We start from the raw sequence: 72089 nt of genomic DNA, 5'->3' as shown, positions 1-72089 counted from the left end.
AACTGGATTTTGCATTTCCTCAGCCCTAATCCATTCTTTATATTCCCCTATTGCTGCCTTTTGCTTATGGAAGATTTACTGTCTGCTAGTGAATACTGGATGTATGTATCTTCTTTTGATGTTTTATAGGGGTTCACAGCCAATAGTTCACCTAAAGTTTCAGGAAAGATTTTGGACTTCCACTTTGGGGCACTGCTGGGATTATTAAGACTATGAAACACTTGGAGATGGAGTAAGTTAATTTTGCATTGTGAAATGGACATGGGGTTTGAGGTGCCAGCAGTAAATTTTACGGATGTGATGTGAGTTGTCTCCCAGTAATTATTCTGTTGAAGCAGAAGTTTTTGTCATTTTGTCTCTGTGTCTTCTATTCTGTACCATTGGTCTACATGTCTCCTTTGGTGCCAAGAGCAGGCCATTTTTGTTACTATAGCGCTGTAGTACAGTTTAAGGTCTGATATTGTGATGTCTCCTGCTTCACTCTTCTTGCTAAGAATTGCCTTGGCTATTCTGAGCCTCTTATTTTTTCCAAATAAATTTTTTGATTGCTTTTTCTAGTTCTATGAAGAATGTCATTGGGATTTTAATTGGAATAGCATTAAATCTGTTTAATGCTTCTGGTAGTACAGCCATTTTCACAATATTAGTGGAATCATCCTATGACCCAGCTATCCCATCCCATTATTTATGCAAAAGAACTAAAGCAGTACACTACAGTGATATAGCCATATCAAAGTTTATGGAAGCAAAATTCACTATATCCAGTTATGAAACTAGCCCAGATGATGGTAAACAGATGAATGAATAAGGAAAATGTGATATATGTACACAGTAAAGTTTTATTCATTTAAAAGAAATAATTAAATTGTGACATTTTCTGGTTAATGGGTGGAGGAAAAAACATTATGTTAAGTGAAATAAGACAGTCTCAGAAAGTCAAGGGTCAAATGATTTCTCTCATATGTAGAATCTAGAGGAAAGTAAGGGGGAAATTTGGGTTGGATATTATAAAGACATAGGGAAGATATGTGGAATAGAAGAAGGAGATCCAGATAAAGGCAGAAGGGATAGGAAAGGGTCATGAGTGTGTGTAAATGTACTACAGTGGATTCCACCTTCTATGTGCATCTATAAAACTCCAGTTAAAAATAAATGAACAGAGGCTGGGGTTGGGGCTCCATGGTAGAGTGTTCATCTAGCACGTGTGAGGCCCTGGGTTTCATCCTCAGCACCACATAAAAATAAATAAATGCAATAAAGGTATTCTGTGCAACTACAATGAAAACAGATTTGAAAAACAAATAAATGATCAGATGAGGTTAAGGTAAACTAGTAGAATAGAACAGAGGAATCAGGGTAATGAGGAGGGGAGAGAGGCAATCCAGGGAGTGTAATCAAGTAAATTAAGTTCTCTGTGTGTATAATTATATTAAAGTGAATCTTTATGTACAAATAAAAATCACCAAAAGGCAAAATAAGTAAAAAGAGTTCCATAAATAAATTCAAAGATAAGCATTTTCTACCATTGGAAATGTAGCACATCAGGTAAATGCTGGGGACCAGGGGAGAGATGACCTCTGAAACCTGCAGAAGAGACCTCTGAAAGGAGGGTCTGCTAGTGAACTTGGTATTGGGGGTTGTGAGTGGATCTTGCAGTGCGAGGATGTGGACTTCTGGTAGGAAACCATGCCTGGCCAACACAAGCATCCCTGAAGCCTTCAAAGCAGCTGGTTCTAAATATGACCTGTGATAAAACAGAAGAACCCAGCTACTGGTATTAATCACTGCTTATCACACTCAGAGAAAACTGTAAAAAAAAAGAATGTTTAATATGACAAATTCTCAGAAATTAATGAGGAACAACTACAGAGGATTTATATACATTAAACTACAGAGGAGGTTGAGATAGAGAAGAAATTTTTATTTTGATAAATTTGTCACCAGTGGCTTTTCTGTTCATTTTAATGTACTACCAAAAAACTCAATTAAGAAAAAAAAATCATATTTAGAAGAGCATCAAACTATGTGTATACTTCAAAAGAATTTGAATAATTAAAATAAGATGTACTCTATGTTTGTATAAATCTGTCAAAATACACTCTACTGTCATTGATAATTTATTTTTTATTATTTTTATTGTTGGTTGTTCAAAACATTACATAGTTCTTGATATATCATATTACACACTTTGATTCAAGTGGGTTATGAACTCCCATTTTTACCCCATATACAGATTGCAGAATCACATCGGTTACACATCCATTGATTTACATATTGCCATACTAGTGTCTGTTGTATTCTGCTGCCTTTCCTATCCTCTACTATCTCCCCTCCCCTCCCCTCCCCTCTTCTCTCTCTACCCCCTCCACTGTAATTCATTTCTCCCCCTTGTATTATTTTTCCCTTTCCCCTCACTTCCTCTTGTATGTAATTTTGTATAACCCTGAGGGTCTCCTTCCATTTCCATGCAATTTCCCTTCTCTCTCCCTTTCCCTCCCACCTCTCATTCCTGTTTAATGTTAATCTTCTTCTCATGCTCTTTGTCCCTACTCTGTTCTTAGTTACTCTCCTTATATCAAAGAAGACATTTGGCATTTGTTTTTTAGGGATTGGCTGGCTGCACTAAGCATAATCTGCTCGAGTGCCATCCATTTCCCTCCAAATTCTATGATTTTGTCATTTTTTAATGCAGAGTAATACTCCATTGTGTATAAATGCCACATTTTTTTATCCATTCGTCTATTGAAGGGCATCTAGGTTGGTTCCACAGTCTTGCTATTGTGAATTGTGCTTCTATGAACATCAATGTAGCAGTGTCCCTGTAGCACGCTCTTTTTAGGTCTTTAGGGAATAGACCTAGAAGGGGAAGAGCTGGGTCAAATGGTGGTTCCATTCCCAGCTTTCCAAGAAATCTCCATACTGCTTTCCAAATTGGCTGCATCAATTTGTAGTCCCACCAACAATGAGCAAGTGTACCCTTTTCCCCACATCCTCGCCAGCACTTGTTGTTGTTTGACTTCATAATGGCTGCCAATCTTACTGGAGTGAGATGGTATCTTAGGGTGGTTTTGATTTGCATTTCTCTGACTGCTAGCGATGGTGAGCATTTTTTCATGTACTTGTTGATTGATTGTATGTCCTCCTCTGAGAAGTGTCTGTTCAGGTCCTTGGCCCATTTGTTGATTGGGTTATTTGTTATCTTATTGTCTAATTTTTTTTAGTTCTTTGTATACTCTAGATATTAGGGCTCTATCTGAAGTGTGAGGAGTAAAGATTTGTTCCCAGGATGTAGGCTCCCTATTTACCTTTCTTATTGTTTCTTTTGCTGAGAAAAAAACTTTTTAGTTTGAGTAAGTCCCATTTGTTGATTCTAGTTATTAACTCTTGCGCGATGGGTGTCTTATTGAGGAATTTGGAGCCCGACCCCACAGTATGTAGATCGGAGCCAACTTTTTCTTCTATCAGACGCAGAGTCTCTGATTTGATATCAAGCTCCTTGATCCATTTTGAGTTAACTTTTGTGCATGGCGAGAGAAAGGGATTCAGTTTCATTTTGTTGCATATGGATTTCCAGTTTTCCCAACACCATTTGTTGAAGATGCTATCCTTCCTCCATTGCATGCTTTTAGCCCCTTTATCAAATATAAGATAGTTGTAACTTTGTGGATTAGTCTCTGTGTCCTCTATTCTATACCGTTGGTCCACCCGCCTGTTTTGGTACCAGTACCATGCTGTTTTTGTCACTATTGCTCTGTAATATAGTTTGAAATCTGGTATCGCTATACCGCCTGATTCACACTTCCTGCTCAGATTGCTTTTGCTATTCTGGGTCTTTTATTTTTCCATATGAATTTCATGATTGCTTTATCTATTTCTACAAGAAATGCCGTTGGGATTTTGATTGGCATTGCATTAAACCTATAGAGAACTTTTGGTAATATCGCCATTTTGATTATGTTAGTTCTGCCTATCCATGAACAGGGTATATTTTTCCATCTTGTAAGATCTTCTTCTACTTCTCTCTTTAGGGTTCTATAGTTTTCATTGTATAAGTCTTTCACCTCTTATGTTAGGTTGATTCCCAAGTATTTTATTTATTTTTTTTTGAGGATATTATGAATGGAGTGGTTGTCCTCATTTCCATTTCAGAGGATTTGTCGCTAATATACAGGAATGCCTTTGATTTATGCGTGTTGATTTTATATCCTGCCACTTTGCTGAATTCATTTATTAGCTCTAATAGTTTCTTTGTAGACCCTTTTGGGTCTGCTAGGTATAGAATCATGTCATCGGCAAATAGTGATAATTTTAGTTCTTCTTTTCCTATTTTTATGCCTTTAATTTCTTTCACCTAATTGCTCTGGCCAGTATTTTGAGGACTATATTGAATAGAAGTGGTGATAGAGGGCATCCCTGTCTTGTTCCAGATTTTAGAGGGAATGCCTTCAATTTTTCTCCATTCAGAATGATGCTAGCCTGAGGCTTAGCATAGATTGCTTTTACAATGTTGAGGTATGTTCCTGTTATCCCTAGTTTTTATAGAGTTTTGAACATAAAGGGATGCTGTACTTTGTCGAATGCTTTCTCTGCATCTATTGAGATGATCATATGGTTCTTATTTTTAAGTCTATTGATGTGGTGAATAACATTTATTGATTTCCGTATATTGAACCAGCCTTGCATCCCAGGGATGAATCCTACTTGATCATGGTGCACAATTTTTTTGATATGTTTTTGAATCCGATTCACCAGAATTTTATTGAGGATTTTTGCATCTAGGTTCATTAGAGATATTGGTCTGTAGTTTTCTTTCTTTGAAGTGTCTTTGTCTGGTTTAGGAATCAGGGTGATGTTGGCCTTGTAGAATGAATTTGGAAGTTCTCCCTCTTTTTCTATTTCCTGAAATAGCTTGAAAAGTATTGGTATTAGTTCCCCTATGAAGGTTTTGTAAAACTCTGCTGTATACCCATCCAGTCCTGGGCTTTTCTTAGTTGGTAGTCTTTTGATGGTTTCTTCTATTTCCTCAATTGATATTGGTCTGTTTAGGTTGTCTATATCCTCCTGACTCAATCTGGGCAGATCATATGATTTAAGAAATTTATCAATGCCTTCACTGTCTTCTATTTTATTGGAGTATAAGGATTCAAAATAATTTCTGATTATCTTCTGTATTTCTGAATTGTCTGTTTTGATGTTGCCTTTTTCATCCCATATGCTAGTAATTTGAGTTCTCTCTCTTCTTCTCTTCATTAGCATGGCTAAGGGTCTGTCGATTTTATTTATTTTTTCAAAGAACCAACTTTTAGTTTTGTCAATTTTTTCAATTGTTTCTTTTGTTTCAATTTCATTAATTTCAGCTCTGATTTTAATTATTTCTTGCCTTCTACTTCTTTTGCTGTTGTTTTGCTCTTCTTTTTCTAGGATTTTGAGATGAAGTATGAGATTATTTATTTGTTGTTTTTTTCTTTTTTTAAGGAATGAACTCCAAGCAATGAATTTTCCTCTTAGAACTGCTTTCAATGTGTCCCATAGATTCCCATATGTTGTGTCTGTGTTTTCATTTATCTCTAAGAATTTTTTAATTTCCTCCTTGATGTCTTCTATAACCCATTGATCATTCAGTAACCTATTGTTCATTCTCCAAGTGATGCATGATTTTTCCTTCCTTCTTTTATCGTTGATTTTCAGTTTCATTCCATTATGATCAGATAAGATGCATGGTATTATCTCTACTCCTTTATATTGTCTAAGAGTTGCCCTGTGACATAATATATGATCTATTTTTGAGAAGGATCCATGTGCTGCTGAGAAAAAAATTGTAACTGCTTGATGTTGGGTGGTATATTCTATATATGTCAATGAAGTCTAGGTTATTAATTGTGTTATTGAGTTCTATAGTTTCCTTATTCAACTTTTGTTTGGAAGATCTGTCCAGTGGTGAGAGAGGTGTGTTGAAGTCTCCCATGATTATTGTATGGTGGTCTATTAGACTCTTGAACTTGAGAAGAGTTTTTTTGATGAACATAGCTGCACCATTGTTTGGGGCATATATATTTATGATTGTTATGTCTTGTTGGTGTATGGTTCCCTTGAGCAGTATGTAGTGTCCCTCTTTATCCCTTTTGATTAACTTTGGCTTGAAATCTATATTATTTGATATGAGTATGAACACTCCTGCTTGTTTCCGAAGTCCATATGAGTGATATGATTTTTCCCAACCATTCACCTTCAGTCTATGTATGTCTTTTCCTATCAAATGCGTCTCCTGTAGGCAGCATATTGTTGGGTCTTGTTTTATGATCCATTCTACTAGCCTGTGTCTCTTAATTGGTGAGTTTAAGCCATTAACATTTATGGTTATTATTGAGATATGGTTTGTTCTTCCAGCCATATTTGTTCATTTATGTTACTAAACATGGTTTGTTTTCCTCTTTGATTATTTTCCCCCCTTTACTGTCCTACCTCCCACTGTTGGTTTTCATTGTTATTTTCCATTTCCTCTTCCTGTAATGTTTTGCCAAGGATGTTTTGAAGAGATTGTTTTCTAGCTGCAAATTCTTTTAACTTTTGTTTATCGTGGAAGGTTTTAATTTCATCTTCCATCCTGAAGCTTAATTTCACTGGATACATGATTCTTGGTTGGAACACATTTTCTTTCAGTGTTTGAAATATGTTATTCCAGGATCTTCTAGCTTTCAGAGTCTGTGTTGAAAGATCAGCTGTTATCCTGATTGGTTTACCCCTAAATGTAATCTGCTTCCTTTCTCTTGTAGCTTTTAAAATTCTCTCCTTATTCTGTATGTTGGGCATCTTCATTATAATGTGTCTAGGTGTTGATCTCTTATGATTTTGCACATTCGGCGTCCTGTAGGCTTCTAGGATTTGGGATTCTGTCTCATTCTTCAAGTCTGGGAAGTTGTCTCGTATTATTTCATTGAATAGAGTGCTCATTCCTTTGGTTTGGACCTCTATACCTTCCTGTATCCCAATTACTCTTAAGTTTGTCTATTTATGTTATCCCATATTTCTTGAATGTTCTGCTCATGGTTTCTTAACAGTCTTGCTGAGCTGTCTATGTTCTTTTCAAGTTGAAATACTTTGTCTTCATTGTCTGATGTTCTATCTTCTAAGTGTTCTACTCTGCTGGTAGTATTCTCAATTGAGTTTTTAAGTTGGTTTATTGCTTCCTGCATTTCTAGGATTTCTGTTTGTTTGTTTTTTATTACCTCTATCTCTCTGTATAGTTGATCTTTTGCTTCTTGGATTTGTTTATGTAATTCATTGTCAAAGTGATCTTTCATTGTCTGATTTTGCTGTCTAATGTCTTCCTTGAGACTCCAGATCATCTGAAGCATGTATATCCTGAATTCTTTATCTGACATTCCATCTGCTGCAGCTATTACCTCTTCTAAAGTTGAGTTGACCTGCATTGCTTGTGGTCCTTTCTTTCCTTGTCTTTTCATATTGCTCGTGTTTCTTTCTGCTTGGTGAAACTGTTGTGTTTTTGAAATTTTCCCCCTATATATTTATATTGCTCTTGTATAGTTGAAAAGTCTCCCTTGCATGGCAGGCAGTGGCTGTGCTCCTCCTCCAATTGGGGTGTTCTGTCTACCATGCTGGCGGGCCGCTGGGTCTGTTCTGCCGGTTGGTCACAGGTCTGCCTACCTTGCAGGCGCAGCCGGCGGCTCTGCTCTGCCCTTACTCCAATTGGGGTGACATGTCTACCATGCCGTCGGGCCGCTGGGACTGTTCTGGACGCGGACGAAGGCTCTGCTGTGCCCCTATTCCAATTGGGGTGACGTGTCTACCATGCCGGCAGGCCGCTGGGCCTGATCCGCCAGTCGGTCACAGGTCTGCCTACCTTGCGGGCGCGGGTGGTGGCTCTGCTCTTCCCATCCTCCAATTGGTGTGACGTGTCTACCACGCCCGCAGAATGCTGGGCCTGTTCTGCCGGTCGGTCACATGTCTGCCTACCTTGCGGGCGTGGGTGGCGGCTCTGCTCTGCCCCTACTCCAATTGGGGTGACGTGACTACCACGCCCGTGGGTCATTGGGCCTGTTCCAGATGCGGGCGGCGGCTCTCCTCGGCCCCTACTCCAAATGGGGTGACGTGACTGCCACGCCGGCGGGTCGCTGGGCCTGTTCCGGTCGGGGGCAGCGGCTCTGCTATGCCCCTCTGGCCTCCACAGTATTCAGCAGGACCCGGACCGAGAAGCAGTTTCCGCGGGTTCTTTAGCCCTGGGCCAGAGCAATTCTGGGAACCAGAATTCAGCCGCTCCGGGCTCGGTGTATGTTCTGATAGGAGCAGGCTCCAAGAAGCAGTTACAAAATATTGATGAGTGAAATTAAGACAGAAAAAATAAATGGACTCAGCCCTCTGGACCTGAGTGCACACAGCTGGACCAGGCACTGAGGGCAAAGGGCCACCCAGCTGGAGTTGCAGCTCCCTTGGTCTGTTTGGGGACAGTAAGCCAGGCAGAGAAAAGATGTGGAAAGAGCAAAAGAGACACTGGAGGAGATCAGAGCCCAGAAGACATGATACATAGTAACTTGAATTTTCCTACCTTCATACCAACTATAAGGGGAGCCTCTGAACCAATGTGAGGAGAAAGGAATGTCCTCTCAAGTGTGTGATTGAAAGTGTGGGTTGTTTTAAAATGGATAAATCAAATTTTAAAAGAGAATAAATGATATTGACTGGCCTTAAACTTCAGGTCATTTGGTGGAACTCTTGTAGCTACAGCTGAGAAAAATCAGTGTACTCACATACTGCTGACAAGAACAACAGTTAGTCCAACATCATATGCACAAATTTGTCCATCAAATATTGGCATAAGTGCATCCCAAGATCAACTCACCTAGATGCTGCCTGAACTGTGGTGTACCTTCCATATATTATGTGTGAAAATGTCTGACATTTTATATGTGGTCATAGTCTGTTGGTTGATCAATCTTTCACATTTCTGAAGTTGGGGAAAATATTTTGTATGGAATTTGTCCTGAAGAACAAACTCATTTTTAAAAAATTAAGAATAGACTAACTTTAAATGAGAGGCATTAGAAGCAGCTGGAAAATACCCCTTTTACTAAGACTATCAATAAAAATAGAATCATACAAGGCAAAACATATGAAATTCATGAAGAACTACTAAGGCGGAAGGTGTTGCACTAAATGCCTGCATCAAAGAAGCAGAAAGACTAAGTGCAGACCCTACCATGACAACAGAAAACAGACACCCACATGTGTAAAAAGCAGTTAGAAAAGAAATTATAAACATTAAATCAGAAATAAGCAATTAACACTAAATATCAACAGAAAATATCAAGAAAACAAAAAGTTGTTTGTAAAAACAAAAACAAAGTTAGCAAATCTTTAGCTATGCTAACAATAAAAAAGACCCAAATAAATAAAATATCAAAGAATAAAAAGAAGACCTCTTCACTCATGTTACAGAAATGATAAGACCTATTAGCAGCTCGTATAAACAAACACATACCAACATATTGGAAAATCTATGCAAAAGGAATAATTTTGGGACAGATATAACACACCAGAACTGAATTATGAGAAAATAAAAGACCCAGACATCAATATGACCAATAAATTTGAATCAGTAATAAAAGATTCCCAGTAAAGAAACCTCCAAACGATCATGCCTTCACTGCTGTTTTAAAAAAAACCTTCAAAAAGAAGAGACACCACGTCTCCTGAAACGACTCTAGGGAACTGAAATGAACTTCAACTCCTCAAGTTACATTCCACAAAACCATCATTTCCCTAATATAAGATCCAGAAAACCACACAAATACCACCAAAAAAGAAAATTATAGACCCATATCCTTGAACAAGATATATACAAGCACTCTCAGCAACACCTAGAAAACCAAATCCAATGGCACATGAAAACAATAGCACTCCATATATATGGAATCTAACCCAGGAACCAACAAAACCCAATAGACAATGATTGACAAATCACACACTATTTAATAGAACAAAAGACCAAGATGGCTATAGGAAGATATATGGACTTTTAAATATGCTGATATAAATATATAATGGAAACTTACTCATCCACTAAAAGAATAAAATAGTAATAAATGCTATAATGTGAACCAATTGTGAAAATATCAGGCTGAGTGAAGATCACACACTGAATGATCTACTTATACAACATCTCCAGGACATAAATTCAAACAAGGAGATTGTACTTAGTGCCTTCAAGTCACAGTAAGTAAAGATAAGTTGGGACAATAGATAGATGTTTCATTAAGACTGAAACAAATACTTGGGAATAAGATGTAGTTGGATGTTGTACAATTGCATATTTTTATACATAACACTGAACTGACAATTACAAATGGTTACAAAGGGTAAATTCATGACATGTGCCTTTCATCTCCATGACAATAAATTTTGTAGCTAAACTACAGATAGTGTTAGATTTTTCCCACTTACAGGTTGGGGAGTGAGTGAGAGTTGCCCACCACCCTTGATGTTAACTGATCCCCATAAACACCCCTAACTCACACTGAGGTCAAGGAGGGCAGAGATGAAAACACACATGGAAACATCAGTCTCTCCTCAGTGTTACTCGTTCCTCAAAAATTACTTAGAGTGAGTCCAGCAGAGGAGTTTCTAAGTGTCATGCACTCTTCATGCTGGTACATGGCCAGGTCCTCTCTCCTGGGCTCAGGAGGGCTGCTGCCTGGTGGTGTGCTCAGGCTTCCTGCTGTCTCTGCAGGCTGAGATCTGGGCTCCCTGGGGCCCTGTTCCCACTGGCCAGGCACCAGGTTCACATAAAGCAGGGGTGACAGAGCTCCCCACATCCTACATACCATGTGCTGACTACCCAGATGCACCCTGACTGCAGACAGAGTAGATGGGAGAAGCCACGGAGAGACTCAGTTCTGCTCCCTTGTGGAGAACAGGATACATTCAGGAGTAAATTCTTGGCATTATAGTCCAAAGGCATCTGAGCCTCATCTTTATCCTGCTCAGCAATCTACAATCTCATCCAGATTATCATCTAGTCCAGAAAGTTAATTCTGCAGAGAATAACTGACACACAGAAGTCTTGTAAACACTGCAGTTTTTGCGATGATTTCTATTCTTCACTGATAGTGTACCTGGAGTGTGGTGGAGATTGCACAGTGTTTGCAAGTACTGCATGTGATAGTTCTTCATGCTGCCTCTTGTGGGTTTAAAATCCTTCTTTTCAATTCACTTTTACTTACCACACACACAATTGCACAAACTTATCTGCACAAATTAGAGAGTTGACAGAGAAATATATTCATATTAAGGCAACAGGGACCAAGTACCAAATACATTGTAGGTGACAGGGAGGTAGATGAATGAATTCATTTATACAAATTGCATACTTAAATAGTTTTAGTAGCTGTGGGAAATAAAACCATCTAACATTGTATACAATTTTCATTGAAACATTTTAAATTTATGAACCTTACCTTTTTGTCCTGATCACAAATACGTTCTCCTTTTCAATAATTTTCACACTTTATATTAAATGTATATCAGATGTAATGGGGATGTGTGTTCATTGGTAGAAATATAAAAAAGACAGTTGTGCAGTCTTTGCAAGTACATTAAGAAGGTCAGGATGTAATAAAGTACTCCTCAGCATTCCTCTGTGGCTGATCAACAGCACTAAGCCATAAGTAATAATATAGAAAGATATAATTTAGAAAATAATGAATTCCTGTATCTTACACTCAAGAAATCTTTGCATATTTACATGCAATCTGTGTGCCATACCTTTCCTCATGTTAAGCACTGTCAAGAGAATTACCGAAAGGGAAAGCTCCCAGCTGTCCCCACTTTAGGAGGAAAGCACCTGGAGTCGTCCCTCTTATACTTCTGGTATTAAACCTATGCTAACTTCTCCTCCTACTTCTGTTTCTGATGCTCATGCTACCTGACTTTTGCTTTATTTATGTACCCATATTTTGGATTTTATTAGGAAATTTTTAATAATCATGTCACCCCTTAAAGGAAGATGTAGTTCTGAACACTCTAAAATTATTGAGGTCAAGCTACACAAAGTAAAGCTTATTTTTATGTCAAAGAATCTAGGTTCTAAAGTACTCATATTTTGTAGTCCTACGGGAATACTTTGAGTGATTATAAATGTTAGGTGGTGATGCATATATTTATTATATCACATCCATAATCTTAACTTTTCTATGAGACTGATCCATGAAAACAGTAAGTTTAATTCAAAGAAGTTTTCAAGATGTAATTAAATCACATAAGCAAAAAAGGACATCAATTAAGATGATATAATTCAATCTACTTCATGGAGAATTAACTAATTTCTTTCTGAGAAACAAAAACAATACATGTATTAGTAGAAAAGAATCTAGAAAGAAAAAAATGTCTGCAGTTCTACATCAGCTTCCAGATCCCAAACACATATTAAATTGTCCATGTCATTTTTGCCACAAATGTCTAGAGGTTTTCACCAAGGACTGCTGGAGAGCCCAGAAGTCAGTATAGAAGATTTTTAATATGGATTTATGTCATCACCCAACATCTTATGAACTTGTCATATGTATCTACTTTCTTATACTATGGATCATTATATTATTTCTCTCATCTAAATCAAATTATTTAAAAATACCAATACTTCTCCTTTCCAAAACCTCAGTATCTGAAACACCTGTAGTCATATTTGTATCATTGGTAAATACCTGTTGACAAATTTTTGCTTTAAAGAGACCTTACCTTGCAAGTGCACAAGCTCCTGGGCTTGCATGACCTCACACCAGCCTGTACTGTGAGTGCTACAGCCATGTAAAAGGGACAAGAGCCTGTTTGGGAGCTCTTCATCTGTAAATCAGTAGAATACAGAAAGCTAGTGCTGGTGAATAGTCATTCAACAAAGCCACCAGGCATTAGTTCATTAACCACTGTGCAGGAAGTCCTGCACTTGCTACTAAAAGGAGAAAAAGTTGAATGATACAATGTCCAAAATCAAGGAATTTGTACCAATGACTTGATGATTGATTACATAGTGATTTATTAAAAGATGGTATAACATACTGATTTATAACAGTACACAAAAGTGGAAAAAATTTGAAAGTCTACAGAGCCCCAGAGAAATTTTTTTTTTTTATCTGAGCGTCCTTGTGTCCCAATACACAATAATGGAGTAAATTAGTTTTTAGAAATTTTTTGGTTGAACTTTTTGGGTCTTCTAGGTATAGAATCATATCGTTGGCAAATAGTACTAGTTTGAATTCTTCTTTCCTATCTGTATGACTTCATTTCTTTTGTCTGTCTAATTGCTCTGGCTAGATTTTCAAGAACTATGTTGGATATAAGTGGTGAAAGAGGGCATCCCTGTCTTGTTCCAGTTTTTAGAAAAAAAATGTTTACAATTTTTCTCCATTTAGAATGATGTTTGCCTGGGGCTTAACATGATAGATTTTACAATGCTGAGATATGTTCCTATTATCCCTAGTTTTTCTAGTGTTTTGAACCTGAAGGGGTGCTTTATATTGTCAAATTCTTCCTCTGCATTATTGATTTGATCATAATTTTTATCTTTGAGTCTATTCATTTGATGATTACATTTATTGATTTCCATATGTTGAACCAACTTTGCATCCTTGGGATGAACCCTACTTGATCATGGTGTATTATCTTTTAAATATGTTTTTGTATTCAATTTCCCAGAATTTTATTGAGAATTTTTGCATATATATTCATTAGTGATATTTATCTGAAGTTTTCTTTCTTTGATATATCTTTGTCTAGTTTTGGAAACAGGGTGATATTAGCCTCATTGAATCAGTTTGAAAGTGTTACCTTTTTTTCTATTTTATTAAATACTCTGAGAAGTATTGGTGTTAGTTCTTCTTTAAAGGTTTTGTAGAACTCAGCTGTGTGTCCATCTAGTCCTGGGCTTTTCTTGGTTGGTAGGCTTCTGATGGTGTCCTCTATTACCTTGCTTGAAATTGTTCTGTTTAAATTGTGTATATCATCCTGATTTAGTTTTGGCACATCATATGCCTCAATATTTTCTATTTTATTGGAGTGCAAATTTTCAAGATAATGTCTAATTATCTTCTGTATTTCTGTAGTGTCCATCATGATATTTTCTTTTTCATCATGTATGTTACTGCTTTGAGTTTTCTCTCTCCTCTTTGTTAGCATGGCTAAGGGTCTGTCAATTTACTATATTTTTCAAAGAACCAACTTTTTGTTTTATCAATTTTTTTCAATTGTTCCTTTTGTTTCAATTTCATTGATTTCAGGTCTGATTTTAATTATTTCCTGCCTTCTAATGCTTTGTGGGGTTGATTTATTCTTCTTTTTCTAGGTCTTTGAAATGTAATGTTAGGTCATTTATTTGTTGACTTTTTTTATTTGAAGGAATAAACTTTTTGCAATGAGTTTTCCTCTTAGATCTGCCTTCATAGTGTCCCAGAGATTTCTATATATTGTATCAGTGTTTTCATTTACCGCTAAGAATTTTTTTAATCTGCGCGTTTCTAGCCCACAACCCAAGCTGACTTCATGAAAGAAGGTTTGAAAAGTCTTGAGAAAATGTTAGGGAGTTTTAAATTAAAGAGACAAGACTCTAATTACCTTTAAAACCAGCTCCAGGATGGCTCCTCCCAGCTCCAGCCTCAAGCCACCAAATGTGGTAGTGAGGTTTACTGAAGAGGCTAACAAGAGAGAAAGAGAACACACCAAGGAGTGGACTTTTATTGGGGAACAAAATATTCTGGGGAAAATTCCATCCAATGAATATTAAGGGGGGCAGCATCCCAAGGTCAAGGGCAATGATTGGGTCTTTGGGGCAGTGGCCAGACACAACTCTGCACAGACAAGCCCTCTCACTTGGAGAAGGATGGGGAAAGCTAAGACACAGCTGTGCCCAAATGCCTTTCACCAAGCCAAGGAGGTAACTCAAATAATGTTTGAGGATGGCCTCCTATTGCAACCTATTATTCATTTGATAGCATATTATTTAGTCTCCAGGTGTTGAAGTAGCTTTTATTTTATATTTTATATTTTGCCATTGATTTCTAATTTTATTCCATTGTGAGCTGATAGAATTCAGAGTAGTATATCCACTTTTTTGTATATACTAACAGTTGCTCTGTGGCATAATATATATTCTATTTTAGAGAAGGATCTATGTGCTTCTGAGAACAAAGTGTATTCACTCCTTGATGACTAATATATTCTATATATGTTAATTAAGTCTAAGTTATTTATTATATTATTCAATTCTTTAGTTTCTTTGTTCAGTTTTTGTTTGAAAGATCTATCCAGTGGTGAAAGAGATGTGTTGGAGTCACCCAGTATTATTGTGGATGATCAACTTCTTAATATTGCCCTTTCAATAGTCATATAATCTAATACCTCTATATTATCACATCCTACCTCATAAAATCTCAAATAATTATTATTATTTTGACTCTTAAACTTGAGAAGAGTTTGATTGATAAACATAGATGCTCCATTTTGGGGGGCATATATATTTATAATTGTTATGTCTTTTTGATGTATGTTTCCCTGAAGCAGTAAGAAATGTCCATCTTTATTCCTTTTGATTAACTTTTGCTTGAAGTCTATTTTGTTTGATACAAACATGGAAATCGCTGCTTGTTTACACCGATGATGTGAATAATATATTTTATCCCAACCTTTCATCTTCAGTCTGTGTATGTCTTTTCCTGTGAGATGAGTCTCTGGAAAGAAGCATATTATTGGGTCTTTTTTAAAAATCCAATCTACCAGTCTATGACTTTTGACTGGTGAACTTAGGCCATTGACATTCAGAGTTATTATTGAGACATGGTTTGTATTTCTGGTCATTTTTGTTTATTTTGGTATTTAACTTGACTTGGATTCTCCTTTGTTTGGTGTTTCCTTTATTATAGTACTTCCATTTGCAGATTTTATTGTTGCTTTGTACTTCCTCCTTGTAGAATATTTTGCCAAGAATAGGCTTTCTTGCTGTAAATGCCTTAACTTTTGTTTATCATGGAAGGTTTTTATTTTGTCATCAAATATAAAGCTTAATTTTGCTGGCTATGAGATTCTTGGTTGGCATACATTATATTTTAGAACTTGATATATGTTGTTCCAGGATCTCTGCCCACCCCAGTGCCCTGTGACCAGCAACCTGGAGAGAGGCGCTCCATGCTAGGTTCTTTATTTACCAAAGCATGGCTCCAAAGCCCAACATTAAGTTACACATAGGCTTGAGGTCACCATCACCATGAAACTGAGATATCACCGTTTCTATCAAGGAACAACAATAAGGACCTGGTAAGACATCACCAAGGTTCCTGTGGTCTTGGCTGCACTAGAGGTATCTCTACCAGGGGTGCTAACAGTTATCCTGTTGCTGACATGAAAGGGAGTCTTGCATGGGGTTGCCTCTCTCTTGTTTCTCCTACTAAAAGCCAATTTCTTATGATTGCCCTTTCACTAGCCATATAATCTAATATCTCTATATTATCACATCCTACCTCATAAACATCTCAGCCAAACCTCACCCTCTCTTCTACCATTAGAAACTATAAACCATTCCACAAACCTATTGACTATATGATATAAGATAACCAAACTCATCATTTATGGTTATAGTGACAAAACTGTTAATATAAAAATAGAAGCTTAATGATCTAAGGCTGCACATTGGGTACATTGAGCACTGTAATATTGATCTCCCCCTTAAAGGTGAGGTATTGGTAACCTATAGAGATATTTTTTTTTCTTTTTTTTTAATAACATTTTTTTATTGGTTGTTGAAAACATTACATAGTTCTTCATATATCATATTTCACACTTTGATTCAAGTGGGTTATGAACTCCCATTTTTACCCCGTATACAGATTGCAGAGTCACATCAGTTACACTTACATTGATTTACATATTGACATACTCATGTCTGTTGTATTCAGCTGCCTTTCCTATCCTCTACTATCCCCCTCCCTTCCCCTCCCCTCCCCTCTTCTCTCTCTACCCCCTCTACTGTAATTCATTTCTCCCCCTTGTATTATTTTTCCCTTTCCCCTCACTTCCTCTTGTATGTAATTTTGTATAACCCTAAGGGTCTCCTTCCATTTCCAAGCAATTTCCCTTCTCTCTCCCTGTCCCTCCCACCTCTCATACTTCTTAAAAGGCGATAAAATATGAGTATCACACTGGATGAGGAAGGGAAACTGGAACCAACCATTACTCTCTGACAAGAAATTAATCTATATCTTTGACAAATACTACGAGAGTATGAGGGTATGTGCACTCAGTTTGGGGGTGTTGTAGATAATATTTAAGACAGAATCCATGTGGCCTTGACCAATTATCTAATGCAGCAAGAGGCCTTCTTCATCTCTTTTTTTTTTAATTATTTTATTGTTGGTTGTTCAAAACATTACATAGTTCTTATTATACCATATTTCACAGATTGATTCAAGTGGGTTATGAACTCCCATTTTTACCCCGTATACAGATTGCTGTGTCACATCAGTTACATTTCCATTGATTTACAAATTGCCTTTCTAGTGACTGATGTATTCTGCTGTCTATCCCATTCTCCACTGTCCCCTCACCCCTCCCCTCCCCTCCCCTCCCCTACTCTCTCTCCATCCCCTCTACTATAAATCGTTTCTTCCACTTATATAATTTTTCTCCTACTCCTCCTTTCCTCTTATATGTAATTGTGTATAACCCTGAGGCTCACCTTGCAGTTCCATGCAATTTCCCTTAACTCTCACTTTCCCTCCCGCCTATCATCCCTGTTTAATGTTATTCTTCTTCTCCAGCTCTTCGTCTCTACCCTGTCCTTGGTTACTCCCCTTATATCAAAGAAGACATTTGACATTTGTTTTTTAAGGATTGGCTAGCTTCACTTAGCATAATCTGCTCTAATGCCATCCATTTCCCTCCAAATTCTATGATTTTGTCATTTCTTATTGCAGAGTAATACTCCATTGTGTATAAATGCCACATTTTTTTAATCCATTCATCTATTGAAGGGCTTCTAGGTTGGTTCCACAATCTTGCTATCGTGAATTGTGCTGCTATGAACATCGATATAGCAGTGTCCCTGTGGCATGCTCTTGTTAGGTCTTTAGGGAATAGACCGAGGAGGGGAATAGCTGGGTCAAATGGTGGTTCCATTCTCAACTTTCCAAGAAATCTCCATACTGCTTTCCAAATTGGCTGCACCATTTTGCAGTCCCACCAACAATGAATAAGTGTACCCATTTCCCCGCATCCTCGCCAGCACTTGTTGTTGTTGGATTTCTTAATGGCTGCCAATCTTACTGGAGTGAGATGGTATCTTAGGGTGGTTTTGATTTGCATTTCTCTGACTGCTAGAGATGGTGAGCATTTTTTCATGTACTTGTTGATTGATTGTATGTCCTCCTCTGAGAAGTGTCTGTTCAGGTCCTTGGCCCATTTGTTGATTGGGTTATTTGTTATCTTACTATCTAATTTTTTTAGTTCTTTGTATACTCTGGATATTAGGGCTCTATCTGAAGTGTGTGGGGTAAAGATTTGTTCCCAGGATGTAGGCTCCCTGTTTATCTCTCTTATTGTTTCTTTTGTTGAGAGAAAACTTCTTAGTTTGAGTAAGTCCCATTTGTTGATTCTGGTTGTTAACTCTTGCGCTATGGGTGTCCTATTGAGGAATTTGGGGCCTGACCCCACAGTATGTAGATCATAGCCGACTTTTTCTTCTATCAGACGCCGTGTCTCTGATTTAATATCGAGCTCCTTGATCCATTTTGAGTTAACTTTTGTGCATGGCGAGAGAAAGGGATTCAGTTTCATTTTGATGCAAATGGATTTCCAGTTTTCCCAGCACCATTTGTTGAAGATGCTATCCTTCCTCCATTGCATGCTTTTAGCCCCCTTATCAAATATAAGATAGTTGTAGTTTTGCGGATTGGTTACTGTGTCTTCTATTCTGTACCATTGGTCCACTCGCCTGTTTTGGTACCAGTACCATGCTGTTTTTGTTACTATTGCTCTGTAGTATAGTTTGAAGTCTGGTATCGCTATACCGCCTGATTCACACTTCCTGCTTAGCATTGTTTTTGCTATTCTGGGTCTTTTATTATTCCATATGAATTTCCTGATTGTTTTATCTATTTCTACAAGAAATGCTGTTGGGATTCTGATTGGGATAGCATTGAACTTATAGAGAACTTTTGGTAATATCGCCATTTTGATGATGTTAGTTCTGCCTATCCATGAGCAGGGTATATTTTTCCATCTTCTGAGGTCTTCTTCTATGTCTCTTTTTAGGGTTCTGTAGTTTTCATTGTATAGGTCTTTCACCTCTTTTGTTAGATTGATTCCCAGGTATTTTATTTTTTGGGGGGATATTGTGAATGGAGTAGTTGTCCTCATTTCTGTTTCAGAGGATTTGTCGCTGATATACAGGAATGCATTTGATTTATGCGTGTTGATTTTATATCCCGCCACTTTGCTGAATTCATTTATTAACTCTAATAGTTTCTTTGTAGACCCTTTTGGGTCTGTTAGGTATAGAATCATATCGTCTGCAAATAGTGATAATTTAAGTTCTTCTTTTCCTATTTTTATGCCTTTAATTTCTTTTGTCTGTCTAATTGCTCTGGCCCTATAGAGATATTATAAGACAATAGGGCAGAAGCTGTAATACATCGCATCTATGCTGCAAGAGAGGAAGTCACATAGACATCATGAAAAAACAAGGGAGGAAAGTGCCCCAAACAAACCAAGATACTACAACAATAGAATCCATAGATAGCACCATAGATGATGTATAAGAGAAGGAATTTGGAATATACATAACTAAAATGACCTGGGAATTAAAGAACAATGTAAATGAGCAGATATAGGCAAAAACCGATTACTCCAGCAAAGAGATAAGAGCACAAATACATGCATCCATCAATCACACCAACAAAGAGATAAAAGAGCAAATACAGGTAGCAAGAGATTACTTCAAGAAAGAGATAGAGATTCTGAAAAACAAACAAACAAAAAGAAACCCTTGAAATTAAAGAAACAATAAGCCAACTAAAAAAACTCAATAGCCAGCATCAACAACAGACTAGATCACTTGGAAGACAGAATCTCAGACAATAAAGAAAAAATATACAATCTTGAAAAGTTGGCCTCACAGTGGAGATAGTAAAAAACCATGAACAGAATATCCAAGAACTATGAGATACCATCAAAAGACCAAATTTAAGATTTATTGAGATAGAGGAAGCTTCACAGATTCAAATCAAAGGAATGCACAATCTCTTCAATGAAATAATATCAGAAAATTTCCCAAGCATAAAAATGAATTGGAAAATCAAATACAATAGACCAAATGTACAAAATTACAACAAATCTACACTAAGACACATTACAATGAAAATGCCCAGCCTACAGAATAAAGATAGAATTTTAAAAGCCACAAGAAAAAAATGAAATTACATATAAGGAAGACCAGTTCAGATCTTAGCAGATTTTTCAACCCAGATCCTCAAAGCCAGGAGATCCTGGAACAACTCATTACCAGTTTTGAACTTGATTTAGTTTCTCCTTTGATTGGCTTTTTGTTTAGTGTATTTTTGCCCTATGCTGGTTTTCACTTTTTTTTTATTTCAACCTCATGGTATATGTTGATGAGAATGTACTGTACTGCAGGCTTTCTAGTTGTGTATTATTTTAATTTTTGTTTATAATGGAAGGTTTTTATTTTATCTTCAAATCTGAAACTTAAAGTTTTTGGATATAAGATTCTTGGTTTGCACCCATTTTCTTTTGGAGTTGGTATATGTTGTTCCAGGAACTCCTAGCATTGAGGCTGTGGGTTAATAAATCAAATGAGATCCAAAATAGTTTCCCCCATAGGAAATTTCATAATTTTGTCTTGTAGCCTTTAAAATTTCATCCTAATTCTCTGTTAGGTATTTGTGCATTCATGTGGGTGTTATAATTTTGTTCATTTGGGGATCCTGAAAGACTCTTGTATTTTACTTTCCATTTCATTTCTCAGTTTGCAGAAATTTTCTGGTATTATTTCACTGAAAATATCATGTGTTCCTTTGATTTGTATATCTATGCCTTCTTCTACACTGATAAATCTTACATTTTGTTTTTTTCATATTGTCCCATAATTCTTGGAATTTCTGTTTATGGTTTCTTACCACCATCTCTTTGTGGTCAATTTTATTTTCAAGATTATAGAATTTCTGTTTGATTTCATTTCATAATCTTTTTATTGAAGTGATATTTTACCTCCTGAAATTTGTCTCTGATTTCACTCTTTCCATCATACTTCCTCTGACATCAGCTTAACTGAGCACATTCTGAACTTCTTCTCTGATATTTCTTCCACTGTGTTGTCAATGGATTCTGTTTTTCTAGCATCTTTCTTTCTCTGGGGAACTTTGTTCCCTTGTTTTTTTCATGTTGTTCATGTGGCTTCTCATACTGTGGATCTGAGGCATCACAGTTTCTACCCTATAGACTTATATTATCCCCTAAATTTTTCGGTATCTCATCTTTAAGAAGGAGATCAATATCATCAGCACCCAATGCAAATGCTATCTAGCCTTAAACCTAAGAGCTCTTACTAAATGGCCACACTTTTGTCACAATAAACAGAAATGGTTTGATAAATTGTAGTTTACAATATAAATAGTATGTTTGCAAAATGGTTTACACCTCATTAGCAGAGAGATTCTGTTTAGGAGACTGTGTGCATGTCATTAATAAACTTCCCTTTTGATTCAAATCCTCCACTATTTGCTTTTCCTTGGGTTCACCCACTTTCCCAGCTGTCTCAGCCAAGCATAAGAGGGTGTGGTTTATTACTCAAGACATCAGATTCACTGAGTGTCTGCTGCAACCCAACCTGCATCAGCTGTGAAGACAGAACAGAGACAGAAGAAAGCCAAAAAAGGCCAAACAGCTCTGTTGCCTGTCTGACCTCAATTGCAAGTATTATTCCTAATCTAAAAACAGAGAGATTGGACAATTCAAAGAAAAGTTACATCAGACAGAATCACATTTTAATATGAGGGTTGGGATGCTTAATGACAAACTAGAAGATGAAGACAAAGAGGTTCATCCTAGGCATAAATAATGGACAACCTAAGCAGACAGTTAGATTTATTTTTAGATATCATTTGAAGCCATTAAAATATATTGACTTCTGATTTTTTTGTAGAAATTTTGTTATTACTTTGTAGAGATGATACTTGTTTTGTGTATTTATTTTGTATCCTTATTTCTTCTTGAATTTGTTTATTATTTCTATCAGTTTTTGGTGGAGTCCATCAATTATCCCAGGAATCATCCATAACATAGCAGGTGTAGGAGGCACAAACTCATCACAAAAAACAATTCTGAATATAGACCATGATGGCTTGGAATAAAAACATTCTTCTTTCAAATATAAGATACTTCAGTGTAGGCAACATCATAATTAAACGTAAAAAAGTTGAAGGAAATGTGAGAAGAAAGTCAACAACAGCATGATTGTGGGAGACCAACCTTGTATGTGACTGAGTCACGTTCTGGCTGAGTGATTGAGGCATTTTGCAGCAGCCATGCCAGACTGCCCTGCCCTTCTTGGGTTCCAGGGACATTGTCTTGCTATAGCCCCATTGGGTGGAGCTATGCTTACCTGTTCCTTTGTAATATAACCCCTTGCCCTGTTTAGGATAGAGTGCTCCATGGAAGTGCCTTTGTGTGCCCCTTATCTTACTGTGCCTTTGGGTGTGGTCTACCAGGTGTCAGTCAACCTGCTGACAGTGGACATCATGAAGCTAGACTCAGCCCTCTGAAACATTACCCCTTGCCTCATTTGAATAGCTTCTTCTCAATAAAAAGGGTCAGTGTGTGCTCTCTCTCTCTCTCTCTCTCTCTCTCTCTCTCTCTCTCTCTCTCTCTCTCTCTCCTTCCGTGGAACATTAAGGTCAGAGGAGCCATCAGAGACCCCAATGAAAAATGTATTTGTGCCTCTTGTGTGGTTATTTCTCACAGCCCAGTTAGCCCAGTTCCCCTTGAGTGACCCATGAGTGTTTTAGTCATGAACAAAACCGGGCAATTGGCATCCCTGGGTGGACAAAAAGATCTAAGTGCTTAAGTCCCTGGGACAAAAGCCACACATGATAGAATATTATAATCAGAATTGATAATAAAAATCATTTTCTTTAATGAAAAATGTAATATTTGGTGATGCTATTGTGAAATAGAACTCAAATGTTATGTATAAGTTATCCAAGGAGAAATATAAAAAAAAATTGAAGCTAACATTGTAAGTGAGCAAACTTGGGGTTTCAAATAAAAATAAAATTATGTCAAGAATAGCTTAAATGTAGAAACTGCTGCACATGTTTAATAATTTGAAAAAGACACTTAAAATCTTGAGTAAAATAAGATAAAATTCAAAATATTAAAAGAGAAATAATTAATTTGGAAGTCCAAATATTAAGATAAAATATAATTAATAAATTTGAAAATATAAGTGAATAGAAAGAGAAACTCAATCAAAAGTATTATTCAAGGGAGCGACTGGAGATGGCAGCGGGAAGTGAGTAAGCCGCTCCGTGCTCTGCGCCGCCGCGTCTGAAAGATGAGGTAAAGATCATTAAAGGAGATCTGTCGACAAAAACCCAGCACGGAGTCAAGAAAGGGGCCTAGGTGGAGTGAATCCGCCACGACTCCAGCCAAGATGGAGTGAGTCCATCACGACTTCAGCGCGAGCAGTAAGGCTGCAGCCCCAGCTGCCCGGCTCCCTCGGCCCCTTCTGCTTCTCCTCTCCGCCTTTCCGCTTTGCTTCTCCCCAGCTGTCTCTCCTCCCAAGCTCAGTCCCTAAATCTAGATCTCAATTTCTTTCCCCCACCCCGCCCGCTCTCCCACGTGTCCCATACCCGGCCCGCGCGGCCCCGAGGCGCTGCCTCCCCTCCCCCAGCCCACACCCCCTCCCCGGGGGTCCCGAAGGCCGCTGCCGCCGCTGCCATCACCTCCCGCGGAGCACCATAGAGCAGACTCTTCACCACGCGAGTGAGCTGCCGAGTTAAATGAAACAGCTGATAATATGAGTGACACTTTAAAATCTAAGTGATCCGAGAACACACACTGAGCCCTGATCAGCTGAATTCAAGCTCCCGTTCACCTGCTTTCCACAGACAAACAGCTGTGACTCAGCATTAATCCATCCGGCTGAAGCAACTGGTAAGCCCTTCTCATCCTACGGAGGTAAGTTCCTACCGAGCCTTCATAAGTAGTGGCCACAGGTTTGAAACGGGGCTTGGGAGAGACAGTAAGGACCCACCCGTTGCATTGGTCGCCCGGCAAAGGGAAACGAACTGTCGCCATTTGCAAGAGACACCACTATGGCAGAGAACTGACGTCATCAGACTGCGGCGGAGGAGATAACTTCATTGAAACCTGCGACTACAGGTGTGTAATCCCCTAGCCTTCCCTCTCCACACATAGGGGAAACCTTAAGGGCCCCTCCCAGCTCTCCCGTAAGGGCCCCTCCCAGCTCTCCCGTGAGTGCTACAGCCAGCCCGAGGGAATCAGAGGTGGTGCAGGACCTGCGGCGCGGGACTACCGCTCCCACCAGGGCTGACTGCTGAGGTCTCTTGCACCAGATACGGGGGAGTGGCTACCAGAGGGCAAGTAAAATTCACTGAGGATTCTCAGCCCCAAGCTCTACAAACTTAGGGTCTGAGGGAATGGCAAACTGGAAGAGTGTGTCCAGTCATTCATGAAAACAGGGCTCCCGGGAGCAGCAGACCTGGCGTGTAAACAGTATTGTGGTGAGAGGGGCCTGGCTAGAGGAAAAGTGGGAAGTGACTAGACACAAGAGGAGGCCCTAGACACTCAGGATTGGAGACTCACCCAGTCTGGGAGGAGCTGCTGCACAGTGATTGGTTCCTGCGTATTGACAGGAGAAACTTGACCTGGTCGGCAGAGCGCCACCTACTGGAAGAGAAGTTAATCAAACTCTAAGACTGCTTTTATTAGTTTTTTTTTTCTTTTCTCTTTTTTTTTCATTTGGGTTTTTTTTTCATTTTCATTTTTCTTTCTTGTTGTTTTCTTAATTTTTTTACAAAATTTTTTCTTAATTTTTTTCTTTTCTTCTAATTTTAATTTTATTTTTTTTAATTATTATTATTATTTTTTAAATTTTTTTCTTTTTTTAGTTCCTATTTTTGCTTCTTTTGTCTTTTCATTTTTCTTATCCCCCCTTCCTTGAATTCTACCTGCCTACTCCCATTCTCTTTAGTGACTTCTTCCCTTCCCTTCTAATACCTTTCCTCCCAAGCATCAAATTAATTTATAGGAGTAAACAGTAACTCAGCAGTCAAACAGAACAAGAAGTAACATGAGCAGCTTCAAAAAGCAAGGAAGAAAAGGAGTACAAACAATGCAGGACAGCCTAAATATTCAGGAGGACCTAGAGTCATCAGAAAAATGGTCATATAAAGAACTCAAGGAACACCTTAGACAGATGCAATGGAACCTTAAATAGGATACAAGACAGCAAATTCAAGCAGTGAAAGAACACATTGAGAATGAATTACATAAACTGATAAAAGAAGAAGTTAAGCATCTTTATCAGGAGATAGAGATTATAAAAAATAATCAAACAATAATTCTAGAAATGAAGGAAACGATAAACCAAAATAAAAACTCAATTGAGAGTATCACTAACAGAGTGGAGCAAGTAGAAGCCAGAACGTCAGATAATGAAGACAAAATATATCATCTTGAAAAGAGTCTAGCCAACTCAGAAAGGCTGGTAAAAAATCACAAGAAAAACATCCAAGAGTTATGGGATAACATAAAAAAACCAAACTTACGAGTCATCGGGATAGAAGAAGGTACAGAGATTCAAACCAAGGGAATGAGTAACCTGCTGAATGAAATATTTACAGAAAACTTTCCAGAAATAAAAAAGGAAACAGATATACAAATTGAAGATGCATACAGGACACCGAGCACACAAAATCACAGTAGACCAACGCCAAGACACATTGTTATGAAGCTATCCAATATACAGAACAAAGAGAAAATATTAAAAGCTACAAGAGAAAGGAGACAGATTACATTCAGGGGAAACCAATAAGGTTAACAACGGATTTTTCATTACAGACACTGAAAGCAAGAAGGTCATGGAACAATGTATTTCAAACACTGAAACACAATGGATGCCAACCAAGAATTCTGAATCCAGCAAAATTAAGCTTCAGGTATGACAACGAAATAAAAATCTTTCATGATAAACAAAAGTTAAAAGAATTTGCAGCCAGAAAACCAGCATTGCAAAGCATTTTGAGCAAAACACTACACGAGGAAGAAATGAAAAACAATAACCAAAACGATCAGTGGGAAGTGCCTCAGTAAAGACAGAGGGCGAGGAGAAAGATAATCATGGAGAAACAAACTAAATTTTTTAAAAAAAGGATAAACAATCAAACATGGATGCAAGTACAAACCATATATCAATAGTAACTCTGAATGTTAATGGCATAAACTCTCCAATAAAGCGACATAGGCTGGTATCATGGATTAAAAAAACAAATCCAACAATATGCTGCCTCCAGGAGACACATCTGATTGGAAAAGACATACACAGGCTGAAGGTGAAAGGATGGGAAAAAATATACCACGCACACGGTCCTCATAAGCAAGCAGGGGTGGCCATCCTCATATCGAATAAAATCAACTTCAAGACTAAGTTAATCAAAAGGGATAAAGAAGGTCATTATATACTGTTAAAAGGAACCATTCACCAACAAGATATAACAATTACCAATATTTATGCACCAAATAATGGTGCTGCGACATTCATAAAACAAATTCTCCTCAAGTTCAAGTATCAAATAGACCAAAACACAATAATTATGAGTGACTTCAACACACCTCTCTCACCATTGGACAGATCCTCCAAACAAAAGTTGAATAAAGAAACTATTGACCTCAATATCACTATCAATAACCTAGACTTAACTGACATATATAGAATATATCAACCATCATCAAGTGGATATACTTTTTTCTCAGAAGCACATGAATCCTTCTCAAAAATAGACCATATATTATGCCATAGGGCAACCCTCAGTAAATATAAAGGAGTGGAGATAATACCATGCATTTTATCGGATCATAATGGAATGAAACTGGAAATCAATGATAAAAGAAGGAAGGAAAAATCCTACATCACATGGAAAATGAACAATATGTTACTGAATGATCAATGGGTTACAGAAGACATAAAGGAGGAAATCAAAAAATTCTTAGAGATAAATGAAAATACAGACACAACATATTGGAATCTATGGGACACAATGAAAGCAGTTTTAAGAGGAAAATTCATCACCTGGTGGTCATTCCTCAAAAAAAGAAAAAACCAACAAATAAATGAGCTCACACTTCATCTCAAAGCCCTAGAAAAGGAAGAGCAAAACAACAGCAAATGTAGCAGAAGGCAAGAAATAATTAAAATCAGAGCGGAAATCAATGAAATTGAAACAAAAGAAACTATTGAAAAAATTAACAAAACTAAAAGTTGGTTCTTCGAAAAAATAAATAAGATCGACAGACCTTTAGCCATGGTAACGAAGAGAAGAAGAGAGAGAACTCAAATTACTAACATAGGGGATGAAAAAGGCAATATCACAACAGATGCTACAGAAATACAGAAGACAATTAGAAATTATTTTGAAAACCTATATTCCAATAAAATAGAAGATAGTGAAGACATCGATAAATTTCTTAAGTCATATGATTTGCCCCGACTGAGTCAGGAGGATACACACAATTTGAACAGACCAATATCAATGGATGAAATTGAAGAAGCCATCAAAAGACTACCAACCAAGAAAAGCCCAGGACCGGATGGGTATACAGCGGAGTTTTACAAAACCTTTAAAGAAGAATTAATACCAATACTTTTCAAGTTATTTCAGGAAATACAAAAAGAGGGAGCTCTTCCAAATTCATTCTATGAGGCTAACATCACCCTGATTCCGAAACCAGACAAAGACACCTCAAAGAAAGAAAACTACAGACCAATATCTCTAATGAACCTAGATGCAAAAATCCTCAGTAAAATTCTGGTGAATCGAATACAAAAACACATCAAAAAAATTGTGCACCGTGATCAAGTAGGATTCATCCCTGGGATGCAAGGATGGTTCAACATACGGAAATCAATAAATGTTATTCACCACATCAATAAACTTAAAGATAAGAACCATATGATCATCTCGATAGACGCAGAGAAAGCATTTGACAAAGTACAGCATCCCTTTATGTTCAAAACATTAGAAAAACTAGGGATAACAGGAACTTACCTTGACATTGTAAAAGCTATCTATGCTAAGCCTCAGGCTAGCATCATTCTGAATGGACAAAAGTTGAAGGCATTCCCTCTAAAATCCGGAACAAGACAGGGATGCCCTCTATCTCCACTTCTATTCAATATAGTTCTCAAAACACTGGCCAGAGCAATTAGACAGACGAAAGAAATTAAAGGCATAAAAATTGAAAAAGAAGAACTTAAATTATCACTATTTGCAGATGACATGATTCTACACCTAGAAGATCCAAAAAAGACTACAAAGAAACTACTAGAACTAATAAATGAATTCAGCAAAGTGGCAGGATATAAAATCAACACGCATAAATCAAAGGCATTTCTGTATATCAGCGACAAAACTTCTGAAACGGAAATGAGGAAAAACACTCCATTCACAATATCCTCAAAAAAAATAAAATAATTGGGAATCAACCTAACAAAAGAGGTGAAAGACTTATACAATGAAAACTACAGAACCCTAAAGAGAGAAGTAGAAGAAGATCTTAGAAGATGGAAAAATATACCCTGTTCATGGATAGGCAGAACTAACAACATCAAAATGGCGATATTACCAAAAGTTCTCTATAGGTTTAATGCAATGCCAATCAAAATCCCAACGGCATTTCTTGTAGAAATAGATAAAGCAATCATGAAATTCATATGGAAAAATAAAAGACCCAGAATAGCAAAAGCAATTCTAAGCAGGAAGTGTGAATCAGGCGGTATAGCGATACCAGATTTCAAACTATATTACAGAGCAATAGTGACAAAAACAGCATGATACTGGTACCAAAACAGGCGGGTGGACCAATGGTATAGAATAGAGGACACAGAGATTAATCCACAAAGTTACAACTATCTTATATTTGATAAAGGGGCTAAAAGCATGCAATGGAGGAAGGATAGCATCTTCAACAAATGGTGCTGGAAAAACTGGAAATCCAAATGCAACAAAATGAAACTGAATCCCTTTCTCTCGCCATGCACAAAAGTTAACTCAAAATGGATCAAGGAGCTTGATATCAAATCAGAGACTCTGCGTCTGATAGAAGAAAAAGTTGGCTCCGATCTACATATTGTGGGTCGGGCTCCAAATTCCTTAATAGGACACCCATAGCACAAGAGTTAATAACAAGAATCAACAAATGGGACTTACTTAAACTAAAAAGTTTTTTTCTCATTAAGAGAAACAATAAGAGAGGTAAATAGGGAGCCTACATCCTGGGAACAAATTTTTACTCCTCACACTTCAGATAGAGCCCTAATATCCAGAGTATACAAAGAACTCAAAAAATTAGACAATAAGATAACAAATAACCCAATCAACAAATGGGCCAAGGACCTGAACAGACACTTCTCAGAGGAGGATATACAATCAATCAACAAGTACATGAAAAAATGCTCACCATCTCTAGCAGTCAGAGAAATGCAAATCAAAACCACCCTAAGATACCATCTCACTCCAGTAAGATTGGCAGCCACTATGAAGTCAAACAACAACAAGTGCTGGTGAGGATGTGGAGAAAAGGGTACACTTGTACATTGCTGGTGGGACTGCAAATTGGTACGGCCAATTTGGAAAGCAGTTTGGAGATTCCTGGGAAAGCTGGGAATGGAACCACCATTTGACCCTGCTATTGCCCTTCTCAGTCTATTCCCTGAAGACCTTAAAAGAGCATGCTACAGGGATACTGCCACATCGATGTTCATAGCAGCACAATTCACAATAGCTAGACTGTGGAACCAACCCAGATGCCCTTCAATAGATGAATGGATAAAAAAAATGTGGCATCTATACACAATGGAGTACTATGCAGAAATAAAAAATGACAAAATCATAGAATTTGCAGGGAAATGGATGGCACTAGAGCAGATTATGCTTAGTGAAGCTAGCCAATCCCTAAAAAACAAATACCAAATATCTTCTTTGATATAATGAGAGCAACTATGAACAGAGCAGGGAGGAAGAGCAGGAAGAAAAGATTAACATTAAACAGAGACATGAGTTTGGACGGAAAGGGAGAGAAAAGGGAAATTGCATGGAAATGAAGGGAGACCCTCATTGCTATACAAAATTACATATAAGAGGTTGTGAGGGGAATGGGAAAATAAACAAGGGGAGAAATGAATTACAGTAGATGGGGTAGAGAGAGAAGATGGGAGGGGAGGGGAGGGGGGATAGTAGGTGGTAGGAAAGGTAGCAGAACACAACAATTACTAATAGGGCATTATGTAAAATTGTGGATGTGTAACCGACGTGATTGTGCAATCTGCATTTGGGGTAAAATTGGGGGTTCATAACCCACTTCAATCTAATGTATGAAATATGATATGTCAAGAGCTTTGTAATGTTGTGAACAACCAATAAAAAAAATAAAAAAAGATGCTTCGATATTTAATTTTTTCTAATTCATTTTCATTATAAGTAACACATAATAATTTTGCCATTAATGAGATTCATTGTGAAAATGAATAGTAAATGTGGCTCCACCAGAAATCTTCTAGAACTAGTAAATGAATTCAGAAAAGTAGCAGGATATAAAATAAACACCCATAAATCAAAGGCATTTCTGTATATCAGTGACAAAACCTCTGAGAAGGAAATGAGGAAAACTACCCCATTCACAATTACCTCAAAAAAAATAAGACACTTGGGAATCACCTTAGCAAAAGAGGTGAAAGATCTATTCAATGAAAACTACAGAACCCTAAGGAAAGAAATCAAAGAAGACCTTAAAAGATGAAAGATCTAACTTGCTTTTGGATAGGCATACTTAATATTATCAAAATAACCATACTACCAAAAGCACTATACAGATTTAATGCAATTCTGACCAAAATCCCAATGGCATTCCTCATAGAAATAGAAAGAAGAAATCATGAAATTCATCTGGAAATATAAGAGACGCAGAATAGCTAAAGCAATCTTTAGCAGGAAGAGTGAAGCAGGTGGTATTGCTATACCAGACCTTAAACTACACTACAGAACAACAGTAAAAAAAACAGCATGGTACTGGCACCAAAACAGACTGGTAGACCAATGGTACAGAATAGAGGACACAGAGATTAACCCACAAAATTACAATTATCTTATATTAGACAAAGGTGCCAAGAATATGCACTGGAGAAAAGATAGCATCTTCAACAAATGGTGCTAGGAAAACTGGAAATCCATATGCAACAAAATGAAATTAAACATCTATCTCTCACCATTCACAAAAGGTAACTCAAAAATGGATCAAGGACCTAGGAATTAATAGAAGGAAAAGTAGACCCTAATCTCCATCAAGTGAGAATAGGACCCAACTTCCTTAATAAGACGTCTATAACATAAGAATTAAAACCAAGAACCAATAAAAATGGGATGGAATCAAACTAAAAAGTTTCTTCTCAGCAAAAGAAACAATCTGTGAGGTGAACAGAGAGCCTACATCCTGGGAGAAAATTTCTACCCCTCACACATCAGATAGAGCACTAATCTCTAGGATATATAAGGAACTCAAACAGCTAAACACTGATAAAACAAATAACCCAATCCATGAATGGGCCAAGGACCTGAACAGACACTTCTCAGAAGAAGATATATAATCAATCAACAAATATATGAAAAAAAAATGGCCTAGACCCTCTTGACTGTCGAAATCTCCACTAAGCAAGTTTCTAAGCAGTGACTTGAGACTGTGCAGGTTACTTGATTTTATAAGTGTCACCATTATTTTTGGCCTCTCAATTTACCCAGGGGATCAAGTGATAATCTCATGCCCCAGTGTTTAGAAACAAGCAAGCACAGTGTCTCTGCAACGCTCTATCAATAATGCATGTGCCAGGAAAGGGCCCCCAGCAAATGTTTTTGGTCACCTCTCAACTGCCACTGATGGAGGACCTACTGCTATGCAGACACTGAGGCTGAAGCCACCATCACACTGAATAGATTTATGCAGATTCTTCTCTGGGTGGTCTCTGTGATTTAACTAATGTCTTCCCACATAATTTTTCTGAGCAGAAAATAAAAACTAAAGAAAAAGAGAAGCCCCTGGAGCACTCCTGTGAGAAAGCATGGTCCCAGGGAGCAAGGGAAGGGGAGGCCCTGTGCTGGGTGCCCACGCCGCTACAGGGGGTGGCACCTTCTACAGGCTGGACTTCAGCCAGCTGGCTTCCAGTGCTCGAGTTTTCACATATGGCCCAGTCAGTAACTATATATTCCACTTGACACTTATATTTTCAAACAGTGAAAAAAAATGGAAAACTCCAATATTTGAAATGACAGCATTTTATACACTTAAAGAATGTGCAATTAAATATTACCTTTGCAAATGTTCATGAAAATTAAAGGATTAATAGAAATTAAATTTTTTAAAAATCATGTGTAACCAAAAGAGTAGAGATAAAAAATCATAGAATAAAACTACAAAATTGTTCAGGCAAAGATTTTTAAAAAGTAAACTATATTTTTACTGGAAAAAAATCCATCTGGTGCAACAACAACTGAAAACAGGAGAAAAAAGCAACTGAAGATAATGACTGATAGCCAGAAATATCCAAGTCCTAAGTCCATGGCTCCATTCCAGCAGTGATACAGCTTCATCAAATGCTTTTTCTTCAAAATACAGGCACTAGATGTGTTTTTGCACATGACAGTAAATTGGAAAGCTTTCTTCAAATATTAAACATGACTATAGAACTTTATATCCCAATGAAACCAGATGTCACTTAATATATAAAATATACAGAAAAGAAACTCACTTATGAGCATCAGTAGAACATTCTATCAAACTTCTAAATAAAATGGGGTATGAACAATGACTCATATACAGACACACACACACAAACACACACACATACACACACACAATGCAGCAAATTGGAGATTAACTGACAAAAATAAGAGTTGGCAGCTTTATAGAGCATGATACAATGTGTACCTGGGCTTCTAAGACAGTGCCTGCCCTCCACATGCCCAGTGTCCCTGGACTAGAACACCAATCTCTCTTGACCCTGAGGATGATATCACCAGGAATTACTGGGGGCAAAGACTGAGAAAGGTGGAATCTCAATTCAATTCCCAGTCCCTGTGAACATATATGTTAATTCCATAAAACAAAATTATTTGGATATTGCAATCAAGTAGATGTGTTGTAGGAAGCTATGGGAACATCCAGAAAGCAGAATCAAAGCTCAGACTACAGTCTTCATGTGGATTTATCTCAGGTTAACTTCCTTATATTCTCTTGCTTTACCTGCTACACACCACAATGACCATTCTTTAATATTCCACAATGAGGGGGGGACCCAACATGGCGGCCAGCGAAGAAGCAGTATTTTCAGTATCTCCACAGTAACGCGTTCAGAAAGACCCATTAATACACCTAGAATCTACCTACGGAGGGACTTCTAGCAAAATTCCGTGGAAAGGAGACCTGCCGGGAATCAGTAAGTTTATCAGAGGTGACAGTTTGTCCTAGACGAGTGAATCTTGGCCACGCGGTGCAGGGGTTCAGTCTCACTGCCAGCCGCCGCCAAACGGCGCCTCCGGCGCCGCCTGCCCGGTTCTGCAAACAGCCCCAGGCGGCCGGGCCCAGCGCGGCGATAAGGGTCCCCGCCCGCACGCCAAACAGCCCCCCACCCACCCAGCGCAGGAGGCGACGTGAAGGGAATCTAACCAAGCCTTTATGAAATAGCGAACTGGGCTGCATACGGGGGTTGCTGAAGTGCTGAAACTGGTGCTCAGAGTAGCGGCTTTAATAGAGACTTTGCACAGCTTGTTAGAGCTCCTTTCACCATTAGTCTGTAGTGGACCACCCGAACAAGCAGCAGAAAAAACAAAGAGATTGAAAAAGAGACGCTTGGCTCCCGGACGCTTTCCTGTTCAGAGCCACGGGCGCTTTGCGCCCATATGCTTCCTCTTTCACTTCGCCCCCTGCGGAGAAGCTGAATGGGTAATCAGCAGTGGATCTTAAGTACCTGAGGCAAAGAAAGCTCAGTACACCCCGCCCTTTTTTTTTTTTTTTTTTTGAATAATGTCTATACAGGGAGAGTTAGTGGTCTGAAATTGTTGGCTGGGCTGGGGTTTCGGGGCCAAAAACCCACTCCACGGGAGCCGCCATTTGCTTTCGGCATGCTGCCTTGATGGCCTTGTCTACACGGTCCAGCAGCCACATCTAGAGACTGGAATTGGGCTGCATGCCGAGCCCTGTCCTCTGAAGGCTGGACCACGGCCTCAAGCGCCTCGGTCGCCTGTTCCCTGCTGCACCTTGGGGCAGAGCCTGCTCTGGGGTCGTTGGGCATCCCCCTGCGAGGGGACCCGTGCTCTGGAGGAGGGGGTTGGAGAGCCACAGCGGCAGCCGCTTGGGCCCCAGGAGCTAGGCACCGGGCCGAGGAGCAGCGGAGGCCGCGGCGGCGCTGCTAAGGTCGTGGACCAGCGCGGTGCCCAAAAACGCGGTTATCGCTCCCACCAGGACTGACAACAGAGGTCCCTTGCACCAGCTACCAGGGGAGTTGCTACCTGAGGGCAAACAAACTCGCTGGGGGTCCTCAGCCCCAAGCCCTGGGGGTCCGAGGGAGGAAAACAGAAAGGGTGTGCCCAGGCATCCTGGAAAACAGGGCTCCCAGGAGCAGCAGACCCGGCGTGTGGCCAGTAATGTGGTAAGCATTACAGGCGAGTGGGGCCTGGATTGAGGAACCGCAAGAGAAGGACCTAAGCACTCAGGACTGGAGACTCGCACAGTATGGGAAGAAGAGCTGAGGCACAGTGATCGGTTTCCACCTATCAAGAGGAGAAGCCTGGCCCAGCGGGCATAGCTCCACCTACTGGAAGAGAAGTTAATCGAGCTCTATGACTGCATTTATTATTATTATTATTATTCTTTTTTTTTAATGATTATTATTAGTATTTTTTTTTATTTTCACTTTTTGTAGTTGACGTTGTTGTTGTTCTTTAACTTTCTTATCAATGGTTTCAATTTTTTTTAATTCTTTTTATTCTATTATTATTACTATTCTTTTTTTAAACTTCAATTTCCATTTTTTAATACCATTATAATTTTTTGTTTGTTTGTTTTAAATTTTTATTTTTTCGTTTTTTCTCTCTTTCATCTCACTTTTCTCTTTTGTCTATTAATTTCTTTTCAACTTTCTTATTCCCCCTCTCTTGAACCCCACCTGCCTACACTCACTCTCTTTAGTGACTTCTTCCCTTCCCCTCTAATACCTCTCCTCCCAAGCATCAAATAAATTTATAAGAGTAAACAGTAACTCAGCAGTCAAACAGAACAAGAAGTATCATGAGCATAAAAAAGCAAGGAAGAAAAGGAGTACAAACAATGCAGGACAGCCTAAATATTCAGGAGGACCTGGAGTCATCAGAAAAATGGCCATATAAAGAACTCAAGGAACACCTTAGACAGATGGAAAGGAACCTTAAAGATCACATTGAAAAGGAATTACAAAAACAGATAAAAGAAGAAGTTAAGAATCTTTATCAGGAGATAGAGATTATTAAAAAAAATCAAACAATAATTCTAGAAATGAAGGAAACGATAAACCAAATTAAAAACTCAATCGAGACTATCACTAACAGAGTGGAGCAAGTAGAAGCCAGAACGTCAGATAATGAAGACAAAATATATCAACTTGAAAAGAGTCTAGCCAACTCAGATAGGCTGGTAAAAAATCACGAGAAAAACATCCAAGAGATTTTGGATAACTTAAAAAAACCAAACTTACGAGTCATCGGGGTAGAGGAAGGCACAGAGATTCATGCCAAGGGAATGAATAACCTGCTGAATGAGATAATTACAGAAAACTTTCCAGAAATAAAAAAGGAAACAGATATACAAATTGTAGATGCATACAGGACACCGAGCACACAAAATCACAGTAGACCAACGCCAAGACACATTGTTATGAAGCTATCCAATATACAGAACAAGGAGAAAATATTAAAAGCTACAAGAGAAAAGAGACAGATTACATTTAGGGGTAAACCAATAAGGTTGACAACGGATTTTTCATCACAGACGCTGAAAGCGAGAAGATCCTGGAACAACGTATTTCAAACACTGAAAGACAATGGATGCCAACCAAGAATTCTGTATCCAGCAAAATTAAGCTTCAGATACGACAACGAAATAAAAATCTTTCATGATAAACAAAAGCTAAAAGAATTTGTAGCCAGAAAACCAGCATTGCAAAGCGTCTTGAGCAAAACTCTACACGAGGAAGAAATGGAAAACAATAACCAAAACCATCAGCGGGAAGTGCCTCGGTAAAGACAGAGGAAGGGGGGAAAGCTAATCATGGAGAAACAAACTAAATTAGGGTGAAAAAAAAAAGATAAATAATCAAACATGGCAGGAAGTACAAACCATATATCAATAGTAACTCTAAACGTTAATGGCTTAAACTCTCCAATAAAGCGACATAGGCTGGTAACATGGATTAAAAAAACAAACCCAACAATATGTTGCATCCAGGAGACACATCTGATTGGAAAAGACATACACAGACTCAAGGTAAAAGGTTGGGAAAAAATATACCAAGCACACGGTCCTCGTAAGCAAGCAGGCGTGGCCATTCTCATATCGAATAAAATCGACTTCAAGACTAAGTTAATCAAAAGGGATAAGGAAGGACATTATATACTGTTAAAAGGAACCATTCACCAACAAGACATAACAATTATCAATATTTATGCACCAAATAATGGCGCTGCGACGTTCATAAAACAAACTCTCCTCAAGTTCAAGAATCAAATAGACCACAACACAATAATCATGGGTGACTTCAACACACCTCTCTCACCATTGGACAGATCCTCCAAAAAAAAGTTGAATAAAGAAACTATTGACCTCAATATCACTATCAATAACCTAGACTTAACTGACATATATAGAATATATCAACCATCATCAAGTGGATATACTTTTTTCTCAGCAGCACATGGAACCTTCTCAAAAATAGACCATATATTATGCCATAGGGCAACCCTCGGTAAATACAAAGGGGTTGAGATAATACCATGCACTCTATCAGATCATAATGGAATGAAACTGGAAATCAATGATAAAAGAAGGAAGGAAAAATCCTACATCACATGGAAAATGAACAATATGTTACTGAATGATCAATGGGTTACAGAAGACATAAAGGAGGAAATCAAAAAATTCTTAGAGATAAATGAAAATACAGAAACAACATATCGGAATCTATGGGACACAATGAAAGCAGTTTTAAGAGGGAAATTCATTGCCTGGAGGTCATTCCTCAAAAAAAGGAAAAACCAACAAATAAATGAGCTCACACTTCATCTCAAAGCCCTAGAAAAGGAAGAGCAAAACAATAGCAAATGTAGCAGAAGGCAAGAGCTAATTAAAATCAGAGCAGAAATCAATGAAATTGAAACAAAAGAAACTATTGAAAAAATTAACAAAACAAAAAGTTGGTTCTTTGAAAAAATAAATAAGATCGACAGACCCCTAGCCATACTAATGAAGAGAAGAAGAGAGAGAACTCAAATCACTAACATACGGGATGAAAAAGGCAATATTACAACAGACGCTTCAGAAATACAGAAAACAATTAGAAATTATTTTGAAAACCTATATTCCAATAAGATAGAAGAAAGTGAAGACATCGATAAATTCCTTAAGTCATATGATTTGCCCAGACTGAGTCAGGAGGAAACTCACAACTTAAACAGACCAATATCAATAGATGAAATAGAAGAAGCAATCAAAAAACTTCCAACCAAGAAAAGTCCAGGACCGGATGGGTATACAGCGGAGTTCTACAAAACCTTTAAAGAAGAATTAATACCAATACTTTTCAAGTTATTTCAGGAAACAGAAAAAGAGGGAGCTCTTCCAAATTCATTCTATGAGGCCAACATCACCCTGATTCCGAAACCAGACAAAGACACCTCAAAGAAAGAAAACTACAGACCAATATCTCTAATGAACCTAGATGCAAAAATCCTCAATAAAATTCTGGCGAATCGGATACAAAGACATATCAAAAAAATTGTGCACCATGATCAAGTAGGATTCATCCCTGGGATGCAAGGATGGTTCAATATACGGAAATCAATAAATGTTATCCACCACATCAATAGGCTTAAAGATAAGAACCATATGATCATCTCGATAGACGCAGAGAAAGCATTTGACAAAGTACAGCATCCCTTTATGTTCAAAACATTAGAAAAAATAGGGATAACAGGAACTTACCTCGACATTGTAAAAGCTATCTATGCTAAGCCTCAGGCTAGCATCATTCTGAATGGAGAAAAATTGAAGGCATTCCCTCTAAAATCTGGAACAAGACAGGGATGCCCCCTATCACCACTTCTATTCAATATAGTTCTCGAAACACTGGCCAGAGCAATTAGACAGACGAAAGAAATTAAAGGCATAAAAATAGGAAAAGAAGAACTTAAATTATCACTATTTGCGGATGACATGATTCTATACCTAGAAGACCCAAAACGGTCTACAAAAAAACTACTAGAACTAATTAATGAATTCAGCAAAGTGGCAGGATATAAAATTAACACACATAAATCAAAGGCATTTCTGTATATCAGTGACAAAACTTCTGAAACGGAAATGAGGAAAAACACTCCATTCACAATAACCTCAAGAAAAATAAAATACTTGGGAATCAACCTAACAAAAGAGGTGAAAGACCTATACAATGAAAACTACAGAACCCTAAAGAAAGAAATAGAAGAGGATCTTAGAAGATGGAAAAATATACCCTGTTCATGGATAGGCAGAACTAACATCATCAAAATGGCGATTTTACTGAAAGTTCTCTATAGGTTCAATGCAATGCCAATCAAAATCCCAATGGCATTTCTTGTAGAAATAGATAAAGCAATCATGAAATTCATATGGAAAAATAAAAGACCCAGAATAGCAAAAACAATTCTAAGCAGGAAGTGTGAATCAGGTGGTATAGCGATACCAGATTTCAAACTTTATTACAGAGCAATAGTAATAAAAACAGCATGGTACTGGTACCAGAACAGGCGGGTGGACCAATGGTACAGAATAGAGGACACAGAGACTAACCCACAAAGCTACAACTATCTTATACTTGATAAAGGAGCTAAAAACATGCAATGGAGAAAGGATAGCATCTTCAACAAATGGTGTTGGGAAAACTGGAAATCCATATGCAACAAAATGAAACTGAATCCCCTCCTCTCGCCATGCACAAAAGTCAACTCAAAGTGGATAAAGGAGCTAGATATCAAATCAGAGACTCTCCGTCTGATAGAAGAAAAAGTTGGCTCCGATCTACAGATTGTGGGGACGGGCTCAAAATTCCTTAATAGGACACCCATAGCACAAGAGTTAATAATAAGAATCAACAAATGGGACTTTCTTAAACTGAAAATTTTTTTCTCAGCAAGAGAAACAATAAGAGAGGTAAATAGGGAGCCTACATCCTGGGAACAAATTTTTGCTCCTCACACTTCAGATAGAGCTCTAATATCCAGAGTATACAGAGAACTCAAAAAATTAGACAATAGGAAAACAAATAACCCAATCAACAAATGGGCCAAGGATATGAACAAACACTTCACAGAGGAGGACATACAATCAATCAACAAGTACATGAAAAAATGCTCACCATCTCTAGCAGTCAAGGAAATGCAAATCAAAACCACCCTAAGATACCACCTCACCCCAGTAAGATTGGCAGCCATGATGAAGTCAAACAACAACAAGTGCTGGCGAGGATGTGGGGAAAAGGGTACTCTTGTTCACTGCTGGTGGGACTGCAAACGGGTGCGGCCAATTTGGAAAGCAGTATGGAGATTCCTGGGAAAGCTGGGAATGGAACCACCATTTGACCCAGCTATTGCCCTACTCGGACTATTTCCTGAAGACCTTAAAAGAGCACACTACAGGGATACTGCCACATCGATGTTCATAGCAGCACAATTCACAATTGCTAGACTGTGGAACCAACCCAGATGCCCTTCAATAGATGAATGGATAAAAAAAATGTGGCAATTATACACCATGGAATATTATGCAGCACTAAAAAATGACAAAATCATGGAATTTGCAGGGAAATGGATGGCACTAGAGCAGATTATGCTTAGTGAAGCTAGCCAATCCCTAAAAAACAAATACCAAATGTCTTCCTTGATATAATGAGAGCAACTAAGAATGGAACAGGGAGGATGAGCAGGAAGAAAAGACTAGCATTAAACAGAGACATGAGGCGGGAGGGAAAGGGAGAAAAAAAGGGAAATCACATGTAAATGGAGGGAGACCCCCATTGTTATACAAAATTACATTTAAGAGTTTACTAGGGGAATGGGATAACAAACATGGAGGGAAATGAATTACAGTAGATGGGGTAGAGAGAGAAGATGGGAGGGGAGGGGAGGGGGGATAGTAGAGGATAGGAAAGGTAGCAGAATACAACAGTCACTAATATGGCAGTATGTAAAAATGTGATGTGTAACCAATGTGATTCTGCAATCTGTATTTGGGGAAAAAATGGGAGTTCATAACCCAATTGATTCTATTTTATGAAATATGATTGGTCATGAGCTTTGTAAAGTTGTGAACATCCAATAAAAAAAAAATATTCCACAATGAACAAGTAAAACTCTTATATGGAACTTGAGTTATTTTTTAAAAATTGAAAGAGGATTGGCATATATATGAAATATAATCTATATTGCTGCTGTTTTCATTCATTTCCATATTATAATTAAAAACAAGTAATGCTCTGTTTTGAATGTGTTTTGAATATTTACTTTAAAGTTTTATGTGCTAGAAGAATGGTCCTCAATTAAACTATACAGGTCGTGTTTATCCTAAAGAATTAAAGTCAGCAAACTGTACTGACACATGCATATCCATGCTCATAGCAGCACAATCCACAATGGCCAAACTATGAAAACAGCCCAGGTGTCTCTCCTTGGACAAATGGATAAAAAGTTTTGTGGCAATATACACAAAAATTTATTCATCCATAAAGAAGCATGGAGTTATGTCATTAGGCAAATGAATGGAGCTTGAAAAAATTACATTAAGTAAAATAACCCAAACTCAGAAAATCAAGGGCGATATATTTTCTCTCAGATGTGAAAGCTGGGAAGGACAAAAAGGTGTGTAGGGGTGGATCTCATGAAAATCAAAGGGAGATCAGTAGAGTAGAGAAAAGGTGCAGTGGAGGAAGGAGGAGAAGGAAAGGGGAAAATTGGGGCATGCTATTGACCAAATTATATTGTTGTAGGTCATATGAATCTATGACCATTTATTCCATCATTACCACTGTAATGCAACTATGAAAAATAGGAAACAAAACAGTCCTGAGGTGGTGAGGCCTTGGGTGATTCCACCGTCTGAGCAGCACCGTCTGACGAGATTGAGGCAGTCTTACAGGAATAGATTCCTTCATGTGAAACCAGGTTTTTATAAAACAGCCAGCTCAGTTCCATCCTGCCCTCATGCCTCCTGGCTCACACAGTGCCCCTTCCTGACCAATTCTCTTTGTGGTTCTTCATTGTTTTGGCATATCCAGTGTGGTACCATGATGTTTGGACCATGATATCTGGACTTCCCAGCCACCAAAATGGTGAGTCAGTTAATTTTGTTTCCTGCTGAGGGCCATTGCCAAGTAGGAATGACGCACCAAAATTTCCTTGCCAGCATACCCCATGTTGCTTAGAGGACATTCGCTGGGACATTGCATGTATGCTTTAGTAAGGTGACCTTGCTCAAGGACCAGGGCAGATCCGGGTTTAGAGCTGATCAGGTTTTAGGGAGTATCCCGTCCTTGGGTTTAGGGAAGTTCCAGGTTTAAGGCGTACCCTGCCGGGGAATAGGGCGTATCCTGCTGCCTCAGGCACACCGGAACCTTGAGTTCCTGTTGAGTTCTCCTGAGATTCAGAAAGTATTGGAAAAGAAAGCCTCGTGGAGTAGGTGAATTGGGCGGCAGCAGAACTTGGATTTCCCCAGAACGTGTGTGTAGAGGCTGGTGTGAGTTCGGGAATAAAGAATTGCTGTTTGAATCTACAAGGTGTATGGTGGCTCGTGATTCTGTGCCCAGCCAAGACTGCGGCAGTTTCCTTTAGATATTACCCAAAGCTGTATACTCTTACAGCAACACAAGCACCAAGAAAAATCTTCTTTAAACAAAATTATGAGAAGTCAGAAAGATCATGGGCTATGAAGTCAGAAACAATCAATCCGCATGGAAATATTGAATATCTATAGATTGACCAAAATAGACTTTTGAGAATTATGGATACTCTTCAATGACCCATATTAACCCAGTGGATGTCCAATCACCAAAAACACACATCAAGTAAGTTGGGAATTTTATAGAGTCTTTATTTCTTTCCTTCTTTTTATTTTTTTTAATCTTTATCACATCATGACACAGACAAGAAGAGGTAGTCCAATTCCCAGTTTCCTCCCTTGGAAGGAAAGGGACAGAATTTGATTCATCCTGTCATGTTTGTGGAATATCACAGGAGTTACTTCTGTATCACTTGGCTCACAGGTCAAATAGTAATAGTGGCAAAGATGGCTGCCAAAGCGAGAAACCTCCAATTGCTGTGACAGGTACCACAGGAATGAAAGATAAAGGACCTGCAGATATGTGAGGGCAAGAGATCTTAGGCCAAGGAACATAAAAGAACAATCAGTTACTGAGAAGAAAAATAGATAAGAATCTCAGAAAAAAAAATGAAGACATTTAAAGCATCCATGAACTTGGGAGGATTGTGGGGAGACACTTGCACAGGGAAGGGAAGACACATGCTGAGAAAAGATGCCCTCAGTGAGCCTTCAATCAAGCAGGTTTCTAGCACACAGAGAGCCAGGCTTCAATGACAGGTGATGTCTTATAGATGATGTCTTATATAAAGCCCATTTGTCAACAAAAGATCACAAGACACACAAAGAAACAGGAAAATGTGTCCCATTAAAAAAACAAAATTAATCTACAAATACTAATATAAAGACACTAACTTCAAATTTAATAGACAAAGACTAAATATCCATTGCTTTAAATAATTCAAAAAGATAAGGGAAAATACTAAGAGAGCATGAAAGCAAAAAAGAAAAATATACATGAAAAAAATAAGAGTACTAAGAAAATTGTAGAAGTTATAAAGTAAATGGAAAAATGAGGAAAAACACTCCATTCACAATATCCTCAAAAAAATAAAATAAAATACTTGGGAATCAACCTAACAAAAGAGGTGAAAGACTTATACAATGAAAACTACAGAACCCTAAAGAGAGATATAGAAGAAGACCTTAGAAGATGGAAAAATATACCCTGTTCATGGATAGGCAGAACTAACATCATCAAAATGGCGATATTACCAAAAGTTCTCTATAAGTTCAATGCAATGCCAATCAAAATCCCAACAGCATTTCTTGTAGAAATAGATAAAACAATCATGAAATTCATATGGAATAATAAAAGACCCAGAATAGCAAAAACAATGCTAAGCAGGAAGTGTGAATCAGGCGGTATAGCGATACCAGACTTCAAACTATACTACAGAGCAATAGTAACAAAAACAGCATGGTACTGGTACCAAAACAGGCGGGTGGACCAATGGTACAGAATAGAGGACACAATAACCAATCCACAAAACTACAACTATCTTATATTTGATAAAGGGGCTAAAAGCATGCAATGGAGGAAGGATAGCATCTTTAACAAATGGTGCTGGGAAAACTGGAAATCCATTTGCATCAAAATGAAACTGAATCCCTATCTCTCGCCATGCACAAAAGTTAACTCAAAATGGATCAAGGAGCTGGATATTAAATCAGAGACATGGCGTCTGATAGAAGAAAAAGTTGGCTATGATCTACATACTGTGGGGTCGGGCTCCAAATTCCTCAATAGGACACCCATAGTGCAAGAGTTAACAACTAGAATCAACAAATGGGACTTACTCAAACTAAAAAGTTTTTTCTCAGCAAAAGAAACAATAAGAGAGATAAACAGGGAGCCTATATCCTGGGAACAAATCTTTACTCCACACACTTCAGATAGAGCCCTAATTTCCAGAGTATACAAAGCACTCAAAAAATTAGACAATAAGATAACAAATAACCCAATCAACAAATGGGCCAAGGACCTGAACAGACACTTCTCAGAGGAGGACATACAATCAATCAACAAGTACATGAAAAAATGCTCACCATCGCTAGCAGTCAGAGAAATGCAAATCAAAACCACCCTAAGATACCATCTCACTCCAGTAAGATTGGCAGCCATTATGAAGTCAAACACCAACAAGTGCTGGAGAGGATGCGGGGAAAAGGGTACACTTGTTCATTGTTGGTGGGACTGCAAATTGGTGCAGCCAATTTGGAAAGCAGTATGGAGATTTCTTGGAAAGCTGGGAATGGAACCACCATTTGACCCAGCTATTCCCCTTCTCGGTCTATTCCCTAAAGACCTAATAAGAGCATGCTATAGGGACACTGCTACATCGATGTTCATAGCAGCACAATTCACGATAGCAAGATTGTGGAACCAACCTAGATGCCCTTCAATAGATGAATGGATAAAAAAAATGTGGCATTTATACACAATGGAGTATTACTCTGCTTTAAAAAATGACAAAATCATAGAATTTGGATGGAAATGGATGGCATTAGAGCAGAATATGCTAAGTGAAGCTAGCCAATTCTTAAAAAACAAATGCCAAATGACTGCTTTGATATAAGGGGAGTAACCAAGGACAGGGTAGGGACGAAGAGCTTGAGAAGAAGATTAACATTAAATAGGGATGAGAGGTGGGAGGGAAAGGGAGTGAGAAGGGAAATCGCATGGAAATGGAAGGTGATCCTCAGGGTTATACAAAATTACATATAAGAGGAAAGGAGGGGTAAGAGAAGAATAATACAAGTGGAAGAAATGATTTACAGTAGAGGGGGTAGAGAGAGAAAAGGGGAGGGGAGGGGAGGGGAGGGGAGGGGAGGGGAGATAGTAGAGAATAGGAAAGACAGCAGAATACATCAGACACTAGAATGGCAATATGTAAATCAATGAAAGTGTAACTGATGTGATACAGCAATCTGTATATGGGGTAAAAATGGGAGTTCATAACCCACTTGAATCAAACTGTGAAATATGATATATTACGAACTATGTAATGTTTTGAACTACCAACAATAAAAAAATAAATAAAAATAAATTTATTTATGGAACTGGCTATTGTTCCTTATTAGAGTATTTCAACAAAACTGTCTATTGCTGGTAGTGGGATTTCACTTTCAAATTAATACTTCACATTCAATGAAAAGCAATTAAGATTTAAATCAAAATATACTGTTTTGAATCATTCATAAACAATATCTCTCATACACTATGTGACATGTACAGTAATTAAAGTTGGCATTCCTGAAAGTATTGTTGGAAAGATAGACCTGAGGCACTAGCAGAGACATTGCCTCGTGGTTTCAGCCCATGGTCTGTTGGCATCAGTGCTCCTGGGCCTGTGGTGTGGCAGGGCATCTTGTCAGGGAGCACTTGGTGGAGGAGCCTCATCACCTCATGGCAGCCAGGAAGTGAGAGAGAAAAGGGCGGGCCTTGCTTGCTCCACCCCTCCAAGGGCACACCCCAGTGGCCCACCTCCCACCATCCCCACCCCTCACAGCAGTGCACAGGCAGGTGACAGGGGCCTCTTGGGACACATCCATGTAGGTCCATAGCCCTGGCCCCATAGCAGGGCTGGGATTTCAGGTTTCAATACAAAATGGTGTGTTTCTTGCACCTGCTTGGGTCCGTCCTTGACTCTGCCAAGTGTTTATCTCAGAGTGCGGAGGTTTATATACCATCTCCATTTTATCCGATGAAGGTAGAGAGTTTATCATGCACAGATGTTTATGTTTTTAAAATGTTCAGATTAGACACATAGGAACTGTAGGTGATCCTGGGGTGGAAAATGAATAATGCTGTGTTTTCTTCTCTGAAAAACTGTTGTCATTGCCAAGAGATAAATATGGGTTTGGGGAACACGTAAGGAAGCTGCTTGGATACTTCTGGAGTGTCGTGGGCCTCCCTTGCTCTATGGCCTGTTGGTCAAGGTGTCTTTGGCTGCTGTTGTGTTTTGGGGGTCCTATGTCTCTGTGCTGTTCACACAGTTGCAGAGACAGCCAGCTTCTGGTCTGACGGAGGCTCCTTGGCAGGCTGGATCTGCACTATGAAGGCTTCCCGTGGTTCTGGGTGGACCAGCTGTAAACGACCCTGAGCAACCCCACCTGTCTTCCATTCTCTGGGAGGCTGGGCTGCTGCCCTCACTCTGAGTTCTGGCAGAGCAGTTGGCCAGGCTCTGCTGCCCAGCAGAACTGGCGAGCTCTGAACTCGGGCCAAGCTGCTGGTGGGTACTGCAGTCACCTGATTTAACTCACAGGTGGAGTCCCTGTGTAGACGATGCAAACACCACACCAGTATGTGTTTTCTGGTTTTTTTTTTTTTTAAAGACCCACATGCTGTAACCACATGCTGCTTACAAGAGACTCTCCTTGCCTGTAAGGACGTGCTCAGACTGAAAGGGAAGCCAGGAGAAAAGACAGTCCACACAAACAGGAAACAGAAAGAAGCAGGAGGAGCCACACAAATACCAGATTTAAAAAAAATCTATAAAAACAGGTGAACTCTAAAACAGGACCAAGTTAAATATATAAAACTGTCAAACCAGCAAGAGGACAAAACAACTGTAAATGCATTATTCCTCTAAAATCAGAACACAAACAAAGCAAATATTAACAGGTCTGGAGGGAGTAGTAGAAACTAACTACAGATTTTTAACATGTACTTTTGGCGTGTAAAGATCATCCAGATAGCAAATAAATGAGGAAACATTCCACTTAATCTATATCAAAATCATCTACATATTCAATGTACTCATTATCAAAATGTTGATTGTATTAGTATTCAAGAGCTGGGAAAAACCTAAACTCCATGTCTAAACTCCAAGGCAAGTATAATCTTGTGAAAAAAACAACAAAGCTGAAAGCATAACATTTCCTGGCTTCAAAACACGTTTCAAAGCTGTGCTAACCCACACAGCAGGATGCCAGGAAAAAATCAGGCACATGGACCAATGGACAGAACAGAGAATCCAGAAGTGAATCCACACATTTACAGCAACTGGTATTTGATAAAGTTGTCAAGGGCTCACAGAGAAAAGAATAGTTTCCTCAATAAATGGTACTGGGAAAACTGGTTATCCACACAGAGGGTGGAAATAGACCAGTACCCATCATCATATGCAAAACCATCCCCCAATAGATGAAAGGGTTAAAACATAAGACCCCAAGCTACGAACCTACCAGGAGAAAACACAGAGAGAATCTCCATAATGTTGGTCTAGACAATGATTTTTGAGGGAAAGTGGCCTCAAAAGCACAGGAAACAAAGCAAAAAGAGAAAAAATGAAATCGCATCAAACTAAAAAGTATACACACACAGAAAAGAAAACAGCAGAGTAAAGGGACGATTACAGAATAGGAGAAGAGCTTTTCAACTGTCCCTCCAACAAAGGGCTAGTGTAGAAAAGGTACTAAAGTACTCGGTAGCAAGAAAGTACAGCACCTGACTAGAAATGAGCAAGACCTGCTTAGACGTTTCCCACAAGGAGTCAGATGAATGGCAAATAGGTCAATGTGAAGGTCTCCAGCAGCACTGACCATCAAGGAAATGCAAATCAAAACCCAAATGAATATCTCTTCACTTCTGTTAGAGCAGCTGCTATTTACAGACAGCTAGGGCAGCGGGCGTGTGGAGGGAGGGGACCTTGCACACTGTCCGTGGGAAGGCACACACCTTCACGGAAGTTGGCAAGGTTCTTCTTCCTAAAGTGGAAGTCAGGCTCCTGAGCCTGCAGCCCCTGCGCTGATTCAAAATGAAATAAATCTTGCCAGTCCCAGACAAAATCATAACCAGAAGCTACGAAGTGGGCAATTTATTGCTGCCTATCTGAAATGAATACTTTCTCAAAGATTTTCTCCAACCCCATGAGAAATGCCTTCCTGTTCTATGTACATCCTGTGCTCTGTGTGCCTTGCGTGATACACCTATTTCTGTCAGGATGTTCGTCTTTTATGTTCCTAAGATGCAGCCATTTGGACAGGACGCTCTGTGAGGAGCACTTGCCCAGCCGTGGCACTAACGAGCATGGTCCCAGCATTTATGCCAACACTCTCTGCTTTGTGCTGCCAAGCATGTCCCCGGCCGGCCTCAATCTCCCAGACCTTGAACCCGGTGCCTCTGGCACAGGTATTTCCACTTCGATGCTCTGCATCGTCAAGTTAATCTTTAGGAAATCTTTCTCTTCATGTTAGGTAGGTCTACATGATTTTGCATGTCAATAAAAGTAACATTCAAAAATATGTTGAGGCTTGGGGAAGGTGAGATACTAAAGAAAGAATAGTGCTGTGGGCAGAATACTCACTGCGGTGACAGGAAAGAGAGGAGGAGCTAAGGGAACCTGCCTTACCCCAGGGTTTCTGCAGGGAAATCAACACTCCTCCTCGTGTGGGCTGACATGGAGCTAAATCAGCCAATACATTCTAGGATTTCCATGTTTTCCCGAGTATATTGAATGTTTTGCCAAATGGGTAACGTTTGTTAGTTTATTTATTTATTTATTTTGCCATGGGGGAGATCCTAGCCTCACTTTTTAGGTTTATGAATAAGTAAAACTTGTGTGCAAACTCTAAGTAATTAAATAGCTTTTTGAGAATTTAAAGAACTAGACAGTTTCAACACTAAATAAAATAGTCAATTATATTTTCAGTGCAATAGTAATTTCACTCTAAATGCTGTACAAGGAAGAAGGTAAGTTATGAATCTGGAGTTAAGTTCTGCAGATACCAAAATCAGCAGTCGCATGGGGGAAATAGACTCATCCTAGAAGTCAATATTTATTGCATCAGGAAAAAAATCATGGACTGATGAGTCCCATGAAGCACAAACACAGGGATTAAATGAGCCCTATCAAGGGACTCCACATCAGAAGCCCCATGTCCATCCTGATCCCAGCTAATGAGCCCCCCACTTCCTCCTTTCTCAGCCCAACAGACAGAACCTGCTGGATAATCAGCAAGGCTCCTGCGCTGTGTTTGGAATTGCACTAGGCCCAGGGAAACCCGAGTTCCTCTTGGATCTCACTGTCCCCAAGCTCCCCTGGAGTGAACTTGGGCTTCATTACTGTCCACAATGCTGGGGGAGCTGACTGGAACCCCAGGGATGCAACCGCCGTCGTCCTTCTCCTGAGATCCGTGCAGATGCAAGCGCTCGCAATTCCTTCTATTCAATTATAAGTTTTTAATTGCTACATTGTAACACTCTAACAAGTCCCTTGTCGCCTACAGCAGAGGTGGAACTGGCAGGGATCCCAGACCCTGAAGTTGCCAAGTGAGGAAAACAAAGGCTGTCAGGTCACCCAACTCCTCTGTGTTCTACGAGGGACCATGTACAAGGTCGCTCCTCCCCACGTTTTTAATAAGCCCCAATCTTTGTTTAAAAAAAGTTCTGTCTTGGAGGCCCCTTGATGCTCCAGGTAGAGAAATGAGGCTGCCCACAGCGCTGTGGCCATGGTGTCCCCAGAACATAGCAGTAGGTGGCACACCAGTTAGAACCCGTGGGGACACTGCTGCTTGGCCCTGTATCCCTTTGGGAATGAGAACAAGACGAGACTGCCACATTACTTTCATATTATAAGATCATACAAATAATAAGATAGCATCCTGGAAAGACCAGCCCCGTCCCCCTACCCTGCCATCTTTGATATGGGCATACAGTACAAGCTATGTAAATCATGGATGTGTGGCTTTTCTGGAGTCTGTTCAAGTGGTCTGTGTGTCTACACAGCAATAATTTTGTTAGTGGCTCCTGGGTCATGAATGGAGAGCAGGAGGACAGTGCAGGGCCACTGAAAGCCATAGGGAGCCTCATCTGACAGGCAGGCACCTGGTGGACAGGCCTGGTGCGTCTGGCCTCCCCAGCCTTAATGGAGACAAACCACGTTTCCGGGACCATGTCAGGACCCTCCCTTTTCACCAAAACTATGTCACAGCCAAAACACCAAAACCCTCAATAAGAAAGCCCAATGGGGTTCTTCAAAGGGCTATGACTAAGGAGGCAGGAAATTGAGGCAAAAGAGGGGGAATCGATTTTCTTTAAAACTATAGCTCTGGGGCCACACCACCCTCTCCTGGAGGAGGTCCATGCAGTGCCATGCTGTCAGCCAAGAGTCAAGAGGTGGACCAGTTAGGACTTCAAGGCCCCAGTGAAACTGGAAGGCAGAAGAGGCACTCTGTCCCTCTCCTTTCTGAGAGGACTCGCTCTCCTTGAGAGTGTCCTCTTTCCCCTGTCCCTTCAAAAAACTCGTGCCCGTCACTTTGAGCAACAGGTCTGAAGTCTGTCTGGGGGCCTTGGCCTGCCTCAGCAGTGCAGAGGTCCAGCCTGTAGCAAGTCCACCCACCACCCCCGGCACCCCGAGAGCTGGTCTTCAGTGCACTTTACCCCCTGCTTATTTCTTCCTAACTGGACTCTCTAAGCACTGCTCCTTTCTTTGAGGATCTGGCTCTCAATGCAGAAAAACAAACTTAAGGAGTTTCAGCTAGATCTGCAGCTACGGAAAACTGGGGACAGAGATTTCTGATTTCCAGAATGTGAACTCCTCTGACCCACCACGTGGTATATTCTTCTATTTATCTAAGTCACCTTAAATTTCTCTCCATAATATTTTCCAGTTTTCCTAATACAGTTTGTATGTATCATTTGTTGGATTTCTTACAATTTTTGAAGGAATTCTAAATTATATCTCAAACTAAATTTTGTTTTCTCTTTATTTTTCTCAAATAATAATTTTACATTTCTCAGTTAAATTGATGATTTCTCAAGTATATTTTAAACTACATTTCATTTCATTTCTTTCTCATATGACTATCTTAGTTTCTTCTCATAGTTATCTGTAGATTCATTTAGAAGTTCTACATTAAAAGTCATGTTGTCTATGAATAATGATGATTTTTTTCCTTCTGTTTTGCATCTTTAACGCTTTTATTTTTTATTCTTGCTTTACTGAAATTATTTCAACTTCCAACAAAATGCTGAATAGAAATAGAGACCAGGGGTGTCTTCATTTATTTCTCAAACTCTGGAGGAAGATGCTGCAATATGTCACCATTGTGTAAACTTCACTAAAGTTTTTAGAGGTATTCCTTATTATGCTCTCAAGATTTCTAAGGGTCTGTGTCATTAATAAGCACTCGGATTTTGCGTTTTGAAGAGATGCTGACATACATGAAATTCCATGCTGAGGTACGGTTTCACTGTCTTAAATATCTTTATTAAGTTTAGGCAGGGGTTATTTTGGCTTCAGAAGAGAAGTGGAAGTGTTTTCTCATTTTTTATTCCATCTGTGAAAGATTGGAGTAATTTCTTGAACAATTCATTAAGGGTTTATAATTTAATCAATGTGTTCACATTTTACATAGCCATCAGAGGACACAACTTTGCTACATTTTTTTTGCAATTTTGATACTTTCTGTTACTTGAAAAGTTGATCCACATTGTCTGGGATGTAAAGTCTATTGTCGTAGGCTTTTAATTTTAAATTTTTTTTTAGTTGTAGGTGGCACAGTACCTTTATTTTTGTTTTATTTGTATGTGAATCCAGGGCCCTACCTGTGCTAGGCAAGTGCTCTGCCACTGAGCCTCGCCCCGCCCTTCACCACAGGTTTTAACAACATCTTTTCATCAACTTTTTGATGACTAAAGTTTCCTTTTCTGGTTGTGTTACTTGCTATTTGTTGGTTTTCTCCGTCTTTTTAATCATCACGATTGGTTTTATCAATTTTATTAATGTTCTAAAGGAGCCCAGCTTTTGTTCTATTAATATTATTTATTGTGATTTTGTGATTTTACTTGTTTTTTTTTTCTTTCTCTACGTTTTTGTGTTCTTCATGTGTTGTTGCTATTTTTTGGTATATTTTTTGCAGCATTTGCCACTTTAGATACCTAACATTCTTATAATTTGAGTAAATATATTTATAATTTATGCATTTTTGATTCAGTGACCATGTAAAAGTATATTGTTTAATTTCCCAGCAGGTGAGAATTTTGTTTTTAAATTACTGATTTCTGGATGAATTCCATTTGGGTCATTAAACATGCTCTCCTAATCTCTCACCCTTTGAAAGCGTTGGGGGGTGTTACCATCCGTGGCTCATGTCGAAGGCCCGTTCTATGTGTGGATCAACCTACTTTCTGGAGCATGGTGCGCGTTCTCCTCATCCTTGGGATCTCGACTGGCTCGTCCTCGTCCTTGACCCACCACAGGGCATTCAGGTCCCACCTTAGGTGTGGATTTGCTCGTCCACTTCTCCTCTCTCTGCTTGTGGACACAGTTGGGGCTGTGTTGGGCTGTGCTGACCCTGTAGGCCCATCTGTTCTTGTCCAGCCCACTCATCTGCCCCTGCTCCTTCTTGGTCACACAGTAACCGACCCTGTGGGATTTTCCACACGGTGTCTCCATGGCTTGTCTTTTCCCATCCTTTTCCAACCAACCCTCTATGTCTTTATTCTATGTAATTAAGAAAGGTCTCTTGTGAGAGGAGTGCAGTTGAGGTTGACGCTGTCACTTGCTCTGGCAACCATGGACGCTTACGTGACAGGGTGGCTATCCCATGGCGTCTGTGTGTGTGTGCATGCGTGTGTGTGTGTGCGTGTGCATGTGTGTGTGTGTGTGTGTGTGTGTGTACTATTTCCCTGCCTTATTTTGGGAAGCTCACGTTTACACTGTTTGATTGTGATCAATTCGTTCCTTGTACATCATCTGACATAATTCTAGAAAGTCTGCCGTTCACATTCCTGGGACAGGAAACATCGTCAGTTCCACTTGTATAACAGAATCAAAACTCATCTATTCAGCACTTAAAGACTCAAAGTTAGGCTGAAACAAAAGCCCTGTTTGGAAAAAGCTTGAACATAAAATCAGAGTAGAGCCAAAACCTTTCTCTGTGCATTAAAAACGTGTATGAATAAGAGCAAGAAGTCTGACATGTTGAACCTGAGGCTCTGTCCTGAAACGGAGCACCACAGACCTCCGCGTGTCAACAGTGCCTGGGATTTGCACCACGTGCTGTGTTGTAGAGCTGACTTCTAATTCACAAGTTTGCACATACGTAAGGACTAGTGTGATGGTGTGACGCGTGGACTCTGGGTGAGAGAACCCAGTCAGTCAGATGGACTAGCACATCCATCCCCTCCAGCGGGCATCAGGTCTTTGTGAGGAGGACATCGAATCCTTTCTTCCCACAGTACTGCACCATGGACAGTGCCGTAGAACCCCGGGGCCCATCCCTCCCAACCGCAGCGTTGTTGATTGACCAACCCCACCTTCCCCAGCCTCAGATTCGCCATTCCATTCTGTGAGATGACCTCATATAGAACGAGAGTGTGTGGTGTCTGTCCCTCTGTCTCTGCACAGTGCATTTTGCATACCATCCATAGGCCTATCCATCATCCAATCGACAGGACTTGGCTCCTTTTGGTGGCTGACCAGCATCCCACTTCATGCACACAGCAGAACTTTAAAAGTCCCACGTCTGTCGGCTTCAGGGTGAGGGAGCAGTCGTTCTGCTCTGGGGTTGTGCAGCTTTCTAGCACTCAGAACATCTCAGTGCCCTCCTGGTTAGCTGCTTTTTGTTACCACCTCTTCTAAAGTAGGTTAGGAGGATCACAGTTTCTGAAAATACATCAGCTCTGTGAGCAGAATGATTAGTCACTCAACACAGTACTCCAGGTTCAAATTCTTATCATCATTCTTCACAACACTTCTCTAATGTTACTGATATGGTTGACCTGGTTTGTTTGAAAGTGTTTGGAAAATTCTCTCAATTTCTGAAATTCTGTGGTTGTGCGTGTGTGTGGCATGGTCTACTGATATATTTTGACACTTTAAAGAATCTTTTATGTCAGTCACGTGTCTACTGTTGTTTCTGAGTTAGGCCTGTTTTCAGATCTTTAAATATTTCCCCGTTTGCTTCCATGGGTTTCTGAGGGACGGATGTTACTATTTCCATTTCTGCACCAATGCTTCATATTTTCCCCTGTGGTGCTGGAGATGGAACTCGGGGCCTTACACATGCCAGGCAAATGCTCTGCCTCCGAGCCCCATCCAAGCCCCCAAAGCTTAAATGCAAAAAATCCCTCTTATGTTTGGTGCACCAAGAGCAGCCGGCACAGCATGGTGACAGGTGCCGGTGACAGATGCCAGTCCTTGTGCCTGTCCCCGTGACTCCGTGCCACCGTTCACTCCACAGGCCTTCCTGCTCCCTGTGAGCTTGTGCTCCCGGGCTGAGAGCCCTCTCCTCACCTGGAATTCCAGCCCAACACTGGCATGTTTACTTCTGGACGTTCAGGCTTGATTCTGTTCACTGGTCTTTAAGTGTTTCTGTGTTGCTAGTTTGTCCTGGTGCATTGTAATCCCTCACGGCAGGGGACTTCACTGAGACACCTTCACACATATCACATGATCTGCTCCATTCACTGTGGTGCTTCTGTTTTGATGCTGAAGAAAGTAGAATTCTGAAATGTCCTCCATTAAGTTACAGGAGGGAGGAAAGAGACAAGAGGAGGCCCTTGGGTTAACCACAGCTTCAAGCTAAATCGATTTTTTTTTTAAAGAGAGGAAAAAAGAAAAACTGCTCACATTCCTTTTCTGTATGCTGAAGATCACCATCAAGGCCACACTGCATTCTGGTTTTGCAGACAAATCTCCAAGAAGTGGCAGAAATGTCTCTGGGGACTGAACCCTATCCCAAGACGTCACCCCTTTGGCTGGAGTATGTGGGATCACTGAACTTTGGGACTTTCCAGTTCCCTGTAGGTTTTTTGGAATGTTGCAAAGCAGGAACAAGACCTCAAGACATCCTGAGGAAGGAGACTGAGCAGATGACATTAAGTGCATGTAGGAATAAGGCATAGGAACCGTACTATTAGGTCAAATTTTAATACACCAATAAATAGTTATAAAGTGTGGAAAGAAAAACAAAGAGAATTAGACCATCAACCTCCTGAGCATAGGGCCTCCCATTTAATTGGTCCATGACCCCCTGGCTCAGTCACCAGCTGGACCACCCCACCCCTGGACACAGACAGAGCCTACATACCAGACCAGGGTCCTGAGACTGAGAAGGCACGGCCTGGCTCAGAATCCCCATCCCCTTGGGATCACACATGTCCGACCTCGTGTGCACCCTAAGAAACCCAAGCCCAGCCTTCTTCCTGGCCACTGAGACCTGAATCTTCCTTAAATTTTTTTCTGCAGTGAGTTAAGTACAGTCTTCTCTGCCTCTAGAGAGACCTCCTACCCCTGGAGGGTGATAAGAGGAACTAAGTTCTTCCGGCTTTGGACAACTGCTTATAGAAACCAGAGTCACTACGAAATAACAGCTGCCCAGCAGCCAGGGTTTTAAAGAGCTGAGCACAGACATTACATGGCCAGTGTCTCCACTCTAACCTGCTAGAGTCTCAGCCATCCTCGTTGCCCACCACGCTGGAGAGGTTGTGTGGCAGAGGGGACAGCCGCTCGCTGTCACAACAAAGGAAGCCGCTAGTGTTCCTAGTCAGGCTTTCTACTGCCCAGTGCTCGAAGCTGTGTGACAGACGCACTTGCCCTCAGAGCTGATGTAGAAGTCAACAGTGAATTTTGTAGCCTCAGCAGAACAGAAAAGGTGAAGCATTTTCCACACAACAGTAAGGAATGAGCAGTTCTTGTTCCACAGAGGACGGAAACTGGAAGCCAGACATCCTCTGCAAGCTGGGATGATGCCCAGAGATAGAGGCTGGCACGGCGTGGTGAGGCTAGACCCAAGGGGTGCCCTTGGGACACCTTTGCATTCCAAAATGAGGTCACAAAACATTTTATGGTTTTCTCTTAAATTACTAAGAAGCTGGGACCCATTAATCTGTCTTTCAGAAAACCTCAATATAGCGCTGAATGAATGGTGCAAGCTGTCAGGGGGTGAGTGATCAGCTAACAGCTTTGCTAGCAATTGACTCATTTATCCCCAATGGAGTCACACAAACCCATGGGTGAGCTTCCTGGATTAACTAGCACAGGAAACAAGCTTTGGTAAATTCCAAACTGCTGGGACGTGATCCTTAGTTTCACGTCTAGAAAGAGTGAATATTTGCCATGTTCAGTTAACGTGCACGGGACTGTCACAGGCTGACCAATTGCTTGCCCTGATTCATGCAGAATTAATAACCTATTGGAATAGTGTAGCTTCAATACGGTGCAGGTGATCCTGGCAGCCCAGCAGTTAAAAGATGGACTTGGGACTCAGCAGTCTTGAAATGTGGATGGGGTTTAAGAAATTTGCTTTTAGGAGCAGCCCCATCTAACTTAAGTTTCTATCACTTGGTACTTGAGCAACTAAAATTTAAAAAAAAAAGAAGTAAAGATGTTAGAGTCTGTAAACAAGTCTGGATGGTGCCTGGCATATTGCCAGAGGGAGTGGTTTGTGAAGTAACGCCAGCGAGCCATTAAGTGTGGAGATTCCTTATTGGTTGACTGCTGTATCTAGTTTATGTTAATTAAGATAAGCTGTGTGGAATGTATAAATACCGCTCCTGTCCTACAATAAACGGCTCCCACTCCTGCTGTATCAATCTACACAAGTTCCTCGTCACCCCCTGGCTATTTTGCTGCAGCCGGACTGCGGCATAAAGAAAGAAGGGGAAGAAAAAAATGAGTCAAAATTTATAAAATAAATCACTTTTGATGTGGAGATTGTCATGGTGAGGCTATTGATGTGACCTAACTACGTGGGATACAGAGCATCCATTGGGATTGATCGAATCATCCGTTCACATTACAGTGCATTTATATGCAACAGATGTTTTAGATGGTGAACATGATAAGTGAATAAAGTCAGTGTAGCTTGATTTAAATAAAGGAATGATAGAACAGAGACAATGTGCCCTGCAGGGCACAGCTGAGGGGTGCGCCTGGGTGGATTCTGGGTTGAGGCATTTGGGTCCAGGCTCCTGCATTTCAAGGAGGAAGGGGACCTGGACACTTGGGGCATCTCTTTACTGCCACGGTGCTGAGTTAGGGGCACCTCCTGAGAGGAAGGGAGGATGGTGGGCTTCTATTTCCAAACCCTGGTCACAGGGAAGTTGACCTTCCTCTTGTGTTGCCGGAAGCGGGGCTGGCATGGGGTGGACCAGTGCGTGCTGTGAAGCACTTGGGCAGACCCCGTCTCTGGTCCAGATGCCTTATTACCTGACGGGTAGCAGGACCAAAGTTGAACCTGTCACTTGGCTGCATGGAGTCACTTCCTCCTGTGCCCTCCCAGGGCCCCGTCCCTGGAAGAAGCCTGAAGCCTGCATTGGGTTGGCATGGTCCCATTCACCTTCAAACCTCCAGATTTTTCCTGATTTTTTTTCTTTTAACTTTGTGTTTTTTGATTTAAATCAAGATTCTCAGACTTCTCCATTCTTGGTTACTGATTTTACTGAATATTTGAAAATGTTCCTGTCACCTCATTTCATGACTTAAATGTTTTCTGTTTCTTTCTCTTCCTTGCTCCCATCTGGGCTTGGTCCAGCGTCATTTTCTTCACCCTGATGTTCCCGAGGGCTTTACTGTGACGCAGTCGCCCTGTGTGCTTCTTGTCTAGCATAGCTGTGGAGTCCTGCACCTCTACCACAGTCAAGTTCAGAACTTTGTGTGACTTGCCAGAGAAACTCCACACCCAAGTCACCACCAGCTGGGTCCAGTGCTGATCCAATGCGGAGCAGAAGTTCTCTTGCCTTGCTGGTGAAGGAGGGAGGTCGCAGGCTGATGCTGCCCGAGGCTGCCCCCTAGTGCTGTTTTCCGGGAACTGTGAGAGGATGTACTCAGGGATGGTCCTCATCCGCAAGAGAGCAGTTGCCCATTTCCAGGTCTGCAGCTGGGCAGTAGGGTGGGCAGTGAGGGAAAGGACAGGCAGCTTGGCTCAGGACAGACAGAGGCTCACCTGCTCTCCCTGCAGCCATGAAGTGGGAAAGAGAGAACAGGAAGGGGCAATGTCCCCATGGGCAAGCAGCAAGGTTGACACTCAGACACAAAGTGGTGCCTGGGCCAGTACTCCCAAGCCCTGGAGCCCACATTCTCCCAGTCCTAAGGTACGCTGGCCACACTGACCCTGAATGATCCCTCATGCCCAGTCGCTGGTGCTCTTTGTTTCTGTTTGTTTATTTTTTGTATTTTGGTATCAGGGATTGAGTCCAGGGGGCACTTTACCACTGAGCCACATCCCAGAACTTCTTATTTTTTTATTTTGAGACAGGGACTCACTGAATTGTTTAGGTCCTCATGGAATTGCTGAGGCTGGCCTTGAGACCCTCCTGCCTCAGCCTCCTGAGCCTCTGTGATGACGAGGGTGCAACGTCATGCCCAGTGTTTGCTGGGGCTGTCTTGCAGCCACAGCTACTGCTCTCATCAGCTCAGGTCAGCTGACTTTGCCTGGCCCAATGGCTGGCTTTCGTGTTCCCGGTCTGGGTGATAGGCCAGGCACAGCAGCAGCAGTGTCTCTTGCCCTGCCCAGCCCTCTCTGTGCCCATGTTTACTGCTGGGACTTGGGTGACCCCTCAGTCATGCCAAGAGCCACACTGGCCTCATGGCTCTTTAGTTAGCAGACTAGTGTCCACGGGGGTCTCGAGCATGCAGCAATGCTGGGCACTGCAGGTGTGTCTGGAAGATGGAGACCTCATATTCTAGGGGAAAAGTGGGAAATAAATGCTGGGATCATGGAGTCCGTGAGGCAGTGTCAAGGGCCCACAGGAGTGTGGGGGTGAGGCGTTGGTGAGGAAGGCCTCGGCGGCATGAGGAGGGGGCGAGCCACGGAGATGGTGGAGAGGACCTAGGCCACCAGGACTGTGAGCGTGAAGCCTTCCCTAGTGACAACGAGCATGAGAACTAAGGCAGTCCAGCCGCGCGGGCAAGGTGGGGGTGAGTCCAGGACACTGAGTTCAGGCCTGGGAGTCGGTTGCTCATGAAGCACGTGGGCTTGGCACAGGATGACACTGGAAGTCCTTTCCTGAATATGGGGACACTTGTCAGGACGTGCACAGCTGCATTGTGGAGAAGCACACTGAGGAGAATGGTGAAGTTGGGGGGTGGCCTCAGTGATGCACCCAGAAGCCGCAGCCATGGGAGGGAGCACTGAGTTTCTGGCTGGGTCTGCAGAAGAGGGCGCTGCATCTGTGGACGGTGAGGACAGGATGCCACACCTGAGGGGTTACGTAACAAATTCCTCCAGTCCTGGAGCCTGGTTGTGGGGGTCACATCGGGCTCTTGGTGGGGTCTGCCACCTGGGGTGTGGTGGCACCACCTCATTATAGCCAGACATGGCTGGGAGACTGAGGCGGTTCTCCTTTCCCTCATGTGGCCTCTGAGTCCACTTTCGAGGGCTCAACTGTGGGTCCTTGCTTTCTCCCAGAGGCCCCCCTCCAGATGCCATCCCGCTGGGGTCTAGGTGTCGGCACAGGCGCTTCAGGGGACACTCAGGTTCAGATAATAGCAAGGCGACTCTGTGCTCTGACCTGTACACCCTGAAGCATGAGGCGGTGTAAATTGGGATGGGGAAGATGGTGGGCGGAGAGGTTTTCAGCAGGAGATGAGGAATCTGCTTACGCAGACTGTTGAGACCCCACAGGGGACAAGCCTTCCTCCTCCTGACAGACGGCAGCACCCTGTGCAGGGGGGACGTGACTTCTGTCACAGTGCCCACCGGCCGGGCGTGAAAAATGCTCCACCTGAGGGTTTTACTAAGGTGTGGAACTACAATCTTGGAAAGATGTGGATTCATACTAGAAAATAAGAAGGGAATTTGAACAAATCAATGCAAACCCAAGCCAAATCCCAACCACCTGGGAAGGTGGCCTGAGAGCACCACACTGTGTCTGGTGGACCCAGGCTTCAGGGCCAAAGGCTCTTGCCCCCAGCACTCCCCTGATTTAAAATTCCTCACTTGGAGGGAAATGAAGACCTTTATGCTAAATGAATAAGCGTATGTTACCACATGAATATCGTATGTTACCACATGAATACTGTATGTTACAATATATATACTGTATGTTACCATATGTATACCGTATGTTACCATATGTATACCGTATGTTACAATATATATACCGTATATTACCATATGTATACCGTATGTTCTCAACTCACACGTGGAACCTGAATAAATTGAACTCAAAGAAAGGAGAGAGAGGAGGGCGGGTCACCAGGGAGGGAGAGAGTGGTAGATGAGTGCTCAGGGCTTGGAGCCTCAACACACAGGCCAGGTATTCCTGTCCCCAAGACCTGCTGCAGCGCATGATGAGCATGGCCAGTAACACAGCGCGCATTTCAAACTCGTCACGCAAGTCCGTGTCAAGAGATCCCACCACAGGACAGCGCAGGGCGACGAGGAGAGGGCTGTGTAAGGATGCAGCTCAGTTAACACATGTGTGTGCACCTTAACTTCCCTTAGAACCTCCTAAGTGTTCATGCCACAGCTTGTCCATTTTCAGCTAAAAATACAGAAATGAGGAGTTTAAATGGAAGATCTACAGAGAGACGGTTGGATGTTGATTAAAAAAGGAAATAAGACAGATGACATAGTCTAGCTCTGTTAGGGCTCAGACAGGCTGGATATGGGATGGGCATAGGAAAGGTAGCAATGGATACAAGTTAGCAGACAGTCCGTTAGAACGTCAAAGAATTCTAATTTTGGATGACAAATTTTAATTCCTAATAAAGAATGAGATACATAAATATGTACAGCTAAAGGTGCACCTACATGTATGTCTATGAATTTCTGTGTGTACAGAACTTTACCCCGAATCTTGAGAGAAAACCGTTTTCCATGACTTCACTCTGGGCAGAGCACGGAGTCACTCTGTTCTAATGCTCTGCTTGCTGTGAACGTGCTCCTCCACACAGGACCCTTGTGAGTGCTCCCTTGACCTTCGAGTTTCTCAGGCTGTAGATGAGGGGGTTCAGCATCGGGGTGATCACCCCATAGAGCATAGAGATGAGTCTGTCTCTGGCAGGGGAATGTTGGCTGGAAGAGGGGCGGATGTAGGTGAAGATGGTTGTGCCGTAGAAGAGGCAGACTACCAGGAGGTGGGACGCACAGGTGGAGAAGGCTCTGCGCTTGCCTTCTGCTGACTGGATCCTGAGGATGGTGCAGATGATGTACACGTAAGAGACCAGGGTGGTCAGGAAGGCACCGATTCCCAGTGTGCCTCCTACCACTAAAACAAGCATCTCTGCCACGTACGTGGAGGAGCAGGAGAGGGCCACAATCTGTGGGATGTCACAGTAGTACTGGTTGACCAGGTTGGACTTGCAGAAAGACAGGCGGAAGGTGGACACAGTGTGCAGGAGAGAGTTGAGGAACCCAGCTGCCCAGGTCCCACACACCAGCTGGACACAGCGCACCTTGGTCATGATGAGGGCATAACGCAGAGGAAAGCATATGGCCACGTAGCGGTCATAAGCCATGACGGCCAGCAGGAAGACTTCACTCCCAGCTAGGGCCACCAGGAAATAGAGCTGCACTGCACACCCGAGGAAAGAAATGCTGTTCTCCCCGCTCAAGAGGTTGTGCAGCATCTTGGGGACAGTGGCTGATGGGCAGAAGATGTCCAGGAGGGACAAATTTGCCAGAAGGTAATACATGGGAGTGTGCAGCTTTCTCTCCGTGCAAAGGGCCAAGAGAATGGCCCCGTTTCCCGCCAAGGTGATCTGGTAGATGATGGCAAAGACCATGAAGAGAGGGTAGCGCACCTCGGGGAGGTCAGAGAGCCCCATGAGCACAAACTGCGTCACTGTGCTGAGGTTGCCCACGTCCATCTGCTCCCTGCACAGGGCCTTCCTGGAGGGAAGGAAGCCAACAAGCCGGGTTATGTCTAGAGAGCAGGGAGCCCGGGGCTGGGGAGCTCTGGGAAGCAGTGGGCATGTGGTGGACATGACCTGTCAGCCCTACTGACCAGGAGGTGTAGCTATTTGAACAGGAGGTGCAGCTATTTAAACACCTGTTGGACACAGCTGTACTCTTGCCATTTCTTGAAATAGTCCTGCTAGGTTCCTTTTCCAGAGGACGCTGCCTGAGCACCTGGGGACTCTGGTGCCAGCCTTCACCACCCTGAAGTCGCAGTGGAGCGAGCTCTGAGCAGGGCTCTGTCTTCTGCTGGGACACTTGCCTCGTGCTGCCCTGGGTGGTACTATCCTTGGTACTAGATTCCTTAGAAGGTCCTGGACATTCATATTACCTGTTATAGGTATCTATGTCTCATATATTATCATTCTGATTAGGGGTGCAATCATTGATACGTGCACTTAAATCAGAATCAGCAGACATATGGAGAAACATGAGCTGAAGAAGTGGATTGCACTAGAAGTACCCAGATCTGGAAGAAGTCAGCAGGAGCATCCCCACACAACTTCCAGAGCAGCCTCCCGGGTCAGCATAGCCCTGCCCGGCCCACAGAAGCCCAGTCACCGCCTCTTTACAGGAAGCTTCGTTCAATGCCACAAGTAAGCCCTGTGGATTTTTTCCCTCTAACAGTACATGCATGCAATGGAAAATTCAAAGATAAAACTGGTCAGAAAATAAAATCCAAAAGTTACTTTCTCTGGTCCTCATATGATCTATTTAGCCGGGTGGCAGCTGGGAATGCTTTCTTTCTCAGAGAACATGGGTGTTACCACTTAGACACAAGGATACGTTTCCTACCTGGCAAGAAATGCTTTTCAGTCTGCTTTTCTATTTCCTGAAAGACTTGGGTAAGAATTGCAAGAGTTCTATTTTTCCCTCCTCAAGTAACACCAGGTTTGTTAACACTGTTCTTTGGGGAAAAAAAAAAAAACAGTTTTTAGTGATCTCTTCAAATCAAAACCTAGGGAAGAAAATTGTTATAAGTCATGGATTGGCAGTGACTGTTCTTCATCTGAGGAGGGATGTGTAATGAGGGAGAGAATGGTTCAGGGAAAAGCTACCTGTCATCTCAACTCTTAGGTTTGGAATGCTCTCAATTCCACCAAGTTTAAAACTCCTGTCTGCATCTTTATGTATGAATATCTTTAAAATGTACTTGTATGTTGAGAGCCATCCATGGGCTGAGTGTGGATTGTGTTGCACGTCACAGCCAGTGAGGGGATGGGTCTGGCACTGGAATGTCCCATGGCCCCCCACAGGGATAGACTGCCTGGTGCAGGTGAACTTCCCCCTCAGCTCTGCCAAAGGTCCCACATAGCACTGGAGATGGGGTGACCTGCTGTAGCCGCACAGCCCCTCTGAGATGGGTGTGACCGGCCAAGATGCCAATCAACCTGCGGACTGCAAGACCTAAGGAAGCAAGACTCCACCCTGAAACCTTATCCCTGCCTTTGATGTGCCCCATCAGTCAACATGGGAGCCATTCCTAACTGTCTGGCTCCAGCTCCTGTGTGGACTGGACCTATCAGGGACTCCCCTGGTGAATCTGTCTTTCTGATCTTGTCTTTTGTTCTTCACTAATTATTCTAGGCTTTAATTTCTCAGGTGGCTTATATCCTCCTTGGCAGGAAGAACCCCCAAACGAGGCTCTGATGGCCTGGCCATATTAGTACATTTAAGTGAATAAATAAGGCACTTTTCTAACCCGGGGAGCAGTAACTTGAGAAAGTGAACACTAACTTCCAAGATAGTTACTAATTTTCTTTTTACATTTGCAAATTTGACTTAAAAAAAAACAACAACACTATGAGGAATGAGTATCATTCAGACTGATAACACGCTCCGTTCCTTCCTCAAAGCTACATAATCAACAATTATCCTCCAAAAACTATTGCATTTTCATTAAATTTTGCACTTGATTGTTTAAAACTCAATAAAATTTCCTGATTTGACATGTGGAACGTAGAATTTGCTCATGTGGTGAGGGAACTTGTGTTTGGAGTAGCAATCTCCTTCTACTAAACTTAATTAAATCCTGTTTAATCAGCCATCTAATTAGAAAAATAAGAGTCATATTTTTTCAGTGTTTTGCTGAGGAAGAAGTTCCAGAACCTTCCTTGTCAATGTGAGGAATCAGGAGTTGATGGACTAGAGATTAAGAAGAGTGCTCATGAAATGCAGCCTTATAGGTGCTCTAGGTGGCCGCCTGATCACACACACCATGGGAACCCACATGGGGGCTGGCGGGCATCATCTCCTTGGGAAATCACCCAGATGTCCCACCCTCCAGTGTTTGACTTACCCCTCTGCATATGGCCCAAGGCACGTACACCACACAGGAAGCTTTTCTCTTCACAAAAGAGTTATTTCAAGTTTCCACTAGCTAGAGAACAAGAGAAGAAAATCATGAAGCACAAATAGCCCACATATAACCTAAACTTCATGCAATTAAAATGACTTATTTTACCATATGCATATCAAGGCAATATGACATTTAAGTATTCTTTTGTAGGAGGTTATATTACCCATAAAAATACTCAACCAGGAGGCCAGATGATCTGGACAGCACATCACATCAGGAAAGAAAAGCAAACTCATGGATTGCATTTGGACACAGTCAGGAATTTAGCCTGGTTTATATTGCACCCCTTTTCCCCTAGGAAAAATGACAGTAACGATAATGACCCTAGGGGGAATACTCTTCTCTTGCACATGATCCAAATTGAAACCAACTAACAGAAACTCATAGATAATCAATCTCAGGAAGTTTAAAAATGAGTCTAAATCCTGTGAGTGCCATCTTTGATTCTAATGATGGTCCTGGGTGAGGTAAAGCAAGACATTTCCTGCTAATGCACTTGTCATCAAGAGCAAAGAGTGTAGTTGTCAAGGTGTCTGTATTCATAGCAATCATCCCTCCAAAGTAGGATTATATCATCAGATACTGACACACGTGCAGCTCCATGGCAAACTCCACACGTTGTCCATGCACCACTCCACGTCTCCTCTGTGAAGCTGTGTGCCACCCACACGACACCTGCGTGTGCAGGGTCAGACCCGTGAGTGTTAGTGCACCCCGTTCCAATGGTGACCCCAACTTGATTTCCTAGTTGGGTATTGATTGAGCAATAGAAGAATCTTTGTCTGAAAGTCAGATAGATGGCAGACAGATGGATGACCGAAGGACAGATGGATGATAGGTAGAGAGCGTTTGCAATGACTGAATGTGGTGAGGGCAACAAGTAAATGTTAACCCATTTCACTGTTTCAATAACTCATTTCAGACTCAACAGGACCAAGTCAGACACAAACATCAAAAGGAACAGAAATACAAGTCCCCACGGCTTCTGTCTGCTCTATGGGGAGGGAGCCACGGATGCGCGGACACAGCTTCTACCTGAAGCAGCCTGATTCCCATCAAAATGGGGTGCGCAGCATGGACGCCACATGTGTGCGTCGGCCTGGGAACCCTCCTGGACTGGACATCAGGACACTCCCTCTCTCTTCAGGTCTCACACTGGGATCTCTTGGTACCTCTTTCTCTCACAAGCCAGGGTTGTGACAAGAGTCTCCCAAGCTGCCGTGGACATTCCAGTACAGTTATTCCAGCTTTTCAGAAGGGATGTTCTTGTAGAAGAGGGTGGTTCTGCCGCTCCTGAGTGGAATGGTCTGTGGTTCCCCCTGGGTGCCTCTGCTCTCCGCAGGCCAGATGGCCAGATGGTCTTCCTGAACGGAAAGAAGGTTCTACTGCAAAGTCCCTCCCGTGTCAGCTGGCTTTCCTCGGCCGTCAAATGCTGGCGGTCAATCAGCTTAACGAGAGAAAGGCTTTGTTTTGGCTCCTGGTGTAGGAGCTTTCCCCAATGGTCATTTGTCCCTGTGGCTTCAGGGCCTGTGGTGAGGTACATCATGGCAGGGCTTGAGGTGGTGGAATCTGCTCACTCCTAGCATCTGGGAAGCATGGGGATGCAGGAAGGGACAGGGCCAGCATCTTCAGGGCATGTCCAGGGTGGTGACCCTGCTTCCACTGGCCCTCCTCCACTACCCAAGCAGGCCACACTGCAGCCCAGGCTCTTACCATGCAGGCCCTGGGACAATCCAGGTCCAGTCTGAGCGCCGACCTTTACTTCACTGCTCTTGACGTTTGTGTTCAGGTGTGTCCATGTTCCTACACAGCCCTTTCCTGTAGTGGGTGCATGTGTATTTAAAATTGCTGTGCCTCCTCTTGACAGGAGCCTTCTGTCGGGACAGAAAGACGCTGTCTCCAGAGCCGGTTGTAATTCAAAGTCTGTGGTGTCCAAGGCACAGGATCACCCTGCTGCCCTGACCACTAGGGCATCCTCTCCTTCCACCTCTATAATGGTGCCGTACAGAGCTCAGGTCTCAATACGTCCATCTGTCTGCTCACGGTCAGTTTCCCCAGGCCTGCTCCAGGTAATTAAGCAAAGTGGACACTTGTCCTTTCTCCACCATGTTCTCCTGCAATGACCACATCCTTCTACTCCTCAGTATTTATTGCCTGTCGATTTTTTAGTGATCTGCTTTGGTCTTTTCCTCTTTCTCTTTTGCATATCTATTTAAGGTTTATTCTGTTTTCCTGACAATGTTCAGTTATCCACAAGTGTGTTTAAATATATCTCACTTATTGTCCTTAGAACGGTTACTTTTGGCTGTTTGTCGAACCCCCCCCCCCCGGCTTTTTCTGATTACTTGCAGGGAATTGCTGTGTTCTGGGTTATTTTGCTTGATTCCAGTTTTGGGCTGGTGTAAGGGCCACACAGTCACAGCTTCTGACCTCGAGGCCGGTGTCTGCTTCTTACTCTTTCATCACTTCTGGTGTGTTTGAATCACAATCAGCATTAATTTTTATTCATATACTTGAAATTATTTAATGATAATAATAATTCATGGTAGTTATAGTATTAGATATAACGCATTTATTATTTTGAATAAAACATGGAATAATTAGATCAAGCTAAAGTATCTATCATGTCAAATATTTAACCTTTGGAAGGGGACATTTAAAGAAATATTGGAAGACATAAAATTCAAATTTTAGCAATACTCACCACACTTTCCAATTGATCTCAACAAAAAAATTGAACTTTTTCCTCAAACTAACTCCAGCTTTGTGTTATTCCTCCTGTTTTGTTATTTTTGCCCATAATTTCCTTGGCTTCTCAAGGTTTTTGTGGTTTTATATAAAATTTAATCTATAAAAATGACATTAGAAATTTTTAGGGATTACATTGTATCTGCAGATTTTTTAATATGGTAATTTTAACAATATTAATTCTTCCTTTAATTCACAGAACATTTTAATTATGTAATCCTGAACTCCTTCTCTGTCATTCCTTCTGCTGTGCTGGCCATGGGTTCAAATCACGTGGCATCTTGATTTGTTTGGGGCACTCTTTTCCCTTGTCTTTTCATGTTGCTGTGTGTCTTCCCTTCTAGCTCTGTGGATCTTAGATGTTACTCTTTTACCCTATAGGCTTATCCCCTGTAGGGATACCTCTCCTTTGAGGTGAAGGACAGTGTTATCAGATCCCAATATAAACAATATACACCCTAAAAACTGATGCTTGCCATTAAGACACTTACAGTTTGGTCACAATGTCCAGAAATGGTGAATTCAATTGTTATCTATAATATACTCAGTAGATTTGTAAAAGGGTTTACAGTTTCTGATGGTGGACAAAGAACCAGGGGCGAGGAGTAGGATGATATGCTGAGGAGGTAGGGGGTGAGGAGATAGAGTTGTTGTATCTTAGGAAGTGTGAAAGAAAAATCTAAAGAGGAAGGTTAGTAGCAGAAGAAGGGAGAGGAAGTAAATTTGGGTAGACAAGTAAGTGGGAAGACAGAAGAGTACATAAAACAAACACACATTCATATTAAGAAAAATAAAAATGTTAAGATAGTAGAAACTGATGGGAAAAAAGAAATAAAGAGTATACTACACAGGTGTAATATGCTAGTCAGAAGTCCCAGTCTGCGGTATTCTAATTCATGCAAAGCACTTGGTTTCACATATGTTGGGGATGTGAGGGTGGGAGAATAGAGAGGGAGAGGAAAAAAAATCTTGAAGGAAGACACAGGGATTGTTTGGTGGAGATCAGTATCTTTCCTGCTTCCCTTCTCATCCAATAGGGGAGGGTCGTCTGTTGTTAACTGGTATCTCCACCCTCTGAATGGTGAAGAAACTGAGTAGAAACTGGGTCCCTGGCCAGCCAGAGTTCCAAACTGGGAGTTGCCCCTACTGAAGATGGTGATGAAGGTGACCCAAGATGGAGGCGCCTGCTTTCAGCAGTGGGCTGTCGGGTTATGTGGGGGGAGCCATGATGGCATTGGACGACGAGTTCAGAAATGACTCTGTGGTGTGAAGTGTGTGGCTGTTGGCTGACTTCAGAGCCTGTGGGAAGTTCTTGGGAGCAGGCCACTACGTGTAGGGGACTATCTCTGCTGCTGCAGAGTTCCAAGTTGGTGTGATGGGGCAGCCCCACGTTGGTAGATGGGGGTCCACACAGGAGTGGTGGCCAGATTCCTGCATGTGAGAAGCTGCCAGGGGAGTGGCATCAGTGATTTCTGCTCGGGTGAGTGGCTGAGAGTTCTGTGCGGGTGCTGATGGTCCCACTTGGTTGCCCAGTAGTCCTGTGTGGGCCAGTAATTGGGAGACCTACTCTGATGTGGAGGCCTAGAGCCCTGTATGGGCATGGTGGCCGTGTTTCCCGTCAGGGAGCAGGAATATTGCTTGCAGAGAAGCAGTATTCTTACTACTTGAGACCTAAGTCAGGGAGCGACACAGAATGCTGCCTCCCTTCGGCCCACCATCTTGGATCTCGCCCCATATTAATTCTTCCAAGCAAAGAACACAGGATACTTTGCAATGCATTTTTTTATTGTTAAATTTTATTTTGGGTTGACACATCACAATCGTACACCAGAACTTCAGGGAGACACTTTATTTCCAAACCATAACAAGTAGTCTACTTTTCTCTTTTGTCGAATTTCCATAGTCATTCATAAGAGTCATGCTGCTAATTTACTTTTCTGAGAAGAGGCTGATTGGGACATAATTGGGATGCTCAGAATTGGAACAAGTATTTTAAAAAATAAATAATTGCAGACCCAAAGTGGTGTAATTAATATAAGTAGTAGTCTGGAAAGAAAGCTGTCCTGTTTCTACAGATGACAGAAGGACAGAATGAAGCAGAAATGACAGCTCTCTAGTCACAGTCCATGAAAATGCTGAGACTCGGGGATGGGGAAAGCATGATGACAAAGTCACACAGGCGCACATGGTGGAAGAGTGTGGCAGATGATGACCAGGAAGCAGAGAAAGAGAGAGAGAGAGAGAGAGAGAGAGAGAGAGAGAGAGAGAGAGAGACTCCTCTTACCAGACAAAAATATATACCCCAAAGCCACGGCCCCAGTGCCCCACATCCTCCAGCCACACCCACCTGTGTCAGTTACCACTCAATTAATCCCATCAGGTGATTGATTCACTGAGGTGGTTAGGGCTCTCACAATCCAATCATTTCCCCTCTGAACCCTCTCGCATGGTCTCCCACATGAGCTTTTGGTAGACAGCTCACATCCAAACCGTAACAGGGAGAATGGCAGGGTGAGCAGGTGAACGGCCAAGGGGAATGGGTGGAAGGAAGACACATAGATGGATGGTTAGGACAGATTCAGACTCAGGAGCAGGTGGAGGCTGAGGTATGAGTACATGCACGGTGGGCAAGGGTCCAGGTGAACTTAGGATAGACCAGCTTTCGTCCTGTCCACCCAGGATCAACAGTCCTCCTTTCCCCTCCAAGACGTTCACTATTGGATGCCAAATGTTAGGGTCCCAAAGTTTTGAGATGGAGATACACATAAATGGATAGGTCAGCTGAAGTTACATGTGGGTGCACAGACAGGGACTGTAGACGTTGAGGGGCAACTATTCTATGACTCCTTCCCATGACTTCACTCTGGGCAGAGCATGGAGTCGCTCTGTTCTAATGCTCTGCTTGCTGTGAACGTGCTCCTCCACACAGGACCCTCGTGAGTGCTCCCTTGACCTCTGTGTTTCTCAGGCTGTAGATGAGGGGGTTCAGCATTGGGGTGATCACCCCATAGAGCATAGAGATGAGTCTGTCTCTGGAGAGGGAGTCTTGGCTGGAGGAGCGGCGCATGTAGGTGAAGATGGCTGTGCCGTAGAAGAGGCAGACCACCAGGAGGTGGGACGCACAGGTGGAGAAGGCTCTGCGCTTGCCTTCTGCTGACTGGATCCTGAGGATGGTGCAGATGATGTACACGTAAGAGACCAGGGTGGTCAGGAAGGCGCTGGTCCCAAAGATGCCTCCTATCACTAAGGCAAGCATCTCTGCCATGTATGTGGAGGAGCAGGAGAGGGCCACAATCTGTGGGATGTCACAGTAGTACTGGTTGACCAGGTTGGACTTGCAGAAAGACAGGCGGAAGGTGGACACAGTGTGCAGGAGAGAGTTGAGGAACCCAGCTGCCCAGGTCCCACACACCAGCTGGACACAGCGCACCTTGGTCATGATGAGGGCATAACGCAGAGGAAAGCATATGGCCACGTAGCGGTCATAAGCCATGACGGCCAGCAGGAAGACTTCGGTCCCCATCAGGGCCACCAGGAAATAGAGCTGCACTGCACACCCGAGGAAAGAAATGCTGTTCTCCCCGCTCAAGAGGTTGTGCAGCATCTTGGGGACGGTGGTCGATGAGCAGAAGATGTCCAGGAGGGACAAATTTGCCAGAAGGTAATACATGGGAGTGTGCAGCTTTCTCTCCATTCCAAGGGCCAAGAGAATGGCCCCGTTTCCCACCAAAGTGATCTGGTAGATGATGGCAAAGACCACAAAGAGAGGGTAGCGCACCTCGGGGAGGTCAGAGAGCCCCATGAGCACAAACTGCGTCACTGTGCTGAGGTTGCCCACGTCCATCTGCTCCCTGCACAGGGCCTTCCTGGAGGGAAGGAAGCCAACAAGCCGGGTTATGTCTAGAGAGCAGGGAGCCCGGGGCTGGGGAGCTCTGGGAAGCAGTGGGCATGTGGTGGACATGACCTGTCAGCCCTACTGACCAGGAGGTGCAGCTATTTGAACCCCTGTTGGACACATGTCCTTTACATTACTTACAATATTTCTTAAAATATTCACCCTTGGTTCCTTACCAAGAGGAAATCTTCTGAATAGATGGAGAAATTTAAAATCTACCTTCTCCATCAAACATTTGTGGGGTTTCCGCTGTTCTGGGGATTGTAGAATTCAGTGGAAATCCACCTTTCCTTTGACACCTGCTTTGTTCTGCTTTTTATTATTTCCAAGTGTTTATTTTTATAGTTTGTCTCAATACTAAGACCTTGACATAGAAGCTGTGCTTTGTTCCTAGGTGTGTGCACTTCCGTAGACACTAGGAATTAGCACTTGAAAGGATGGAGAGAGTGTGGGGTGATAAGTGGTGCACACCCTGCTCTGACAGGCTCTTCCCATTCTGAAGAAATCAAAGGAAGGATGCTTCTTCATCTACAAGTCATCATTACTCAAACATAAACATAATTCAATAAAATTAAACTCACCCTGAAGACATAAACTGACTTGTTTGAAAGTGTCTGTCTGTCCCCATTCAGGAAATTATATTTTATGTATATATATATATATATGTGTGTGTGTGTGTGTGTGTGTGTGTGTGTGTGTGTGTAAACACATATATACTCACATTGT

General features: G+C 41.3%; 2 protein-coding genes across 2 annotated transcripts; both read right to left on the bottom strand.

The window, feature by feature from the left end:
- Positions 1–61319: 61319 nt before the first annotated feature.
- LOC308652184 (olfactory receptor 5V1-like) lies at positions 61320–62273 on the bottom strand (the record flags this gene model as incomplete). The annotated part of the gene is made up of 1 exon (XM_081299944.1): positions 61320–62273. The coding sequence occupies one exon, from the start codon at positions 62271–62273 to the stop codon at positions 61320–61322; it is 954 nt and encodes a 317-aa protein (XP_081156070.1).
- Positions 62274–70358: 8085 nt separating this feature from the next.
- LOC308652178 (olfactory receptor 5V1-like) lies at positions 70359–71312 on the bottom strand (the record flags this gene model as incomplete). The annotated part of the gene is made up of 1 exon (XM_081299936.1): positions 70359–71312. The coding sequence occupies one exon, from the start codon at positions 71310–71312 to the stop codon at positions 70359–70361; it is 954 nt and encodes a 317-aa protein (XP_081156062.1).
- Between the last annotated feature and the right edge of the window lie 777 nt (positions 71313–72089).

Source organism: Spermophilus citellus (genome assembly GCF_964194105.1).
Source record: "Spermophilus citellus genome assembly, chromosome: 1".
NCBI classification, from domain to species: domain Eukaryota; kingdom Metazoa; phylum Chordata; class Mammalia; order Rodentia; family Sciuridae; genus Spermophilus; species Spermophilus citellus.
The sequence above is the reverse complement of the archived record's forward strand: the minus strand, read 5'-3'. Positions and strand labels throughout refer to the sequence as shown.